Raw genomic sequence first — 72,089 nt, 5'->3', positions numbered from 1 at the left:
TATTTTAACAACTTGCTCTGATTTATTGTTGCAAACAGAATAAAGTCCAGTGTAGTACATATGAACTGTGTGAATATGTTCCAGGCTTTTAAAGGGCTAGCCATGCAAAGCAGGGAACAGCTAGGTGCCATAACAAGCAGCAGAGAGACTTCAAAGATTAAAATGTGAATGATGATAGAGAACTACTTAGAATCATTCTGCTAGCTACACAGGTAGCCTGCTAATGAGGAATAGACCACACTACTTAAGAAACTCAGGTTTGTCTGAATATATTCAGAAAAAAATGAGGAATTCTTGGTGCATTACGAGATGGAAGTGGCATAGTTGACAATTACATTAAAGACAGGGTGGAGGCATACACAAAAGGAGTGTGATCTAGTTACAACATACAATGACATTGAAGTAATTTTGTTTTCTGTTCTGACAGTTCCTAGTTTTACATGACTACTTAAAGGAGGCCTTCTTCAGTTAACAAGTCCAAGTACCTTGCATCTAAGAGCTTACAAATGCTGACAAGCTCTCTGAATTGCTGTTGATTTTCAGTTTATCTTGATCATCAGAGAAGCTCAAGAGGCCTAGAGAGAAGTAACACGTTGATACATAAAGGACGTAAAAAGCTAAAAAATCAGATCTAGTTAAGTGAGCGGACAATCTGGTTAAGTGATATGACCTAGTGGATTCTGTACTGTGAATGTTGACCCTCCACAATTTAACATTTCCATTCATAACTGAGAATATAGAAAATCATTACATAAATTGTTTGCTAATGTTATACAAATTGTAGGAGACAAAAACTGAGAAGGACCGTTAACATGTACAGAAGGAGTACGTGAGTCAGTTGTACAGCCAGAGGACAGAGCCAGCTGGGAAATTGGATGCAGGCAAGCAAATTTTTATTTTTTTTCTAAAAGGCTACATTAAATATTATGTATGTATAGGAATGATAAAGGAAATTTGTACTTAAAAGAAGGACTCTGTGTTAGCAGTATTTAATCAAATAGAAGCAATGAATCAGAAAGGATATTTTGAAGCCATGACTATTAATTATCTGAATACAAGTTCCCAGTGTGATATTGTTGCTAAAAATGCAAAATCTGGTATTAGATACACACAGGGGAAATACTGAGTAGGGACAGAAAGCTTCTGATCTCTTTATTATCTCTAAAAATATTAATTAGTATTGCAAAATTATGTCGATTAACTGGAAGTGGCTCTGAAAAGAGATGAGAATGCTTACAGGTTAAGAAACATGACTCTTGGAGAAAGGCTCAAAACCACTTTAAGTGGACAAGACACAGTATGATCAATCTAAATCTTAGTAAAGGGAACATAAATTTGACAGTGTGAAGCTCTGCAGCCAAGCATTGACAAAAGCCATGTGGCTGGATGCTTGACAAGTTCAGGGGTTTTATTTCATTTTTTCTGAGAGTATAATTAACCAGGAGAGAAATCTGCTATGGTCTTTCCCATGTTGTCCATCACCAAACATTTTTAAGTTAATGTTGGGGATTTTTTTAAAAATGTATGCCATGGCTAAAAAAGGAATGAAAACCACAAATCCTATAACCAAGGGCAGATCTGTGGGGAAAAAACCCAACCAACAAACCAACAAACCAAACAAAAAAACACAGCAAAAAAACACACCTGCAGATTAAAAGCAAAAGAAAAATATGGGAACTTGACACCCTGACTTTTTCCCTCCTTAAAAATTCCATGGAGGTCAAAATTACTCCATCAGAAAATCTTGCTTTGAAACAAACCCCCAGTATGCTCAGAGGGTCTCTCCCAATTCTGAACATCTTGAAGCTCCTCAGCTTGCATTACAAATTGCAATATAAAATACCAAGAACATGGAAATACTGAAAAGTTCAGAAGAGAAACTGTGACTTTTGCCACAGCCTGACTGGCTTATTTCCAGAGCCTTGACAGCATGATTTTCAGTGAAACACACAAACTGATGCACAGAGGGATATGCTGGAGCCTCAAAATACCCACCAGGACAGCCTCCCTCTGTATTTGGTGACTTTTCAAAGACGATAAGTTTTTGCTCAGGGAAAGCTGCCAACTGATCTAAACCAAGTTACACAGCAGTTGAGCTCAAGTGATATTTCCTGCTTGAAACACAATCATTTAAAAATAATTGAATTTTAAGAACATATTGCTATAAATATCATAGATTAATGCACTTAAAAGCTGACAGAAACTGTGTCCCCACCAACTCCTCTGTGACAAGGACCAGAATATTTTATTACCCATTCAACAATTCAACACAATCACTTGCATCAAGCGCCCTAATACAAAGTACCAAGTTCTTTTGTAACAAGAACGTATTTGGGGGCTAAAAGTTACTTTTTTTCCATGGTGTCCTGGATATGTCTACAGTAAATGCATCTAGTGAGACTAGAGGGACTTATACAAGGATCCTATTCTCCTTCACACAACATATCTCTACTTCTTACCTTGGCTTTGCTCTCAATGACAGCAAATGCTCCGTGCAAAAACTCCAGATGAGGCTAATGAAGCAAAGCTGATTTTGTGTCAGGAGGGCTCTGTACTCCAACCCACCTTGCTGAGCACAAATTATTACTGAAAGATCCTAAACTCAACTCAGAGAACCTGCAATCAGATTTCTGAGCCTATATGCCTAATACCAGTCATTTGCATGTCTCATTAACATCAAACTGCTTGTTGGTGAAACATTTTCCTACTAGATTATATGATCACTCAACAAATGCAGATAGAATAGGGCAGAACCATAGACAGCATACCTTAAGCACTTGGTGAACAGGGAAACATGAAGAATATGCCTCTGAGCTGTCTTGCTGTTTTCATTTTTAAATTTCTGCCTCATTCTTTCAGCTTTATTGAAAACTGATTAATTTCTATAGCATGATTCTTTCTGTTTCATCACTCAACCTCATTTTCCTCTTCTGACTTACAACAGTTGGTCAGAGAGATCCATTCTAGCTTCCTTTCCATCTTGAGGGTTATCTGCAATCAATTTTGAAGTCTTTTTTTTCCTGAAGTTGTCCAGTTTCCTAATTTAATAAAAACTGGTATTTCCTTTTTTTTTTTTTTTAATATCAAATCATTTACCTCAATCAAATGAGCACTCACAATATTAATTGGACTGCAGAGGCATTAATGGATTTTATTCCTGTTAGTAATATTTTTCCAAGTTATATCATCCACTTAAAACAACAACAGCAGCCTGCAGTACAAACGTTGGGAGCTAGAATTCTACAGAAACACCATTTCATGCTTTTGTGTTTGCATACAGCAGAACCGTGCCTTTTATCATGTTGAAGGGAATCATACTTTCTTTTTTTTGCCCTCAGATGTCGCAAACTGTATATTCTCATTTTTCATGTTAAGAAACCCACTACTGCATAAATATTGAGTACACAGAATCACAGAATGACTGAGGTTGGAGGGGACATCAGAGGTCATCTAGTCCAATATCCCTGATCAACCAGGGTTACTGAGACCCACTTATCTAGGAACATGTCCAGAAGGCTTTTGAATATCTCCAGGGAGGGAGACCCCACTGCCTCCCTGGGAAACTTGTTACACTGCTCGGTCACCCACACAGTGAAAAGGTGTTTCCTGATGTTGAGAGGGAACCTCCTGTGTTTCAGTTTGTGCACATTGCCTCTGGTCCTGGCACTGGGCACCTCTGAAAAGAGCCTGGCTCCGTCTCCTTTACACCCTCCCTTGGTGGGATCCTCGCTGAGCCTTCTCTTCTCTAGGGTGAACTGTCCCAGCTCTCTCAGCCTTTCCTCAATGGAGAGATCTCCCGTCCCTTCATCATCTTGGTGGCCCTTCACTGCGCTCCTTCCAGTATGTCCATGTCTCTTTTGTACCTGGGACACAGAACTGGACACAGGACTCCAGGTGTGGTCTCAATAGTGCTGAGTAGAGGGGAAGGATCACCTCCCTCAACCTGCTGGCAGTATGTTGCTGAATGTAGCCCAGGATACCATTGATCTTCTTTGTGGCAAGGGCACATTGCTCGCTCATGGTCAACTTGATGTCTACCAGGACCCCAGGGCCTGTTCTGCAAAGCTGCTTTCCAGCTGGGCAGCCCCAGCATATACGGTGTGTGGGGTTGCTCCTCTCCCAGTGCAGACCTTTGCACTTCTCACTGAGCTTCACGAGGTTCCTGTCAGCCCATTTCTGCAGCATGTCAAGGTCCCTCTGGGCAGCAGCATGAGCCTCTGGCATATCAGCCACTCCTCCCAGTTCCATGGTGTCATCAAACTTGCCTAGGGTACACTTCGATAGGCTTCATTCAGCAGTGCACCCCCATGTTCCCCAGTCTTCCTTTTGTCACCTATGTACTGACAGAAGCCCTTCTTGTTGTCTTTGATATCCCTCACCAGATTAAGTCCTACTTGGGCTTTGGCTTTCCTAATCTCATATCTGCATGCTTGGGTAGTGTCTCTGTATTCCTTCCAGGTTAGTTTTACCTGCTTTTACCCTTTGTATGCTTCCTTTTTGTGTTTAAGTTTGGCCAGGACCTCCTTGTTCATCCACACAGGTCTCCTGGCATTTGTGCCTAACTTCCTACTCATTGGGATGGACTGCTATTGAGTATGGAGGAGGCGATCCTTGGGCCTTCTTGGGCTACTTTTCCCTCCAGGGCATTACCCCATGAGACTCTCTGAGCAGATCTTCGAAGAGGCCAAAGTCTTCTCTCCTGAAGTCCAGCACTGTGAACTTGCTTTTTTCCCTATTCCCTGCCCTCAGGAGCCTCAACTCCACCATCTGATGGTTGCTGTTTTTTGCCTTATCATCCCCAACAAAACCCTCCTTGTTATTGAATATGAGGTCCAGCACAGCACCATCTACCCATTGCCTCCTCTTTCACTTGAGTCAGGAACTTGTCATCAGTGCTCTCCAGGACCCTCCCGGATTGCTTATGGCTTTCTGTGTTGTCCCCACAACAGGTACGAGGGTATTTGAAATCCCCCATGACAGGGGAAGGTAAAGCTGCTTCTAGCTGTCTGTAGAAGACCTCATCTACTTGTTGTTCCTGGTAAGGCAGCCCATAGCAGACAGTCTGTCACCAGTACTGATCTGCTTTTTCTTCTTCACTCATAAGCTCTCAGCTGGCTCATCACCCGTCACTAGCCAGAGCTCCATGCACTCTAGTTGCTTTCTCACGTGAAGGGAAATTCCCTCTCCTTGTCTTCTCAGGCTGTCTTTCCTAAATACACTGTATGCCCTCCATGCAGGCATGGGACTTCCCCGGCAGCAGAAAGCCATAGCTCAATTCTTTTCTGCTCCCCAAGCCATCCATATACAGAGTATCTCAGATACAATGGCACATCCTTTCAAAACTGGGGAAAGCTGCAAAGAGGATGCTGACTCTCATGCATTAGTACCACAACCCCCTCTTCACCAAGGCTGGTTGATTAATTTCAATAATCAAAGCTACTCAGGGATAGTAATCTCTGATGAAGTAATATGTTGCTCTCACCCTAACACCTAATTTTGCTTCTTCAGCAACTTAGGTCATCTTGACCTTTATGGTGGCAACACTCACCTTTGCTAGCATCAGTCAGAGGCTTTGAGCCAGATCAATGGGTGATTAGGACTTCAAGTCTCTGACTTTATTATTCATCATGCCATTTATGTTCTTTTTTTTCCTAATCCACTGATCACAAAATTTTTTGCAAGCGAAGTAAAAAATAGCCAGTGAAGGTGTCCATATAGCTAGTATCATAAGTGTCATTACAGAAGGCTGAAAGCCATCTCTTAAAGCAATTGAAAAAGCAAACTAAAAAAATGCCATTAAGGAAAGCTTGCATAGTACTGAAGGAACTTCTTTGGGGAAAAAAAATATTTAACTCCCACAGAAGTGGGAGGAAAGGAGATGTGCAAAGTGTGTATTTTTTTTCATTGTCACTGTAGAGAAACTGCCTTTGTTTGCTAAACAATGGAATAACCTCTACCATTAATGCAATGGGGAAAAAATATCTGTAATTCTACCTAAAAATATTAATGATGTCACATAACTGCTAAAATAATTTTACATCTTTCTTCTGTTTCTATATTAACTTGGTTAAAATAAAATTACTTTGAAAATCTGCAGATTTAGTTATAAGTAAAACCAATGCATGCTGGTAAGTATATTGCATCGTGAGTAGCATTGCTGCAATTGTACATGTTGCAAGAGCTTACAGATGCTGTGCTTTCATTTGGAAGTGAAGCTTTCCAAGAACCAGGGAGAGATGTGGGCTTCTCTGGGTATGATCAGATATACTCAAGTGGGAGCAAAACTAAGTTTTGCAGAGTATTAATTTGAAGTCACAACTGATGAGTATGTTGGCTCACCCTTCCAGAACAGAAGTCTCTGGGGTGTAAGTATTTTTCTATCAGCATTATACTGCTGCTATTGCCAGGGTCAGAGTGCCTTACCTTCCATGTCCCCCTAGTAAGACAACAGTTTTGTAGGGCATCAAATACTCTTTCCTCACACTGTTCATAGAAACTGAGGTCTAAGAATTCATTTCAAATTGTCTAGCTATCTGTGGTGCAGCAGACATGTTTTTATCTTGTTAAGTCAGTGTCACAGCTACTGAAATTTTCCTTTTTCTCCACAATCGCATATTCCATTATTCCTACTCAGATCAGTTCTCCAGTCATCAAGCTTTCGTTTCATGCCTGCATGCCTGCTCAGCTGGAAAGTGCATGACAGAATCTTGCTGGGCCTTTCTGAATGATGGAAGTGGCATCCAAATACACCTAGTAACAGCTAAAATGCTTCTTCTCACTTACAATACAAAGACCAGTTGTTCACAACTGAAAGAAGACTAAAGAATAGCAGTATTCATGCTCCAAAGGTATTGCAAGCAGCTGTAATTTTTTTCCCTCTCATCCACCCCATGATTTTTTTTTAGAAAACGCCTAGCAAGGAAGCAGCTCTCAGATAAATTACAGGCTCCAACACCTTTTCATACAGTCGCATAAATATATACCATACCAACAAGCCTGTCACCTGGTGGTTTTACATGTCATTTTTTAAGAAAGTTTGTAAGTGTCACCTGAAAGCAGTAATCTAAACAAAGATCCTATTTGTACTTTAAGGTGCCTTTTATTTAGGCTCCCTCTCTTATTTAATTTTTTCCACTTTGTGGTTGCTCTAGCCATGCTGTACTCTCCTGATAAAACCTGATCCACTCTCAGACCTGTAGGTTTTGTGAAGTTATACTATATGTTTTTGGCGTGTAGCAGGTCTGATTACATGCTCACTGGTCTGCAGTGGAACTGACATATAGAAGATCCATGTAGATTATTATTTAATTCCTAACCCATCTAGTAAGTCAGCCTCTGCGGAGATCTACACAAACAGTAACAAAAATACACCACAGCTTTTTTAAGGATCCCCTCTGGGAAACAAAGGGTGTTTTTCTGCTCAAGACAACTCTTGCAATGTGACTAGGTTCGTGCAATCCTAGCGGAAATGCACAACTAAGCAACCGGGCTGTTTTGTGCTGCATATGTTATCAAACCGAAACCAGCAGAGTTCACCCTGTCTTTGGTCTTTCCTCATTTTGATTTAAAGAAGGGAACCACCATTGCCATCCTTCAGTTCCCAGAAGTTTTGAGGGAGCCAGGCAACTGGCAAGGAAAGTGCACAACAGAGCCTTTTGTTTGCTGTTTGGCAGTCCTTTAGTCAGGCACATCCCAAGAAACAACCAGCAAAAACAATGGGCTTTCCAGTTCGCTTGGTTTTGCCTATTGCTTTTCTTTTTGTGCACGTATATACGAATAACAGGTTTTATACAGAACAAATAACAATTTTTGGCCTATATTCTAATCTTAAAAAAGCTAATGCTGGTCTACTCAGTTACCCATAGAAGTAGTTCTCAGCCTTTCTTTTGGAAAGATATTACAGGATTATACTGTATCATACACTTATTTCAGGAGTGCTACACATCTCTCTGAGGTGCCTGGAAGCAAACAGCCTACTGCAAAGCACTTTTACAGTACTTTCCATTCAAAGAGAACAAAACATTGTGCAAACATGAGTTCAGTCCCGTGACTTGGACAGTTACAAACAACATCCAATATTTAAATCCTCCAGAGTTTGTTACAGAGCCGCCTGCTTCCAAAGCCTGTGACTGCTATTAATGGCTCATCCTCACTTCTCAAAGGAAGAAATACATTTTCAGTTGGCAATGTCACATAAGTCAGAGGTTTTACACTGTCTTTTACAAAAGAAATTGATAATATCAGCTGAGACATCTTAACACAGGCAATGCTATCTTTCCTTCTTTTCAAAGCAAGGACTGATAGCTGTGTTGGGACTTAGTCCTTTGCCTTGGCGTGGGTAACACAACTTTCTAAGTAATGTACCTCTCTGTGTGGGGAAAGAGAATCAGTTCCTGCACATGGAAATATGTTCAGTAAAGATGGTGACAGACATATTTCTGGAACACAGAAGAAACTGAGAAGACTCATTGCTTCCTACACGGGCTAGGAGGTAGGTGCCAAAGAAGCCTGCCAAATGGAGGCAAAAGGAAGGATAATCATGGAAGGTGTGGGGGGAACAGAAAAGGAGGAACTGGCATTCATTTAAGAAAGGACATAGAGAAACTGATCTGACATCCTAGGAAAGAAGGGAAGAGCAAGATCAACAGCAATGCGCCTGCCCTCCCTCATATCTCACCTTTCAAAACCACACGGTTTTGCTGAGCAGAGCTTTTTCCCTTTCTTCCTATCTGCTCCTTGCGGTTTGATCCCCAGTGCTTCCCATGTATCTTTTAATTCTAGCCCTCTTTTCCACTGCTCACCTGCCCCACCTCATTTGCTTCCCACACTCATCCCTGCAAATTTCCCAACGGTCCTGCAGAAGTGAATGACTGTGAGATGCCCTGGTTTTGGATGGTGCCACACCCCCTGGAGCAGACTGCCTGAAATGACTAGTAAAACTGCATAAGCCTTATGCAGACTGGCTGCTTTTCTGCTTTGGCTCTCCCAGTTTGTTCCCACAGGTTCACTTGGGAAGTATTTCTTATCTCGTGGTTTCTATCTCCTCAGTTCCTTCCTTCCTTCAGAGGATTATTCTTGTCATATTGACACCATAAAATACCTTAAGATCTTGAACTCATGGACATATTGGTGTTGCCCGTGATGCCTGCTAGCTGAAAAGCAGGGCACATACAGGCACACATCTTAGATCTGATGGCAGCCAGCTCTTCTTACACATAAAACTCAGTGAGGCTGGTCCTACCACACTACTCCACAGGGATGGAGCCAGTGGCTTCAGGACTCTGTGTTCGTGGCCTGGTTTAAGGTCTTCGTGGTATAGAAATAAGAAAGACAAGGCTCAATGTGCGATGTAAGTTTATCCTTAGTCTTGTAACAGTTACTCTAACTCCTTTTCCACTGAGCTTTGTCACGTCCATAAAACATTTGCAGCATATTCAAAGTCTGACTGCCTGATTGTTTATCCACTCCTATAAAATGAACCTTTTCACTTCTGTATTAAAAAGTCTTCCTTTGAAATCACCTTCCTTTGAAAACATCTCACCTAAAGGGATTTCACCAGCTTTAAAAAAAAAAAAAAAAAAAAAGCTTTCTTTAAAGAAAAGATTAGTATGTGGCAACAGCCATTCTGTGCTTTATAAAGGCATTTGCAGTATTGCTGACCTCAAGTTTTAAACTATCACAAGCAAAACCTTAGAAAAGGTGATATAAATAAAATTAACCTGTCATTCTTGTTATCTGTCATTCTCATTTACCTGCTTCTTAGCTCAGAGGCTAGAGTAAGACCAAACAGGAAAGCTTTTTCTTCAGAGCAGCAGCAGCAACAACAGAAATGGTTAGAGTCTTCTATTTCTGGGGACTATTAGGTTCTCATATGTTTATGTAAGATCAGTAGATCATTAATTTAGCTGTATGAAAAAAAACCAAACAACTGGGAACTCTGCCCTTTCCTGTTACTGTACATGTTTTTTCCTCTTTCCTACTTGTATGTGAAGTACCCAATAAACCAAAAGGTGACTTTCGTCATACCAGGGAAAACATTATCTTAGCTACAGTTAGCCATTTTGAATGCATGAGGAATCCCATCCTGCTTTAAGACCACAGTATTATAGTGCTATAGTGTCCCTTTCCCCTCTAGTTCTTCTCAGGCAAAGCAATCTTAAAACCTCCTTAACATTTAAGCACTTTTCAAACCGATTCCCAATACCTTTCCACTCTCTTCCTTTTATCCCTGTCTGCCCTGCACTACTTGGGATGGTTCTTTTTCTTCCCAGCATCACAAATGTTTTGCTTCCACACAGGGCTCATAGAGCTTCACTGTCCATAGAAGAAAAGAAAGAGGGAATATTTTCAAATGGAACTTTTGTGGGTCACTTGAGACATTATTATTAAACTTTCTTTCTATGTGCAAACAGCTTTCCTTATACTGCTGAAATCTCGGGCAGTTAATGAAACTTTTGCTAAAACACTTCTGTCCTTGACTAATCTCTTTACACTAATGAAACCAGCCAGATGCAGAACAAGACCTGATCAATCTTTATACTCATGCTGGAGGAAAGCATGTAGTTCTGCCTCTTGAAGGATGGCTCACTTCTTTTCGAAGGATTGATTTTCTTTTCCTGTAGTTAAACTCTGATCTGATCCCAAGGAATAGGAAGCAGTTCAGAGCCCAAGATATGCAGAGCAATGGAGAGAGACAGAGAAAGAGAAAATGGGCCAGCCTGAAACAGTTGGTTTTCTAATTAAATAGCTGTTTTATAATTAAACAGTTGCTGTTATAATTAAATAGCTCTGTGAAGGATGGAGCTATGTTATCAATTACAGGGATTTCGTGATTTTACAAAATCCTAAGTCCATTCACTCTTCCTGGAAATCATCAAACTCAGGTTTCGCGAGTAGCATCTGAGTGTAAACACTAGAACTTTGGGAGGGAAAAATACTGGTGGAAAAGGTGGAGGCTTATGCCTTGCAAGAGATCCACGTGAGAAGGTGGTGAAGGATCTGAGATTCACCAGTGTTCTGTTCTCAGCATTATAGTTCTCAAGCTAATGAAGTGTAACAGCTGAGATAGTAAAACTTGTTAGCTCAGCTGACATTACTGGAAGCAGTAAGGTCAATGAAGAATTAATTGCAAACAACAGAAATTAGTTCAATTCAACAGTTAAACAGAACTTAAACCAGACTTCGCTACTCAGCAAGACTGACAGTCTGAAACAGCAACTGCTCTGCAGGAGAGAGTAAGCAATCAGATGATATAGCAGCTGCCTTTCCAGAAGGTAGTGATATGGTTATTTGTTACACTTTAGGAATTCCTTTCTTCCCTTCTGTAAAAACATTGCTTGTTAGCAATAAGATTCATATATTAAAGTGGTAAAAATTGTCCTGTGGAGCCCCAGAAAGTTTATTACAATTTCCCTAAGTCTCTGGGTGACATCTGTTTTTCTTCATAACTATTAATTTTGAATCCAAACCTTGTAGCTGCCCATCAAGTCGTGACATTATACAGATAACTGTAAGGGGTTTAAGCTTGACTAAATATCCTGGCCTTCATTCCTTGGAAGCCATCAATACATCAACGTTTTGATACAAGCATCGGCTCCATAAGTTCACAGAAAGAAAGACACAGAAATGAAGAGAGAATGGGAAAAAGGTATCTGGAGCATGCATGTAGAAAGCTGATTTACAAGAGACCTCAGGTACCAAAGCTTTATGTTCTTTTACATAAATCGGTACCAACCTGGGAAAAAAAAAAAAAAAAAAAAAAAAAAAAAACAAACAGTGTGAAACTCTGATGGTAACATGAATGTTGCCCAGTCAGGCCCATGATAGTTTGAATATATTATCATAGGTTACAGTAGTAAACACAGAATTTGTGGCTCTAACAGAAGATCCTACCAAAGACTGATAGGTAAATTTTGCCAAAGTGTATACTTTTGTGACTTCTACATACGCTGAATAGATGTCTTCCTACATAAGATAACACATTCAGCCTTACTAGAGCAAAACTAAACACAGTGTGAGAAACCAGAAAAAGGAAATCTGTAATGTGTAAATTTTCAGTTAAAAATTACAACAGAGATGTCTACCTTCCCAAATATTCATTGCTATATGTAAATTTCCCAATTCAAAAATTCTCAGTCTAGTTAAAAAAAAATAGTATTTACATATGAATGTCAGAACCTATTGTCTTCAACAAACTCCTTTACAGTCATCAAAAAATGGCACCTCAAATGTGCTAATATGAACTTATAGAAAGTATAAGTCCTGAAACAATATTATATTGTCCTGAATACCCTGAAGTATGTGTGCACCTTTCTGAAGTTCTAATATGACACAACCAAGTTCTTTTTTCTTCCATTTTACCAGTAAGAGGAAAAGGTGCAGCCAGAAATAGACGTACAATGCACATCAAATTCTGACTTCATGGCTGGTGCTGCTGTTAGGATTTTGGCTTCTATGACAATGGAAGGTGATGACCCTGGGGAAAGGTGATGGAACAGCTCATCCTGGAGGTCGTCTCAAAGCATATGGAGGAAAAGGTTATCAGGGGTAGTCAATGGGGATTCACCAAGAGGAAATCATACCTGACCAACATGATAGCCTTCTGTGATGGAAGGACTGGCTGGGTAGATGAGGGGAGAGTGGTGGTCATTATTTACATTGACCTCAGCAAGGCTTTTGACACCATCTCCGACAACATCCTCATAGGTAAGCTCAGTGACTGTGCACTAAATGAGTGGACAATGAGGTGGGCTGAGAACTGGCTGAAAGGCAGAGCTCAGAGGGTTGTGATCAGTGGCACAGAGTCTGGCTGGAGGTCTGTAGCCAGTGGTGCTCCCCAGGGGTCAGTGCTGGGTCCAGTCCTGTTTGACTTCTTCATCAATGACCTGGATGAAGGGACAGAACAGACCCTCAGCAAGTCTCCAGATGTTACAAAACCAGGAGGAGCAGATGATACCCCAGAAGGCTGCACTGCAATTCAGCGAGACCTGGACAGGCTGGAGACTTGGGTGGAGAGGAACCTCATAAAATTCAACAAAGGCAAGTGTAAGGTGCTGCACCTGGGGAGGAATGACCCCACGCACCAGCACAGGCTGGGGCTGACCTGCTGGAAGGCAGCTCTGCACAGAAGGACCTGGGAGTTCTGGTGAGCAGAAAGTTGCCCATGAGCCAGCAGTGTGCCCTTGGGGCCAAGGCAGCCAACAGTAACCTGGGGTGCATTAGGAGGATTGTGGCCAGCAGGATGAGGGAGGTGGTTCTCCCCCTCCACTCAGCCCTGGTGAGGTCACATCTGGAGTGCTGTGTCCCACTCCAGACTCCCCAGTTCAAGAGAGACATGGAACTACTGGAGAGGGTCCAGATGATGAGGTGACCAAAGCATCTCCCCTATGAGGAAAGACTGAGAGAACCAGGCCTGTTTAGCCTGGAGAAGGCTGAGAGGGATCTTATCAATGTCTGCAAATATCTTAGGGGCAACGTGTCAGAGAGGATGGGGCCAGGCTCTTTTCAGTTGTGTCAACTAACAGGATAAGAGGCAATGGGTGCAAACTGCAACAAAGGAAGTTCCTTCTGAATATGAGGAAAAACTTTTTTACTTGAAGGGTGACAGAACACTGGAACAGGCTGCCCAGGGAGGCTGTGGAGTCTCCTTCTCTGGAGACATTCAAAACCTGCCTGGACACAGCTGTGTAACCCGCTCTGGGCAAACCTGCTATAGCAGGGGGGTTGCTAAAACTAGATGATCTCCAGAGATCCCTTCCAACCCTGACCATTCTGTGATAACCATTCATTAGATCATCATACATATGAGCTAATTTCAAACTGAAAATTCTGGTTAGAAATTTGTTTTCATTCAGAACTGGATGAAAGAAAATACATGAAGAAAAGTTTCAAGAAAAAAAGTTCTTCAGATGGATTGAAATACTTGTTTTGTTCCATTCTTATTTTTCCTTGTTTTAGTGTTGTAATCTGTAATAAAAGTGTGAAGTGAATGTCATTTCAGTACAAAAAGAACTGTTTGACATGGTTGAAAACTATTTTTTTCCCCTAAATATAATGTTGTCACACTGATATGGAAAACTTATTTCAGAAAAACAGCAGAATACTTCTGAGCAAGAAAATAGCCCATCAGAAATATTTTGACCACTGCAGAGCTGCAGCAAACCAGCTCGTCCTTCGTCAGAGCCTAAGGGAACAGTGACTTGGGTACTGTATTGTAGGGCTCTTTTGGAACACAGGATGGAACCACCCATACTTTCACTAACAATTAAGAACTGGTAACGAGCAGAAAAGTAACACATTTCTCCCGAGAGAAACTGACTGCACAGAACTGAGATCATTTCTCAAAGAAGAATAAACAGGAAAGAAAGAATTGAATACAAGAAAGGTGCCCATACCATAGCAGCATAATTAAGCATGAAAGCCTACAGGAAAGAAATGAATTGAAGAAAGAACAAATGGGCAAATATTTGGTACTCACAGAAACACATCCACCTGAACTGCAAAAATTCTTAGCTAATTACACCCCTGATTTTTCAGATAAGTATTGCATGTTCTTAATTTTACATGGACAGATTTTCAAGGAAATAATTCAAATGTATTGACTTAATTACTTATTTAATTGCTTAGACAACTATAGACTGAGTTTGGGATTTTTTGTGAACCCAAGGGATTTGTCAGCTCAAATCCCATTTATGACTTTGGGTTCTTTTAAAAAAACTTGACCTAAATATATGCTTCAATTAGAACTCAAATGAGTCTAAGAAGTGTGAGAAGTTGAGAGGTTCACAGACTTTGCTGAAATTCCAAAATCATAGAGCTAACCTCTGGCTCCAGAAATGGCCTGGTAATACTGGGAGAACCAGAGTCTTCCTGTGAGAGTCTTTCATTTGGGAATGAAACCAAGAAATGCAGAAGAGGTGGAGGTTTGGAGTGATTCAGAAGCAATGCCTGATTTGATCCTATGCTTTTTTCCAAGCATTTGGTCATTTCACCTATGTTTGTCACCTATCACCTCATCCATATGCAGGACACTATCCCCTCTATATAGCTACCAATTTGACACATTTTCCTGATACAAACAATTACAAAAATCAGAGGACTTACCTGATCCTATTTTTTGGTTTGCTAAATACCTACTCAGCTGCTTAATGTGGCTTTTCTCTAAGATTTCACAAAAAAAGAAAATCAAAGTAATCCTTAGTTGCTTTCATGATGGCATCCTTCCCAGCCCCAAACTCTAGTCTTGTGCACTATCATTCTTGCAATGGATTTTTGCTCTAGACCCAGAGGGCATAATAAGTCTCAGCTGAAACCTTAAACAGGCTCTGTGTGTCCAGCTACCTGCAGCTGCCTACATCTGTTTGAAGCGATATTTAGATCTGCCAGTAAAGCAATGTTGCTAGTAAACCCTCACTGGATTTTTCCTCTATCACATACACTGTTGTGACAAAACAAAATGACTTTTACAAATCGTTTCACCCGGCAACAACACCTAATATTTTCTTACTATAACATTGAACATTTTAATGCATTCAGACTTTGGTGGTGAAAATGTGATACGGCATACATCATCTGGAAGAGAAGTAGGATGTTACCAGGAGGCAGTAACTTCTTAATGCCTACCATTGGGTCTGTCAAGGGTACCCTGCCAGCACAGTAGAGCACCAAGACAACAATCGTAGTAGTGAGCTCTTTAGAGCTGCAAGTAAAAGGTGTGTCTGATTAGGCAAGCTTCTAGCTACACACACCAGAGCTGGGAGTGACAGGGAAATATTTCGTTAATTTATTTCTGCCCTGGGTTGAAGCCAGCCTTAAAGAACTGCTCAGGTAAACAAGAGTTTGACTGCATCTGCTCAACTCCAACTAGCTGAATCCAGTAGCAGCTGAAAACCAGAAACAACAGAACATTGCAAAGTCAGCAACAGCTACATAACAATTTCCTGACACATTTGAAGTGGAAGACCAGAAGGGGATAGAAAACTCAACTGACGCTGCTGATTGGTCTTTTATATGGAGAAGATCAAGGGAATTGTCCTGAACTATGTAGTGAGGCAGTTTGCGTTAATAGTTCAGTATAGAAAGTAATAAATCATGGAGACGGTAGCCCCGTGGGGAGGGGTAAGAGGAAGAGGGGAAACATATGCACAGGTACCTGACATCATGCAAAAGGCTGAGTCCAGAGTGTAACTGCTACACACAGGGGCCAGCCTGCCAGTCAGGACTGTGCCACATCAAGTAGTTAGAATAAGTGCCCTGTCCCCCAGGGTCCATGCTGCCAGGCTACTGGACCAGGAGGGTTGAGACTTGATTTCTGCAGCTGAGTGAGAGTGTTACAGGACAGAAAACGTTTTCCTGCAGTACCCACTTAACAATTTGGATCTTATTATACTCAGTGTTGATTCTGTTCTCGTGTCTACTCCACCTAAATTCCCTTTAGCCACTTCTTTATAAAGTACCATTTTTTCAGACTATGAGAAATAATAAGTTTAATGGTTAACTCAGAAGGGCATTGAGTAACATCCTTTGACAAAGGAAAACCTTAAATCTTAATATGCTTGTTAGGTGAAGCAGGTACTGATATTCCCGATAGAGCTAGTTAGAAAATGTCTTTTCCCTGGGTAAATGTCAATATATCCTTCCTTTTGCTTTTCTTCCAAAATACCTCTAGAATAGGCTGGGAAGGGGAGCAGGGGGGAGAATTTAGCAATTGGTTTTCCACTCAAATGTTTTCACTTTCCTACCAAAAGGGAAAAAAAGCCTTCCCAAAAAAGCCTAGAGAGTTCTCCCATCTGTCCCACTAGCTAGTGCTGCCCAACCATTACCACCCAGGTGTAATGGTGCAAATGCCTCATCTAGGAGGTCAAGGTCCAAGATGACTCACACATGCTAGGCCACTGCTGTTTCCATTCAAATTGGATTATTACTGAGGCTCTGCATCTTATTGACAAAAACTTGCCCTACTATTAGTTCGGGAACCAAGTTCCCTAGGGAACTCAGGAACTGTAAACCTGTTTATAACAGCCTATCTGTTGATTACACCGGTTTTAGACCTCTTTGTTCAGGTCAATATGTTCCAGTGTTTTATTTTACATGGTTTAGTTGATTTTGCGACACTCACACCCAACCCACTCACATGCCTCCCCCCCAAAAAAGCAAAAACTATTGGAGGAAAAAGCGGCTTTGTTTCTGAATTTCATGGGAATCCCCACAGCTTCCAGTTCCCAAAACACAATGAGAGTGCAACATTGTCATTGTTGCTTGTTAGTATTCGTGCTGGAGTATAAAGCCCATGGGAATGAATTCCCCTAATCCAGGGAAACCTGGAATAGCAGCAGAAATTGCAGCTTTTTTTCTCACTTCTTTCACAAGTCTGCCTGTATTATGGTAACTAGTGGAAAGGATCTTTTCCAATTTTTTTTAGTATCTTTCCCTTTGGATTGCAGCAATAATGGCGAAGACTTCTCCATCAGTGTTGTGTACTCTCCCCTATGACAAGGGACATAATATGATCAGACACAATCCTTTACCACCTCAAAAGATGTCAGTGTTCTCGACCCTGTAGCTTTCTTAACCCCTTGTAGTTGTCTTATCCCTGTATCCCCAGAAACCAAACAAGTAGCTCATGTAGTTGACATCAAAACGACAAATGTTGCAGTGGATTTGTTCACTGTTGTGACTGGTCCACACATGATAGTAACATTCAAATTGTGTTGGCAAATCCAAGGAGAGGCTTTTTTAGCTTAAGATGTTGTCTTATCTGTTTGTAGTTTTTGCTTTAAGTTTTGTTGATGACTCAGATGTTATTTCTTTAGGGGTGACATCTGCGTGCAATTTAAAGGGGTACACGCAGTGTTCACATCAGAAATTAAGTTACAATTTGCTCACTTGCAGATCAAAAAGTTTGTAAGGGACTTGAATTTACTTTTAGGTAAGATTTATTTTTAAGAAGGCAGAGTTTTGTTATTAAGAACCTGAAAAGGTTATAATACTATATCTGTAGAAATGGTAGAAAAAGCAATCAAATAATTTCATCAATTTACAATAGCAATAGATCATTTAACTCCAATTTAGTTCTCTTCCCAAATTCTTCAACATTTAAAAAGAGAAAAAAATACATTCTTAAGACTCATGGTAAATGTTTCATTTTCAGGTAATTGAATTAATTGTTTAGCATTTTAGAAAACTATTTTTCAGCCTGGGAATTACTGGCTTTTTTAACTGGATCACTAACATTATGATTAGCCAAGTAACCTCTGTGTAAAAACACAGAAAGTTTACTCTTTCCAATAAGCATATACACCAAGATGATCTTCTTATGTTCTGAAATAGCTCTCTTCAAGCCAGCAGAGTGGTAGCAACGTAAAACTAGCGCAATTCAAAGTCCTTAGCTACCTCTTCAAAACTGATGTGGATTTCTCTTTCCTCCCCCACCTCTAACAACCATTTTTTTCAGACAGGTACAATACCAGTCACATCTGAGGCTGCTGAGTACCTCACTACTGAAGTGCCTGAGAGACACCATATCAATAGTAACTGCTTATAGTTGCATTTCCTAGCCCCAGACTACCTGCCTCTAGAGAATGCTTGACGTTTTCTACCAGCTTTACCACTTCTAGTTGAACTCTTATTCTCCTAAATTGAAAAGTTGATCTGCATCGCTCATCTTCTAAGTCTTTTTAATCAAAAACTGGTTGGGACATTCATTTGGAAACCACAACAGCTTTACTTGTCTTTAATTTCTGGGTTCTACGTAGATGCTGAGATAACACTAATTCTAGTTTTCTGAAAAATCCCCAACTCTTCAAAACTTCTGTGGATAAGGTACAATTTCAGTCCCTCATGAGGAACTGCACTGATGTTTAGATCATTTCATATGATTACTGGACTCAGGGCATCATTCAAGGATCTATAGGAATTATGCACAATTTACCTAAGACAATGAGATGCTTCTCTTCAAAAAAAAAAGCTCTTGGATGCAGTGATCTACACATTATGTAGATCCTCTGTTCAGAGGTAAACCTTGAGCTACACCAGTAATGATGAAAGGATGTTTTCCTGACACTATCTTGGAATTCTACCAGAGGAATGTCACATAACTGCTTTTTTCCTCTCAACTGAAGAAGGGACCATTATCTGACTGCAGTGCAAAAGGCTAGGTAGCACCTTTCCATGTCATCTCCAGGAAAAGGGCGGTCTCTCTAAAACAGAAGCATATCATATTTTGAAAACACAAACTCCTTTGCAACAAACCCTTAGACATAGCAGAGCCTCCACTACAAATTCAAACAGTTCTGAGTACAAAACATTTGATCAAATAGTTCCATTATATCCTAAAAAAAACCATATGGCAAGCAATTACTTTGAATATTTCATTTCAGTAACAAATCTAAATATCTGGTATGCTCAGCATACCCTAACTGCAAGGTTAAAGGGAGTAACAACTCAAAGACAAGGAGATACTTTAACTAAAACCTTTACACAGCAACACTGTGGTATCAGCTTTACATCAGGCACTCTAGTTTTATTTAACTATCCTCATTAAAACAAAAATAAAGTAGGTTCCCTGAATTAACTTTTCAGTGCCTCTGGATGAGGAACAATATGAAGACTTTGCCAGCCTGCAACAGATCAACAATTTTTTCTTGTCATTCTTCCACAGTTCTAACAAAGACTTAAAAAACCATCAACAAAAAAAAAAACGAACAAAAAACTCTCATGCACCCTTAGAAGCTTTCATAAGCCAACATCACAAAAGTTACAAATCCCATCTTTGGGACATGATCATTCTTTAACCTTTTTCTTTTTTTCTGGTTTTCAATTTTATTTTAAAATAAGGTTGTGGTTTGGTGTGTTTTTCTAAAGGGAATTTAGAACAATTTTTATCTACTAAAATGAAATATAACGAAATATTTCCTGCCTAAACTTGCTTAGAGCTGGATATATAATTTAAGTGCTTAAGTATAGAAAAGGAAACCAAAGAAAAAATAGAAGGAACAGAGTAAAATATGGACTACACTACTACATACACTGAAACAAAAGAAAACACTCATGCTGACAGTAACAACAATACAGCTCACATGAGGTTTCTCTAGCTTTAAGATGAGCAGGGACACATGAAAAACAAGGTTTCTACTGATTGTTAATCAATTTAGAAATACCTCTTTTTTTATTAAGAAACATTTCCCTACAGGTGTGAAAAGGTTTGCCAGTTTATATCAGCAGGACCATAAATAATGACTCATCTGCAGTGCCTGACCTTTACAAGTCCCTGCTCCCAGTCGATCAAATGAATTTGAGCACTGATTTTTAATTAATGCTTAAACTTTTTAATTTAACCTTCATTTTCCATGTAGCCTTACAACATTCCCTTGTGATAGAGCCAATATCACCTTTTGATTCATAATTTATAAGGGCTTCTTCCTAGATCAGAACAGCATCAAAATTGTATGCAGTGCATCTCTTGATGTGAGAATTCATTTTCTTGAGAAATACTATGGCTGGGCAGTATTTCTTAACTTCATAGATGCAGAATAAATGTCAAGCTAAAAAAACTGAGAGCTGGTTACTGCAGCTCCTGGGCAGAAATGGTGGTGCCATTACATAAGATAATAGCTCATAAATATCTCCATGGAGTACCACTCCCAACTTTTTCTTTGGGAAGGCTACCATAAATATTGGTGGTGGCACAATGTCTGTCCTAGCAGACATCTTTTCCAGGTACAAACTTTATTTTTTTTAAGTTGACAAAAAATTAATTAAGAGCAGAGTTCTGGCCAATATAAACTGGTTTTCAGTTTACTTAAAATAAAGCAAGCTGCATTATCTGAGGTAACAGCGTGTAATTCTTAGTGTGTCATTCTGACTCATATCATACAAGATTTACTGAAGCAAACAATCTGATTTGGAAGACTTCCATGACCATGTCTTACATGAACAAAGCCTATGAGGACTCTCTGCTTAGAGTGACTCTACCTTGATTTTACAGGCTGCAATTTAAGCTAATCTTAGGACAAAGTCCTCAGAAAGGCTGAACAGGGAGCTGCTAGACAGCTGATTTTCTCATTTTCAAATGAATTGATTTACAGAAGCAGGAGAGAGGGGGAGACACACAAAACCCTGCATAAAGGATAAATAATACCCATGGAAGGACGTACTGTGATACTGTTCTTAACTCTTAGCCATTTGATGGAGAACATACGTGTCAGATTATAGTCCCAGGTTCCTATTTCTAGTGATCTCTAGTTCTCATTAAACCATTAAACCCACATTTTACATCTGGTACAACATAACTGGGAAAAGAGAATGGCTAAACTTATAAATAAACACTAGATTTCATGTATAAGTGAATTGTGTAAGTTAGTAACTGGTTGTAACAGCTTTACAATGATACTTACCCATTTTATAGTAGAAAAAGAGAAGTTGGAGATGTGTAAGGAAAATGGTTAGAGGACTAGAATGACTTAGTGTGAGGAAACACTAAAGGCATAGTGATTGTACAGTTTTAGGATGAGATAAATAAGAACAGACAGCAGATGTAATAGCTGTTATTGTGATGGTAAGTTATTCACTAAGGATCATTCTCTCTTATAGTTCAGAGCCAGACACACAGTAGAAGTCAACATGTAGGAAAAAATTTTGCACATTGTATGTTAATTATGTCAAATTTATTACCCCAAGTTATCACCATAGCTAGATTTGAAAAGGTCTGTTAAAAGAGCTAAATTTTAAGGTAGGTCTTAGTCAGGTATGACAGCATTTTTGTTTAGCTGCATTGAAAAGACTACAAGCCTTAATCCCCAAAGTCATAATTTAAACTAATTTCCTCCATGCTGGTTATCCCCTGGCACTGTACGCTTCCCTCCATCTGATGTCCGATTGTGTTATCACTTCTGATCTTTTTACACAGGAAAGGACTTCCAAGTTCTTGAAATCCAAATTGATTAAGCATTTCAAAAAAAACTATGTTTGAAGGTGCATCCAGTTCTCATCCTAATACATTTTCAAGTCCAGCAATTCACTGCACAATTACAAACTTTAGTGACATTTAGGAAGTCTTGCTTTACAGCCCAGTTTCAAAGGGCTTTCTGAGGTTATTTTGAGAGACCTGCTGGTTTTACTCACCCAAATGCAATTTTTCATACCTGAAAATTACTCAGCATCGAATTTGGATTTATTTCCTACTAGTTGTAAGTCTCTGCCTTTGCTCAGTCAGAAACAGAATTCCAGTCTTCTTCTAGCTGTCTTTTATAGAAGTAGTTCCAAAAAGTTGAAAAGAGGTTTTTGCCTGGTTTTAGTGCAGCTTGTTCCAAGCTTCCCAAAGAAATGAATATCCAGTCTTTGATATTTCAAAAGTTCCTCATATAGCATGTATTATACCTTGTATCCACGATGTGCTTTCATCCAGGAAATGTGATAGATTTTTACAGTGTTGGAATCTTCATGCCAGAAGCTGAAGCTGATTTTTAGCCTCCTTTACCTCATATTTTAGATAGTTTTGACTAACTTGTTACTAGAGGAACAAAAGAAAATTTGGCAGACATTTTTATATCTGTCATTTTGAGACATATACATGGATGTAAAAGAATAAAGATATTATATGCAGCAAATGACATGAATAGTAGTGCCACTTGGGTAGCTTTTGGAGCTGGGGTTTCCAGTTGCAAGTTTCTTCTAAATTGCCTGCCACTTAGCCACAGAAGATAAATCTTTTTAAAACATCTTAAACAGGATCCACCAAACAAATGCAATACTTAGAGATACTAGCTACTTTTGAAAATCCTAGGTGATAATTGCTGCAGTGATTGTCTTGTGATTTCAGTTTGTTCCAATGTCAGCTTTGAATACATCTTTTCATGATGACAGAGTTCTATTTGTGAACACCACATGTTTATTTATTGGGAGATGAAAGCTAATTTCCAACATTCACACTCCAGATTCAAGCAAGGTCTGTGGATGTAACATCAAGACTAATACGGACTGTGGTTACCACTAACTAATTTTCAGTTGGGAATCTGGACTAAAATCAAAAGGTAGCAAACAGATAGCCAGTATTCATCATTTGAGAGTAAGCAATGCAGTAGAGCAAGTATCCAATTTCCTAAATAGAGAAAACACCACGGTTAATGAGTTTACCTAATGAACATGGAGCTATATTTAGGATTCCCCATATACCAAACACCAGAGCTGTCATGCCACACTAAGACAACATCTGCTCCACACTGAACTGCCAACAGTTTCACTTTAATCCTCTATGATTTCCAATTATTTTCAGAACAAAGAAATGGACTAGAATGTGTAACATTTTTAATGTCCTTGCTAAATCTATATGGAGGGCTGCACTGAATCTATTAGGTTTAAATGTATTGGATGTAAACATAGGAGGTAAAGAAAACAATGGACTATACCATCATAAATTGCAGATTTTGTACCAAGGAGAAGAGGAACAGAACAACTGATACAAAACTGCACAACTGTAAAAAAGAACACTATTGTTTCTTGATGTTGAAGAATACAGCAGCAGTAACCTTACCATCTATTCCCTGCAGTAAAACACATGCAACTCTTGAAATCGACTACTTTTGTGTGTGGCACATGTATAATTTTTCAGGATTTTTGATAGCTTGATTGATTCAGTAACCCTGTAATAATTTTACCATTAGTAATTAATGAAAAAAGTAGCAATGAGACTTTGTAGATTAGCAAACTCCAAAAGAAGCTAACCCCACAATGAACCTCCTTTGGCAAATAATACCTAACCACAGTTACCAGCTAGCCCAAATAGCAGAAATCTTTGCCTATTTGTATAAAGGACACAAAGAATTAAACATAAATTAAATACAAATGTGAGTGTATTAGTTTCCTGACTTGTTCTTGACAAACACCAATTCTTCCCATCCACTAAAAAGGTAACAAAAATGGAGAACCTGCATACCAGAAGGCAGTAAAAAGGCAATGAATTCTAAGTATTGCTATGCAGTACTGAAGTTCCAAAACACAGATTGTCCTGTGAAGTATATCAGCAACAGATGGTTACATGTGTAAATAGATGAGAAAAGATTGATTGCAGCAAAGATGGGACACAAGGTGCACACACATCTCTGAGATGATGAATCACTTCACCCACTGTTGGTGGTGCAGTGTCTGACCAACCCACTACCACCAACGAGTTGGCACATGCTGATGACGCACTCTGTACCAATTTCCACTACATGGGTCATGCATCAGACTTAGTCAGGATCTATGGGTGACTGTGGGTCATCCCAGTTATAATAGATCATCTCTTTCACAGCTAATTCCCTCAAGTACTGGATACCCTTCTCTATTACAGTTCACTTGGTTGGGCAATGTGCAATATCCTCCTTGTAGGGATACCTTTCCTTCACACTTGACAGAAGTTGCTTCCAGAGGCTGATGGCTTGCACTCATTTTCCAATTGCCCTGTCAATGCCCCCTTCTTTAGCAAATGATCCCAGCTGCTTGACCTCCCTATTCTCCAGCTCTGTGCTATTAACCCCATTATCCCAACACGGAAGGTGATAATGTGTTCTGTGATGTCTGCTCAGATATAGAACCTGGGAAAAGGAGGAGGAAAGGGAGGCATTTGTTATTTACAATGTTTGTCTTCTGGAGCAATCACTACGTGTACTGAAGCCCTGCTTCTTGGGAATTGGTTGGTCATCACATGCTGATGGGAAGTAAAGAATAGCATCTTTTCCTTTGCTTCCATGCATGCAGCTTTTGCTGTTTCTTCATCAACTGCCATTATCTTGACCCACATGTTTTTTCATCTTATTTTCTTTCCTCACACACACACACCCCCCCTTTCCCCCTTGCCATTCTGCTGAGGGCAGTTACAGAGCAGCTTGGTGGGCACCTAGCATCCACCAAGGTCAACCCACCACAGTGTGTCACATGAAACTCATTTCAAAAACATGGGAGCAAAGCACTTGCTTCCACCAGCAGGATGGCATACAGATTGTGTTCTAGAATAATATGAAGCCTGCATGGACGAGCCCATAATTTTGCCAGTTCTGTCCTTTCTTTTCTAAAAGTACAAAATGTCAGATGTAATGTAGCAGCTCAGTGAATCAGACAACAGCACATAACACAAACGGTTCTGGTTTGAAGAATTACATAAACGTTGCAAAGGATGTATTCTGTCTATTCACCCACCTCATCCATCCACTTCAGATTAAAGTATTACCTACTGCACAGTGACACAAGAAAACATGATAAATTATAACTCCTTGTTAAAGCCCTGATGAACTTTGCATAGGCAATGCAGAGGCACAACTACATTAGCTAAGTCACTAGCTGTGGAACTTGTCCCTTTCTGTAAGCCTCTCAATTCGATTACATCAGATATCGAAAGTCTCATCACCTTGCAGGACTGGATGACAAGAGCTAGTTTTAGCTGTCTTTCTGTTTTCCACTAAACAGAAAGACAGCTAATTTCCCTTTTTCCATTTCAAAGCCAGTTTTCTGTATGTATAACTTTGATTCAATATGGTGTAAACACTGTCAGCTGAGCAAACTGAATTCTTTATATCCCAAACAGCCTACAAAATGGGAATAGATGAAACAGGAAAGGTACAACACCTGAGTGGTCTGAGGCACTAAAGACCCGCTGAGACTTGAGGCCAATCACTGGAAAATTACTCCTTATAAACATTTCCTCCTTTTATTAATGAGAAAAAAGAAGCCAGCTGGGTTCCCATATATGCAGTAAATAGGCAGCAGACACACCCCAGGTTATTAATTTGTTGACAGCTCAGCACTGATACTGTAGCATGACACAATTTATTTGCTTAGCATATTTACATATATATCCACTTACCCAATGCATGGAACTCCAAATTATGTTCACTGTAAAATCTGGTCATTGCAGGACAAGAAGTATTTGCATTAAAATATTCAATAAAAATCCACCACATTGGTGGGAGCATTTTCCAGAGATTTATACACCTCAAAGAGCTGAGTGCACTAGCTAGATCTCTGGAAAACCCATAGAAAAGTCCTGGAGAGTGTGCTGTAGGGAAGAACATGGAGCAGAACTGCAGCATGTTTCTACACTCGAAATAAGGTGCAAAATCTCCATTGAGTGTCAAAGCTGACTGAGGCCCACAGGGATCAGTGAACTGAGCTCAAAGGGGTTTGGATCAGGCCCAAAATAGCTATTCACACCAGTGGGAAATTCCATATAAGATTTTTCTCTTGGCTTCTATATTTCAAAAGAAATAGCTTATAAACACTTTGGAAATCTTCCTGTAGATATCAGTAACGTACTTACTAAGCACGTCACTTTTTACCTGTCTTAAGTTCATGAGGTCTAACATGTATGAATCTGCTTACAGTAATGCTGCCAATTTGGATGCTATTTCAGATTCTTTAGTCAGGCAATGATATTATCCACTTCATAAATACATAAGGTCTCATGCCGCCAAGCTGCTGTTCTTTTCATAATGAGAATAGCTAACATATTGATAACTTTTTGGAAAGGAATTCCAATCTTGCTGAAGGAAAGTCTTGCTTTTTAACTGATACATAACACTACATCCCCAATGTGCTCCAAAAAAATTCTGAAAGATAAATCTTTATAAGGTACAGTAGATATAAGGTAAAATATCATGCTTTGCTTTGGGATTTGCTAGACTTCGTGTCTTTCGAGCTTTCATTTTTCTTATAGTTTGTGAATCACTGGAAGGAAGCCAGGATTGCAAGTGTTTCCAATTACATAAAACCAAATACTTAAAATATGCAATTCCAGTATAACCTGAAGATTACAAGGACAATATCCAGTTTGATTCTTCTCTTGCTAAGACCACAATGTTTTATACCCGTACTTGATAAAAATGTTCCTCAAAATACTTTTTAGTTTTTCATGCTATCAAGGTAAAAAAAAAAAAAAATCAGGACTTTTAGTACCAGCAGTCCTAAAGCCTCCTGTAGACAGCTAGGCACACTCAAACAGAGCACTAGTCAAAGCAAGAGCTGATCAAAACTCAGCACCATGATTTGAGGCAGGTCATCAGCAGCTGTAAATCATTTCCATCCTTGTAAGTAATTTACATCAGCTAAGAGCCTGGTTGGAAAGGTTTGTGTTTAAAACCTTCCCCTCTGTCTTTGGGTTATGAAGCAAAGCATAAACTCTAAGCAGCTGAGTACCTTTTCTTCATGTTATAAGCTTCTGATATCAATGACTTCCACTAACTTTCATCAAGAAATAGAGCTGAGGATGTCTTCATGGAAAATACACCTCTTACTTGTCAAGCACAGTTTCAGTGCTCAGGACTATTAGCAATAAATTATGCCCAGTTTGTGGGCAGAAAACTAAGAATTTGCAAATAAGATGCATGTTCAAAGTTCCATTGAGAGATAGTTGAGTTAGAAATAAAACATAAGTACTTTCTATGACAAGATCCTCTTCATATTGATGTTAAATTGCTTAATCTGTAATTTGAGATGCTAAAACTGCAATATATTGCCAAAGAAAAGCTATTATTATTTTCATCATTACTAAGTTTTTCTTTTATTTTCCTTCTGTGGCTCTTTGTGTCCTCTAATTGTCTTTGTCTTTCACTGTCTTTGTCTCCTTAAGACTGTAACATCTTCAAGATAGGAACCACTACTTAACACTCCACAGCTTCATTGCTTACCACCCTGTGGCCCTGACCGCTACCTACAATTATGTATGTTACACATATTGTATAATGTCAAGAGCAATCCCTCAAGCGGTTTCTGTTTAAAATATATACACAGATAATTTTTCAGCTAATGTAAAATACTTGCTGGTCTCTCTCAAGGTTACAGAAACAAAATTTTTACATTAATCTGTGATTCTAGAGCACAAGATTCATGTGATGAGCATGACCTGCACTTACCTCAGGGTTCATTTTCAGCTAATTTGTTCTTAAGCACAGCTAGAGAGACAGGTGGCTACTATATATGCTAGGAAAGATCACAGCATGGCTCCTCTGCTACCTCTGCCGTTTCCAACAACCACAAAGAGTGTGAGTGTTTAAGAGGACAGGTAATTTGAATTTAGGTGCCTGCTACTCCAAGGACAGTGGTTACTCCTCTGCATCACATTTTGCCCCCATGGAAGCAAGACCACCACATTCAGCTCATCAGGAAGTTTGTCCAGGTTTCCATTTCAGCTCCGGCTGTTCCCATTCCCATAGGTAATGATGCCAGAGCCACACTGTACTCCAACAATCTTCACTCTGAAATATTTGGTTTTGCTAGCACTGCAGACAAATTTTGACCAGCCCTTTAACTCATTAGGTTTCTTCCACATTTTCTGTCATATCTTCTTATGCTGGCCCATGTGTGCAGGGACAATAGACTGCCAGGTGCTGCAGCCTTTGAAATAGGTCTCCCTGTCCCCGAGGAATTGTTGCCAATGAGTGAACATGATTTCATGAGGAAATGGACTGACTGTGAATATCTCCTGAAACCTTCAAAATGGAAATAGTCCTTCTCTTTTAGGTTTTGAAGTTTTAGCTTTGGGCAGTTCAAGCATTTGAATCAAGCCAGATATCAAATACTCTTAATGGGAAATAACCACAGTGTCACCTTTGGATCCAAATTTTCTGAAGGGAAAACATTCTACTGGATCAAGACCATAAAAAGGGAGTTAAATCTGGACTGCAAATATAAAATATGTAGTACAGATGCAAATGTTCTGATTCTCAAACCTACTTTAAAAGCATGTTAATGATTTGACTTTTTCTAATAAGGCTGATTCTGGGTTTGCATGCAATTGCAAAGTAAGCTTTACTCAGTTCTAACACTTCCTAGACTAATCCAGTCATTTCTGCTCATAGAAAATCATGGAAATTCTGAAATTTATGGGATTTTGCCTTGAGAAACATACATAGACATGGCCCAGGAGGAAAGTATTAAGTGAGAAGTCCTCTTGCAACAGCAAAGGAGTTTATTTCTAGAAAAATGCAAAGGAGTCAAGCAACTAAGAAAATTCTCAGACATAGAACATAGCTAATTTAGAGGTAGATTAAGGAATAATGTGCCCACACTACATCTGAAATAGTTTCGTTTGGTACAGCTAGAATATCAACAACAATTTCTTAAATGACATAATTTGTTTTTTTTTTTAAATAACCCTTCCTTCCTACACAGTCAAAGATCTTTTTCTTTGTATAGCTCCATAAACCAAGCCTGGAAAAGAGGTAAATAAAATTAACCCATTAATTTCATCCAAGAATTTTCCTAAACAAATCACATCCACACAATGCAGGTACCCCCAGATGAATCTGTGAAATTAAGTGGAAGCTTACAGTTGCAATGAGGAGTAGAATCTGAATCAGATCATCACCATGGTTGAAAGGTCCTTCTGGATATTGTCTAGTCAAACCCTCTTGCTCAAAACTGAATCAGAGCAGATTGTCCAAGGCCAAATACATAATCACATTGTTAGGTAACAGTTTAGATGTAGTTACCTGAAAGTCTTGGTTGGCAACAGATCAGAATATACAGCTAAAATGCATGAACTTTGATAAGAAGTTAAATTCTGAACTTAAAACATGGATGCTGAAAATAGGAATTCGTTCTAGTTTTAATAGCTGCTAAAATCCTTAAACAGAATACATTCAACGAATGTTCGAGAAGTACTAATTAGAAAGCGCAAAGTAATTGGTCAATATACTTTCCATTTTAAAATTAGTTTCCATATTAAAATCAGCTTCTAATGTGCCAATGCTTTTGTTTTGCCAGGCCCGTGAGGAAACTTCCAAGCTGCAAGCAGGAGAGAATTCATATTTACTTTCATAGTCAGGCTTCTATACTAGCACTCATAGATTTGCTGACAATTAAGCCACCAAGGAATTCTCACCACAGAATCCAAAAGCTAAATTAATCCATCAGTCCATAAGTTATTCTTCTTAATGGGACCACATGCATATACATTTTCTACGTCAAAACCCAGAGGCTGTGTGTTTCATACCATGTATATCCAGGCTATGGCAATAGCAAAAGTTACCTACTTGTGAACAGTCGCCTATAAGTGCCCTGCATGCGCTGTTGAAAATGCAAGCATTAATTACAGCAACTGTTCAATGCAGATGTGTGTTCTCTATAGAGGAGCAGGAAGACAGTGTTTCTAATTTTAAAGATTGGAAATTTGGAGCAATAAACAATACATGCAAGATGTCTGGCCAAATCCTTGAACAGAAGATATTTAATTTAGACAGGACATCCACTTGTGTTACTCAGAAAAAGAGGTTTCCTCCTATGCCGATCCAATTTCTGTACTAACCTCAAGTAATAACGATCATCTGAGATGAGGCTATACAAACAACCTTCCACTCTTTTCCATGAACAGTTTAGGTAGAGTCTAAATAGGAAGGCCTCAAAATAGTCTTGTTTTGAATGTCTCTCATGTCTTGATACAGACAGCTGACTTCATATTCTGCTCAAAGGACACTAATCAGATTTCCACCACAGCATAAAAGCTAAATCAGGTTGGAGTCACTACAAGCTGTTACTATATCCTGGAACACCCAAGTTTACTGTAAATTCAGTCTTTGCCTAAAGGAAAGTAATCACTTTATGGGAAAAACAGAAAAAGGACTGCAAGTGCAGTCATATGAAATCCTGCCACTTAGGAAGAAACAATGGAAACTAGAAATGTAGCTGAAACTATGCTTTTGTACTGTAAGAAAGGGAATTGAATGTTTTTAATTTAGTCTTTTGCATAGTCACCTTTGCTTGTCATCTCCTGCAAAATAAACTCAGCACAACTGGAAAGCCCTTGCCTCCAGTCAGTATTTTCTTCCACTAGTCTCAATTTTACATTCTGTTTTGCAAAAAGCTTCATTTTGTATTTAAAGAGATACAGAATACAGATTTGCATGACATTGCTTTGCTTCTAGCAGTAAAAACAATTGTAATTCATTGTCACACATTACAGCAGGAATATAGTAATTATTCTATATCAGGTGATGCCTGATTAAAGATTATTTCACCCAGTATATGATTTAAATGTGGGTTTAGTTTAGAAGACTTTGTTCTTGTTTGCATGTTTGTTCAAACAAAACAAGCACATGGCAAACGCTTATCTTTGCAGTATTTGTTCAAGAGAACAATGGTCTTGGAGGTAATGCACTATCAAACTCGTTTATACAGCAGGGAGCAATAAAAAAAGAAAGTAGTTGTTAGAGTCTGATGAGGGAGACAATATGTTGAAATAATGGTTCTTTTGTTTCCTTACTTTCCTGCTAACTCCATTAGGATCTAAACTTCGCTAGCACAGGCTCCTGTAGGTAGCCCAGTGCCAACTACTCGTCTAGCTTTTTAAGGAGACCATGCTATCAGACATATAGAAGAACCAAGTATTTCAAATAAGGATTCAGTCAAATGGATGCTGCTATCCTTATCTGTAGAACTATAGTTAAGACACCGAATAAAGCTGAAATGACTCAGTTTTACTGGAGGTTTAATCCCTTTATAATTAGTTTTCATAATGAGATAGGGGCCTTTTTCTAACTTTGTGCTAGAAGAAAACAAGTAGTTAGTTATTACCCTCTGTAAGTATTGATTTTCTTTTCTTTTTGACATGTTTCCTCACAGCCACAGAGCTATTCTTTCCATTTTAATGAAACTCATTGGTAATTTTATTGTGGCAATGCCATTGTACCACTACACATAAGAGTTTTTCAGCACTTTTGTTCTGAACTTCCTGGGATTTATAAGTCAGTTATAAGCATTTGGTGTTCATTCTCCACATTCCCTAAGGTGACTAATAACTAAGGGATACTGTTTGTGCATGTGCTGAATTTAAGTGCATTCAGAAAGTCTGGAAGGTTCATAATGGACACATATGAGCATGTTTCCTTTTTGGAACAAAAACAATTAAAGTAGGCTCAAGTTCAGAGGGATCAGAGATCACCCCTTTTTATCTACATATCCAAAACTACATATTAACCATGCAATAAAGACTAAGTATTTTGCTACAGGCAAGTTATTCAGTCATTTAGAAATACTTTGGTCAGTTAGATTAAGGGAATCTAAAGCAGAGTTTGTCCCCTTCAGGATCACAAAGTCATTGTGATACTTTTCTATAATCTTCCTGTAAACAACTGAGCCAAGCTTTTACTTCATTTACACTGTAAGCTTCTGTAAATTGCAGTATTTCCCCTTTCTTCTTTAATACTTTTTTCCACTGCATTTACTTTATTGCCTTATAGTCTCATACTCCATGAGATGGCATGTACTATGTTCTTTATTACCTGCATAATCTAAAGGGCTTGATCTGGATTTCTCTTGCTGTTCTTCTGATCTGAGAGTGTTCTTTGTAAGTATATTTACTATAATACTGTCATCATTATATCCATATGCTGGCAATGCAACTAAACATTCCACATTTCTTACATGTTGCTGAATCCTTTCCTTAAACTTTATTCTAAAGCAGACAGACAGTAATTTATGATAAGGGTACATAGATTTGAGGCCTCTTCATCTATTCTGACTTAATACCTATCCCTCTCGTATTCCCAGGGAACCACAAAGGTAATCACTTCTGAAAAGTGGCCTATAGATTAGATAGTGATATAGTAATACCGTGAGAGAGCTAGAGTAAAAAGACTATATACTGGAACATCTGAGTATCACTCAACCAAAAAGAACCCCATGGTTTTTAATGACTGATACAGTCAGATATTTTTTTATTCCCACAATGGATTGAAGTTACTAATGCTGTAGATCTTTTTTCAAGCTTTACCCTGTAAAATGCTGAGTATGTTTTAATAGATGCTAAATAATAGAATGCTATTCTAAAGTCAGATGAAAGTCAGATAACTCACCACTTCACAGAAGTGATTTTTAAGACTGCATTTACCCTAAACTGATACTATGATTCCTGCATTCAGCCTCTGACAGTCAATTAAAAAAATCAAATTAACCCAGTGTACAAGTGAAAATATTTTTTCCTGTTTCTGGAAACTCAGCATGTGACTCAAAAATGCAACGTTTCCTTTACCCATGTGATTGCTAAGCACTATGAGCATACTCAGACTCTTCAGTTCCATGTAAAATGAACAGAATGCAAAGCCATACATCACGCTTGGATCCGTATACACAGCAGCCACTGAAAAGCTTTCCAAAACCTAATACCTAAAGACATGTGTTGTTCTTTGCTGCAGATTCTGTGGCAGAATTACAGTTGATCTATACTGCAGTTTTCCTGTCCCCATGCAGCAGTCTGAGTACAGGATTTGAAGCTTAGCTTTACAGCTACTTCTACTTAGCTATGAATTGAAAAATAAGACAGCTGTTTTGTAGCATTTTCCAAAAGAGAATAGGTTCCAAATCAAAGATGCTATAAACTCCCTGCGAAAAGTGAAATATAGTCAAATTACATTTGTATCCAGGCTTTCTATTATAAATCCCATTGGAAATTATAGTTTGCAGATGGGAAGTTAGTATCTTGACAAGACATGATCTAACTGATCCAGCAAGAGGTTTTAGAGCAACTTAAAAAAAAAACCCTGAAGATTTTATTGCTTTTCTCTTCATTCCAATATTTCTCTTTTACACACATTCAAAGTCATACTCTAATTCATCAAGCAACCATTACTTTACAGGGATGTTTTAATTACTATTGTACAGAAGAAATGCAATGGTTTATTATTAACATTATATTCTCTGAACATACCAAATAATATGTTTGCTAATCATTTAATGAACCCAAACCCAGATAGGGAACCAATCTTTTCGAAGATTGCTTTAGTGCTGTCTTCACAGATTCAGAGGAATCATTTTTTGTCATAGGAGAAATCACTATGAACATCCATTCACAGTAATCAGCCAAGTCATATGCTAGAAGCCCTAGAATCGAGCAGCTGTCAAACAGTTGCATCAAAAATACCTCAGGATCATTCTAAGTGGAAGATCTCAGACCCCTGAAAGAACTACTTTTTTCAGTCTTTTAAATGCCTTTGCTCATGAATACCCTAACTTTCTTTGTTTTGGTACCATCAATGGTAAGAATGACAGCAACAACTTCTCTTCCCTTGACTATGCTCTTCAACTCTCTTAATTTCTCAAACCAGAAACTCAGCTTCAGTAGTTAACCTTTGTCCTTGTATTGCATCTCCAAACTTTCCAAACAAGAATTCCAAGCCCTCATCTACTGTCTCCACTCCTCTACCACATACAGCATTTCAAAAGAGCTAAATATCAACCCACTACATAGCCACCAATGTCAAATATCTCCCTACTATATGCATAGAGAAAAGCCATCACACTAGGAGATGGGATAGGATTCTTTTTCCCTTGAAGTCAGTAACTGTACATGAGGATTACATAAGACAAATTCTGCTGATGAAACCAAAGGACCATCTGCTGATCCCTCACAGGACCCATGAAGTAATAAGTATAAGAAATAAGGTAAGTGTAGAATATAATTCTACGAGCTCCTCCCAGATTCCAGAAATCACTGTCTTGGTGACAATCAGAAGTTTCGCATCAGACTAGAGTATTTAATAATCTTTTATGAACCTACCTTTATAAATTTGTCTATTTGCTATTTTGATCATCATTTTTTTTGATTAATGGTAATGGATTCAAGCCATAAGGTTATTATGATATGTAGCAAGTCAGAAATAGAAAATTTAAATGACTAATCCAAGTTTACTCAAAGTTTTTCATTAGTCTAGCTAATAAATGGTCTTTTGACATCTCTGCTAAATCAACATTTCAACAAGTTGATAAACTACTGCCCCATATTTGTTCATCACTTAGCTTCTCTTGATTATTGCAGCAATTTTTAACAGACTAAATTTGCACAGTATTGGGTGCATTCGTTTCGGGGGGCAGGGAAAGCTAGCACATGTTATTCCATGTAACTACTCAAGGTTATAATTACTGTAGCAGGTATTAAACAAAGATATCCATGATCTTTCCAAGGAGAAAAATTACATCAGGCAGATACAGATAAAGAATGCAGCTCAGAAGCTGTGTAAGACCTCACATATCCTTATTACAGAAAAACAATTGTCTTGTTTTGGTGCAAGAGCATATGAAAGACTAACATGGAGTAATCCATCTGTTAATAGCGTACTATTTACAGTTCATTGCAGGAAAAAGTCAGTCTGTGTCAAGCAAAATAGATTTTTCCAAAGTCCAAATAAATTTTGGATTATATGTATATCGTGAAGTGGAAGCTGACAATGTCTTTGCACTTGTCAAGAGTAGGCCTGCATCCTGAAACTCTTCCTCCCAGGGAAAAGATGCAGTCAAATTCTGCAGCAAATCCTGGACTGTGAATACCAGAATTCTGGACCACACACAGGTATAAAATGCTGAAGACAGATTTCTCAACAGGCAATTAATATGCTGTGAAGAACTGGCACATGAACAAACTGAAAAAAAAAATCTTCATCATGCTACAGAAGGGATCATATTTTAGCCTAAACCCTAACAGAAAAATAGGATGCAGGATTTCCATTTTATTTTTTCACAGAATTGACTAATACTTTTATCCTCTGTAACATTGGCAACATAAATGCGGATATTAGCAGTTTCACATATAGCAGTGAAAAATATCCATTAGTGCCCATCACTTGTAACATCAGTTACAATGACTTATGCATACATAACACTTATTATTATGCATCATTATCAGCTGGACTTAAGTTGTCAAACCTTTACCAATTCCCTGAAGACACCACACTGGTGAAGTAAGACGTATCATAGCGTTCTTTCTCATACATTGCGAAGAGGAGAATGTTTCATTAGAACTGTCATTTGGTCCTACTTAAATATTACTTTTTTTTAATTGTGAAGTTTGTATCACTGATTGTGAACAGTCCAAGGGAAATTTTATATTCCTTACATAACTGTCTGAATCTATACAGACAACTAGTAAAATACAACTGTTCTCACTTGGTGGACCACCTCAGTAGACAGGCCTACAGAATCACAGTGTGGTCTTTGGGTAAATGGGGCAGAAGCCAAATGAGCACAGAAGTTATTAGAAACAAAGTCTGCAAGACTAAGTTGCCTGAAGCTTACTTGCAAAATTAAGAACTAATTAACAAGAGGAAGATGAATTAGAACATAAAGAATGTGTCTGTATTCAAGATGGAATGAAAGCATTGGAACCAATAGAACAGGGCAAAAACTTGGGAAGTTGCATATTCCAACTAATCTTTCAACGAACACTCAGGGGAATGTGGTCCTGGGAACAGGGCACCAGAGCTAGGCTCAGGAGGCTTGATTCCACTGTTAGCCTTAAAGGACCCTAGTTTTAGGAAGCACTGAGTAGCTTCCTAAAGCTGAAGAAGCCGGGCAATTTAAGGTTTGTCTGAGAAGCTGGACAATTTAAGGTAATAGAAAATTACAGACCACAGTGGTTGAATCTGGAAACTCCTTTTTTGCTTATGGGAACAAAATATACCCGAGTTGTTCCAAATTCATTTAATTATAATCTCTCCCCTAGTTCTGCTTCATGGGCCTTTTTCCCCCCCAAGAGATATATTCATTTATTTCCAAAGGTGTCCTGAGAGAAGCAAGAATGTCAACAGCAGTACTACTAAACAAATAATTCACTGAGCTATCCAATCCAACCCTCTACACTCTAATACTTTTAACTGCTGCCAATTTACATCTTTAATATTCAGGGAAAGTATGTTTCCCCTCATAGTTACTCTGTGAGAAGGAAACATTTACTACATAGTTTTTACATTTAGAAAGAAAAAAAAAGGCATAATTCATGACCATTAAACTTTACTTCAGGGTTGCTCAGTTGAATCAGTAGGATTACAGCAGAATAAAATTGGAGTAACTTGACAGTGAATCAAGTTCTCTTTGAAGAAGCAGGGTGGACTTGCCTGAAGAGGGTGAAGAAATAGCACAGACAGTAGGTGAACTTTTGAAACCTTGTGGAAGATTGGTGGCTGTGCTGGAGAAAGGCGTGGGAACTATGGGGGTTTTTTTAATCAAAAAAAAGATTAAGCCAAATATCTCATAGAGACATAGAATCACAGAATGGGTTGGGAGGGACCATCAAAGATGATCCAGTCCAATCCCCCTTCCATGTGCAGGGATATCTTGCACTAATCAGGTTGCTCAAAGCCCCCATCCAACTTGATTTTGAACAATTCCAATGATGGGGTATCCACAACTTCTCCTGAAAACCTGTTCCAGGGTGCCACCATCCTCATCTTAAAAAAATAAAGTCTTCCTTATATCCATTCTAAACCTACCCTCTTTCAGTTTAAAACTGTTGCCCTTTGTCCTGTCAGTACCCACCCTGGTAAAAAGTCTTTCCCTGCCTTATCTTACAAGCCCACTTTACATGTTGAAGGACCACAGTAAAGTCTCCCCTCTCCTCCAGGCTGATCAATCCCAACTGTTTCACCGTTTTTTTCCCCCAAGAGAGGTCCTCCAGTCATTTCCATGGTCCTCCTCTGGACCTGCTCTGACAGGTCCATGTCTGTCTTGTACAGTCATCTGTAACAACATAGTCCTGAGCACTGAGGCAATCAACCCCTTCTGAGCAAAAGAAGCAAGCAAACATCAACTCTTTCCCCTCCAAAGTGGCACAATTAATAGTGGGTCACAGCCTTGGAATGGGTAAGGAGTACCGAGCACCATTGCTTCATGTGGAAAACTCCGTATTCTCCATATTTGGGGCGTAACCTCATTCACACTCTGTAAAGTTTCCATCAGTGTCAAAGCCAGTTCCTGTGAGAACATTAAGGGCAAGATGAGATCCCAAAGAGCTCCAAAAGCTCTGAAAAGACTGAAAAGGCCTATGGGATGGTCCTGGCTGAAAATGAAGAGGTGACTATTAGAATAAGCACTTAAGTTTTGTGGCCCAAATTCAGGGCTTGACCAGTGATAATGCAATCACACATAATTTCAAGCCTATTAAAAGAGGGTTTGGCAACTTGCTCATAATTCTAGGTGCCAGATATGTTGTCACCTTAAAACAAATGCTTGTTCTTTTTAATACTTTGATATTAAGTTTAATTTATAAGTCTTGCTGAAAGTAATGGCCTTGATTAGAAGCAAATGCACTTTCTCTTCTCAAATGTCCATGACAGGATGACAAAACCCTGAGCTGCTCCATAAATTACCTACAATACATCATATGGCAACTCACCTACACAACCATTTAGTGTTCATTTTTCACTAGGTTGGGCCCATCCCTTACATGTTCAATATTGTTTACACTGTTGCAAGTATATCATTTATAGTAACCCCAAGTATGCAAAAAACAAAGCACAGTGCTCAATGCAGGAAGTACTTAGAAGTAGTTAGAGGTCTAAGTAAGTAGTAGCTACTTATTGGTGGTTAGTGGTCACCAGAGCCATCCCATCTCCATTCTAGGATCACCAGCACCTCAGTTACCACTGCAAACACATCAAACCTTTTCAGAAGTTAGCTGACTCGTAACCTGCTCATTGTGTACAAATAAACTTCAAACTGAGTTGGCAAAAATGCCTTACATGGTAGGGCAGAACTGTTCACATGCTAACAAAGATACCTATTCTAATATGCCTCAGTCAGCTCCTTCACAGCGGTCCAGGAGACAGATTTTGCTTGCTGTCAGTAGCTTTACCCTTGGTTAAGTGGGGGAATGTCAGAGGCTGAACTTGCTAAGAACTCTTCTCTGCTTCCCTGCTGTCACAACACTATCCAAACTAGCTTTTACCATCCCATACCAGGTTTACTTCAACAAGTAGTTCCTACACCTTGCTCCAGCACAGCCACCAATCCCTCACAAGGTTTCAAAGTTCACCTACTGTCTGTGCTGTTTCTTCATCCTCTTCAGGCAAGTCCACCCTGCTTCTTGCATACTGTCTCCTCCCTCCGCTTCTTCCAGGTCTCTCTCCATCCAGCGCTCCTCTTCTGTACCCCTCAGAGCCATTTAACTGCTTAGCAGGAACCAGCCACAGCTGCACTTTATCCACATCAGCCAACCCACCGCCCCTGAAGCCAGCCCACAGCTGTATATTATCAATGTTAATTAACCCACCTTCATTCCTCTGCAATACAATTTCCCCTACTCTTTCCTTTCTCCCTTCACAGAAATTGCTTGGAGACTTAGCTGTAGCCAATGAGCCCAAAGAGTTCCTTTAGGGAAAATTTCACTTGTTTCAAGTACAATCCTCTCTGGGCTAAATGGCAACTTACTTTTTCTGCTCCAAGGTCATAGTCAACAAAGCTAGTATTTCTCTTCCTGAAATGCCTTCTCAGTCTCCAGCAGGCAATATTGGATTCAAGAAACTAAATGAAAGTAGGAAGTTATACATCAAGAACAAGAAGCATATACACAAATATCTGCTGCTCCTCCAAAGCCACTCTCAATTATATATTCTATTATTTAGATTTCAAGGCAGAAACCTATATGGACTCCAAAACTAACAAAAACTCTGGTAATATTAGCATTCTTGTTTTTCATACAAGTAAATCAATCTGGGTTTTACTGGCTTTACTAAAATTTTGATCTCAGCAACTTCCTGGGGCAGAAAGTTCCACAATTTAACCATATTTCATGTGAAGAAATTCACTAGATTAAACTTTTCTACCTATTAAATCTACCTAATATTTCCAACTCCTGTGTTACACAACAGCAAGAATGTGGTTAATAAAAAACCTAATTGGAAAACCCAAGACTTCTCACAGCATCTACCTTTGGCACAGTTCTGTCATCAGCCATTTAAAAAAACTTGGCAGAGAAATATGGAGAATTTCCTACCAACAATGCAAATAGACTTCCTTCTAACTGAAAGCAACTGTTTTGAACAAAATAAAGCAAATTATGACTATTTAAATTACCATCACATCTACTGTGTGCTTTTGTTTCCATTCAGTGAAGATTACTGATCTATGAAATCCTCAGAACTCATAAAGACCAATTCTCAAAAGCAGCACAGCATAATTCTCAGCTTTTGATCACTAATAAACATTCCCCAGTAAAATGAATTTATTTTTGGTGTCGTACTGTGCAACTGTCTGGTAATGTGTCTTATGTACCTGGTAAGTAATAAAATTCTTACCTTACTTCCACATACTTTTATTTTAAAATAAGACACACAAATAATTAATCATGTATTTTACTTTTTATGCAAATTTCCATCCCCTCACTGTTACATTTGGCTAATGCAACCACTTTTTTTTTTTTTTCTTTATATAAGAAATAATTTTGGAAAAGTACTCAGGGCTATAATCAGATATCTTCACAGAACATCTGAGAGAATTTGCATGATTCTAATAACATCTGCACTAATGAATGACTCCCATTGCCCAAACCTGTAAAATCAATTGAAAGTGGCAGGCTCCCTTGTTCAGATTATTGCCATGTGTGTTTAACCTGGGCATTGTCCTTAATGCTCTCCGTATTGACTGTATTGGCAGAGATCCAAAACAAGGCACCTTTCTGAGAAAGGATCAGCTTGCTCTTCTGAGCCTAGTCATTACACAAGTTAAAGCAGCTTTCAGGTATCACGGTGACTAATGGGGCAAATATATCCACCAGGCCAACCCTTCAACCTGGTCCACATGGACAAACCGGTATATACGAAACCTGGGGAGTGCCTGGTTTGCACTTCAGCATCAGTGCAAAGAGCCCAGGCCAGGGGCAAAGGACATTCACGTTAGGCACGAGCAGAGTCATTTGAATGTTCAGAAGAAATCAGTCCAAAAAAGTCTAGGCTAGAGTATGGCCCAGTGAAGTCTCTTGGGATTCTGCAGTTTCTTCACACTCCCACAAAAATACAAGCCAGCTGAAATATAAATGACCTAACTTTCCCATGAATTACACTATAAGTCAGCTGCAACAAAAGTGACCTTACACCATTAGTTACATTTCTTATGAATTGTGTTGTCCTTGTCAACTGCTTAGATGACTCTTTGCTAGCCTCAAAAGAGGAATATAAATAGAGCAGGGTAGTCACTGCATGCTTCTAATCCACTGCAGCAGCCAGAAACCCTGCTAACTACTTAATAGAGAAACACATAACACAATGTTATAAATATTTCCATTTTCTTCTTTTCTCAGGCACTTTTTTCACCCCAGAGAGTGGAAATAAGACTGAGGAGACTGATCATATGACCCTGGGAGTTACTGAAATGATTGTTCTGATATGAGCAGTCTCTGGTGGGATCCTAATGAACAGTATGCATTGGTGACATTAGGAGCAGTCATTAACTTTTGTCTAGATCATCAGTCTCAGGAAGTGTGTAGCTTGCAGCATGCTTAGTTGTTACTGCTGCTGTTCTCATATATGGGCTGCTATTATATGGGATCTTCCATTTTGGAAGACTTGTGCCTGTCTCAGCTACATCATGTTTAGCAGGGGGAATTTAACAGGAACTTGTAGTATGTTTTAAAAAAGAAATGGTGTTTGACACAGACTTCTGCATCTGTGATTTCAGGTGTATTTTCCGTTATTATCTGTAAAGGGACAATAAACTGAGATTTCATTTCAGGTAATTTTTTCAGCCCACCCTTTTCTTTGACCTCTAAATCCCATGTATTTCCTTTTTCAAAAACAAGACTTTCCAAAAGGCTGGTGTCTAGCTAAAGACTGATAGCCCATACATTAATCAATTCTATGATGTCAAAGATTGGTGCAAGAAGCAAGTATCTGGTTTGAAAGTTCTGCAGCTGACAATATCCACTCATGTTTTAATACCCTTCAGCCACTGAAAAGAGTAAAATTTCCCCACAGTATTGGGGCTTCATTTGTGATGGCAGTCAAAAGTCTGAGTTAGTGTTATTAATGCTGAATCAAAAATGCAACAGCAGTCAAAGCCAAACTGTATTTTGGCTTTGCTCTTTCTCTTCCACCAGTTTCAGAGCTGGATCCAATTTTTGCTTTGTATAAATGTCATGGTTCTGGCATGATCCAGCCAAAGGCAGGTCAGTGGATCAAAACCTCCATTGACCTCACTGGCGCGTGAGTAGTTCCTTAACACATTTAAGAACAAGTCAGGAAAGAATTATGGAAATGTAGATGCTTACAAGCAGCTGAAGTCATTGAAGACACTGAAATTTTGAGCCAAAATAAAAAAATTCCCAGGTCAGAAGAGTACTGACCGGTAGGTTGCATTTTGATACACATGCACTTTAACTCAAGTTTGCTCACTAGCTTCAATTCAATTAAAAAAATCCTGGGTTAACCAGGTAATTTAGCTTTTCTGCTTTTATTGCTATTAACTTACAAACATCAAGTGACATTTGCCCTGGAGATTGCTTTTAAGTTATGTATTGGTAATACATCCTTTCACCCTGTTTCGTAGTGGTTTATTTAATGTAATGGGAATGGGACAGAAGCATTGTCAGTAATCACAGGCTTGTGAAAATAATAATCCCATGTGATGTTCTTTTGAGGCATGAAATCATGTATAATAGGTTAAACAGCTTTTCCCTAGCATCCAGGGGTGAGGGAGCAAGGCAGCAGGCCCCCATCCCTGCAGCACCCAGCCGGGTGGGGTGGCAGGGGGCCCAGCGGCCACCAGCAGGCCACAGGGACAGGCCCAGGGTGAGGCCTGGCCAGAAAGCCATGCTGGCAGAAAAGACATCGCTGGACACGACGCAGCCATGACATTGTGTGGGCTGAGACCAAGGCTTGAGATTAAAGAAGCTCCCAAGCAAGCAGGGAGGCCTCCTGTGAGGCCTCCAAGTAACTCCTCTCAGCCCCGGGGCAGGAGGGACAAGGCCACAGAGCCCTGGAAGGCAGGGGAGATAACATCATTCACTCTCAGCTGTTCATTTTCAGGTTACATCAGTAATAACATTTTTTTTGTAGCTTGCATATGCTGACCTCACTGTCTTCTCTTCTTGCAAAGGCTGCCTCCCAAACACCTGCGTGGTCCCCTGAGTAAGTGGACAAATGATGCGGATTTGCTGTGGGAATGGCGATACCAACACCTCACATGCCACCATGGGGCCAGGGTTTCTACACTGCCCTCACATCTCCTCTGCATCATAGTAAATGAGAAGCAGCTCACATCTGATGGTAGGAGTCTTCCTCCTGGCTGGACTGAAAAAGCTTTGGAAGGAGCTTCTAGAGAAGCTTTTACTCTTAATGTCATACTCAGTTTCGATCAAGGATATTTATTGTCTGGGCTGGCTATCAGTGAAACACACCACAGAAGTCATCCATAAAACAATGACTTGGAAACCCTAGTACATGAATCACAAGTGATAACGATCTACCATAAGTGGCAGATTCATTCTCCATGTCAATAAAGTGCATTGCGTAAGTGCAAAATAGAGCTAACTTTAGTTGGATGCTGACCATGCTGTATGGTTGGCTATCTGTAAATTCCACCAAACCCAGTTAAGTATCTATTCCCTTGGCTGTATCCTTGAAGGCTGAAAAAATGCTTCATGAGAGATACCATGAATCATTTTTTTTTTTTTCACTCCAAGACTTTTTTTTCCTGGGTAGTACATTACAGAAGGGGAAAAAGAAGTGAAGCATTCCATTTATAAGAAATATTTGGAAGACCAAAAACCACATTTTTTCTGTCGAATTGAGTGTCCCCATGAGCTGGAATAGCATATATTCAACAAAGAGAATGCTGCTTCTATTTTTGCTTGTAAACTGGGTGGTCAAATTGGTTAGTGCATTGGCCTTTCTCCTCTGAACACTTTGATTTTAATAATAGCTTTGGGCACAAAAGAATACGAGTATGAAAAATTCATCCTACTTTTCCCAACTTGTGTTATAAAACCTCTGCAGTATTTACTTCAATACACTGGGGAAATTTGGAAACCAAGGGAAAACACCAGTGTGTAACTATTATTGTATAAATTAATTTTACTAATATAATGAATACTTAGATTGATCGTATGATTTTTGCCATCACTTGTTACAGCTGCTGTAAAACTTCCATCAAGTTTTCCATAAACTAGCAATTCTGTCATTTTTCTCAAGAAAATGTGACCGTTTCTTTTTACTTCTCCTTATATACTTCTTTCTAACCTATCTAGAAGTCAAGATAAAGGTGGATAGATAATATTTTCCATCTGCTGATACGCTATTAATACCAGCAACATTACAAAAGAACCTTAAATGCTGATTGGTATATTTCTGGAGGCCAAAAGTCTGTAAGACCCTGTAATCTGCATTGAGAGTGGAGAAATGCAGTGGTGGTGCTTATGTTTGACTGACATTTTTTTAAAGCCGTTGAGCTAAAATGAAGATTAACCTCTTTAAAGGAGGATGTTAAGACAGTCACCTGCTGAGGTGCAAAAGAAATTCTCCAGACTGCAGAGCACCTATCTCCATCATTGTTCTCAAAGGCATTTGAGCTGAACAGAAAATGTACTAGAGGACCAGGAAGGATCAGATCCAGAAGTGTATTTCTTTGGCTGTTCATAAGAGAATGTAAAATGGCTTGCAATGGGTACACTTCTCTACTTCTTAACATGCTTCTTCCAGAACGTTCTCATCATGACCATCTTTAGGTGACAGTCATCTGCACACTTAACATCCAGAAGAGGAAAAGAGGAAACACCTTGTGTGCTGGTCCTCCCTGCTACTGCTTTGAAAGCAAAGGAGTCCAACTCTGATCTCTTACCATGAAGTACGCTGATAGAAAAGTGTATTTTCATTACAATCTATCAATACCATACATTTAGGAAATGCAAAAAACAGTTTGAATTTGTACAATTATCCCACCTCTAACCCAGTGAAATCACAGCTTTCACATTTGTGAGCTTGAAGTGAGATACCCGTTAATGTTAATGTTAATATTTTCAAGCAACTGCAGTTCTTAACCAACCTCTGTTTCAACTGTCTCTGTTTCAAAAAGTACTATGCAGATGATGCTCTCAGCAACAACAATGCATCATCTATCAAACATACTACTCAAGACTTGTTTTTTTAACTCAACAACCACCAAACATTCAGTATGGGGGCACAGAACTCTGCAAAGGGACTTCAAAATAAAGAACACAATATAGAATTCAGATAAATTGCTTTGAGTATTGTGATAGTTTTGAAGACAACAGTTTTAAAAATACATAATAAAATTAAAAAAACAAAAAAAACCCCAACCCTTATTGCATTACTGCAATGCCTAACTAGGTAGAAATTTGCAGCATTTTCAGAAGTATGGATCACAGCCAACTATTTAAATATGCATGCAGAAAACACCTACAGAAGCAGTATGTTTATTGAACGTATATATCTTCTTCTTATACCCTGGAAGATTTGGGGGTTTTGTTATAGTCTTTTATCACGACAGGTTTTCAATACTGTATATTGTTTTGGAGCAATGGTCTTCAGTAATATGGAAGATAATCACTGCACAGAAACCCATATACTAACTATACAAATTACTGCCTCAGGAGGGATTTATGGATGCCTGCATGGATGCCTATGGATGGATCTCAGGATGCCTACTGTACATAATTTTTATGCAACATGTTGTGAGCACATTTGTTGTCTCCTGTTAGCAATTTTTTTTATTGTGTCAGTCTGGGAGAAGCAGGTCCCAATGTATTCGTTCTTTACCGTAACATTTCATATGCATATACCATAACATTTACATCTTGCAGTAGATTTTATTAAATTCTTCCATTCTACCCATGAAACGCCACACAGTGTGCTGTCTAAACAAGATCCAAACTCATATTTTCAAGTTTTTCATACTCCTTGAAGAAGTATGAGACATTTTAAAATAGATTTTTAAAAGACTATTGGTATATGTATAGTAGGATTCAAGTATTTTCAGTGAGACAATTATTTCCTTCATAATCATCTTTTCACGCAGAGTTAACAGCAGTCAGACATTTTATCTAAGTTCTTAGTGTCTACAAATTTGGATTCGTCTGGATACCTTTTATCTACTTCTTTTTTCCTTTTCTTTAAGCTAACCAATCACATAGATTTTTTTAAAAATAGAATTACTGTGAGCAGAAACTTATAATGACTGACATATTTTGGTCTAATTGCACAAGTTCATTTCAGAGAAAAAAGGAATTACTATTATTATTATTTACTGTTTTTAATGCAGTAGAGCCTAATGGCTAAGTACTGATAAAAGAGATACTGTAATTCCCCCATGTACTTTCCATAGCTGCTGATATATTCAGATAATTAGATTTGAAAGACTAGATGAATACTGATCCTTTTCCAGTGTCTCTCTAACTCTGGCACTTTTACAGTCTGAGCAGCAGTATAATTAAAGAGTATTATCACATCTACATACAGTCTTCCAAGTAAATTTTGCCATTATGGTGGTTACTGAAATTAAGACTCAGATCTCAGACTAAAATTATATCCTTCGGTTTTCAGATTTCACTCCAAATCAACAGACATTCAGGGGGAGAATGTGAACAGGGGTATTTTTGCAAAAAGAAGGAAAAAAAAAACCCCACAAGATGAGCCATGTGGTGTTTTTAACAGAATTCACTTCATTGTGGTCTCTGGAATCCATGTTACTTAAGCTGCACTCCATTTTATAAATTTTACTTGATTAGCTGTGTTTGTTCTCTTGAATTTAATGTTCTTAAAACTTCTGGAAACCAGGACTATTAATTGTAGCAATCCACAGCATGGTAAAGACATCTGACAGACTCAAATCAGACAGTGATTATATTTAGGAAAATACAGAAGCTGATGCAGATCTAGGTCTTTGCTCTTTCAAGCATTCATTTGACTGTATTCTTGCTTTTTACCAGGGTTTGGGTTTTGTTAATTTTTAATAAAAGCCTCAACTAGTGTAAACCATTGTACTTGATCCTTGATACATCTAAGCAAATGTAGTTTTTTCCTCAGGAAAACCCTCCAGTTTCATTAGTATACTTTTGCAGCATCAGAAATATTTGTGGCCTATTACAGTTCTTTATTTCTATCTCTAAACCATCACCCTACAGCAAAATTGACAGTATTGCATGTTACACAAAACACTGTATCTTTCAGTCTAACAATCTGCCAGATTCACTGGATGTAGCCAGAGCCAGAACCTTTTTCCTTTAATTTTTGTACTTAAATCAAAATTATCTGACCCTGTTTCATAATTATTTCAGATTATATACAGCATGCAGATGGAGAGGATCCAGTGATCAATCACCACAGTTGAAGTACTAAAACAATGCTTATTAATTTGAGTTTCTTATACTTATTTCAGAAAAAGAAAGTTTATATAGTTCATTTATCAGAGTATTTTGCAACAAGTATTACAGCTTTAGTTATTAGAAAGGTGTTTTTAGATATGGACTGCCAGTTCTGCTACTCTGCTAAAGAAAGTACTCCTAAAATATGGTATTTTTGCTAGCAAAATCAAACTGTTGAAACACAGGAAAAACATGGGGAATCTGCAAATACTCTGCCAACATGATTGTCAAATACTGATGTTTCTCCAAAGGTTTGAAAAAGAAGTTTTAACACCCAGATTAATTCCTAAAAAGGGTAAAATTTGCTGGCAGAGCTTTTCACTTTAAAATGAGCTGGTACAAATTAGGCTGTCCAAAAGAGCTGTGATTCACTCACCGCTGACAGGAAAATTCATTGCAACCACTTTATAAATATTATGCTCTAAGCAAATATCTCTCTTTAGAGACTCAAGCTTATGGGAATCCACTTACCCAAAATCCCTGCAAAGGTACACAGGCCTGTAAGATGCTGATCCCATAGAATTTCTATAAACCGTGGCCTCTCTTATTAATACTTATCCTTAGAAATTATTCTGTTTGTCAAAACCCTGCAGACTCGAGTCCTCCCAGGTGAGGCCGTTAAGTGTGCAGACTGACTCCAGATAGCCCAAAGCTGAATGAAGCGCTCCTGTTACAATGCTCCATTAGGACTAATAAGATTTCCTTCAAAATTTGACCCAGCTGTTCCTTCAGTTCTATTGGCTCAAATACCATGACCCTACCACAACTGTATCCAAGATTTTCATCTAGAAATGTCCCAAATGACTAAGCGGCAAACAGTGACATCTCACCATGTACTAAACAGAAGGCAAGGCACCTACATTTCCAAAGTTGGCTGGGTTAATAGCTTCATGCCTTTGAAAAAGTACACATGCTTCACCTTAAACAAAGTTATGTATTTTTATATAAAGGATACATCGCAGAGTAAACCAAAAAAATAATAATTCATTTAATAAATTAATAAAATTATTGCTACTTCATATAATATTCTGGCATTTTATTTCCCTTTCTTCTTTATCCTTCTCTCTTCAGGTTAATGTTCATGCAAGTGCCAAAGACCCACTTAAAAATCAATGTGTAACTTTGCATGCATTGTTTTACATAGAAGTGAATATTTAGTTTAATTATATTTCTACAGCTCACTCAAATCCAGCCTTTTTCCAGTCATTTGGAATGGGTATGATGTAATGTGACATTGCCTTCAAAATTGGTACCTATTTGAGTTTCTAACAAAACCGCTTATTTGTTCAGTTCTGCTAAAGTACATATCTTTGCCTTCAACACCAGCTGACCAAATACAGGATTCCTAATAAACAGCCCTTTCCAGCTCTGTCTGACAGTATCTGTAGGTAATGACATTATAGGAGTCCAATCAGAAACAGGGATGCTTCAGGTTGGCCTCCCTTAAGCACTTTGTTCGAACGACGCTTGGCTTTGTGTTCTTGCTGGTGGCTGAGACATGCTGAAATGGCCTGTGTGCCTCCAGTGGTTTGTCACGCAGATAAAACTGGTAGGAGTTCCTCTTTGCAGTGACAAGCACACACATAACCCTGTTTTCTACAGTGTGTGTGCATCAAATATTGAGCAGATATACCATTCACAGCCAATTGTACACACACAGTCATGGAGAGGAGTCTCCATAAGGCATACACAGCCTGCTAGCCCAGCTGGAAAACAGCAGCGCATCCCCTTGCAGCTATGTTACAATCCAGTTAAAGGGAAGGGGGAAATAAGGTAGTCTCTTACATACATGATGGAGATAGATAAGCTTCCTTCAGTTATTTTTGACTGACTAAGCTGAGGTGTTTGTATGAGGTAATTAAATGTAACATAACTTCCTAGGACTTAAAGTGAAGTTGTGCCAGAGGAATTATCTGTGTCCCTACTCACTGTCTATATATATGCATATGCAGTCCCTTGATGTACCCCCTAAGAACAGTACACTTGGTTTCTAAGCCAGTCAACATATTTCAGATTTAAGCAGCTGTGTGCTAAAAACCTTCCACTGTCATTCTGCATCTTTCATGTTACTGAAACTGTCAGACAAAAATTGCATTCTCCTGCTGCTCTTTTGTCATCTTCACTCTCCTCATCTCAGAGCAGCAGGAGAATGCAAAGACCTGTGCTAATGTTAATCGTAGAGGAGAAATACAACAGCATTTTTCATATATATATATGGCTGTGCATTTAACAGCCTTTTCTGACCATTAATCTGACCAAAAACAGGTTTATCCTTTAGAACATGATGAAAATGAGATTAGACCGTGTGCTTTCATGTAGATACCTACACTCTGAAGGATTCAGACAGAATTCAGGTACCTCTGAATTGCAAATGTGGAGTAATTCCAGCTACACTGCTGACGCCTGTGCAGGTTCCTAAAAAAAGCCACTAATGTGCCTGGTAGCCTCGTGTATATGTATGTACTTACAGGTAACTCTACAAAGGCACATTTTCTCCAGCCCCATGTTTCAAGTTCTCTCCAGCCCCGCAGTCAGGCTCTATGCATAAGGCCCTACAACAAGGTACATCTCTCAAAGCCAAGTACAGCATCACATTTCACAACGAGCTCTAAACAGATTGGTACCTATATGCTACCTGTGACCACCTGGGATCCAGAAACATGACATTTTCCACCTCCATTCCCTGAGTGTTTTGGTTCAGTTGGTGTTGACAAAATATGCCAGTTATGCACCTTTACTGTTTGTCTCTTTTCCAAATGCTCTGATGAGAGTTACCTAAAGACAAGGTAGTAGCTTCAGTGTTCCAGAGACTAGTATTGTCTGGCTCTCCGTATCTCGTATTTCCCACTATGCAGATAATCTGGTTTTCTTAGAGCTATTTTCATAGAGCTATTTTGGGGTCTCAGCTCATTCTTGCAAAGTTCTGTTAGAGTAGCAGAAACACAGGTTCTTTAACTACAATTAAATAGCTTGTGCTATATCCTGAAGTACTTCTCAGTATGAAGATAACACTGCATGGTCTTAGGTATGTCTAAGCACCTATAGAGCTTCACTCTTCTCCTATTCAGAAGCAATGGCAGTCTCTAATTGCCATTATCCTCTCAACACACCCATGAAGTAAAAAAATGCACCCAAAAAAAGGAAGTTCCTCTTGGAACTCAGACAGACACTGCAAATTCAGGTCAAGATCTTTCATTCTCTGGGAATGAAGTCATGAAATACCCTCATGTCTTTGATGATTAAGGCTTGGAACAAAATAATGTCCAGTATTGCAGCATTAACTACACGTTGTCTTCCGACCTCACAAAATTCATACCTCACACCATGTTCCAAAAGATCTAAACAATGTATTGGAGCAGGTAGACATCTGCTACTACAATCCACAGATGACATTTAGGTAGGCAGAGACACCACCTATACCAGCCAAAGAAAGGGATGATGTTAAATCTCATTCCACAAGGTAGAAAATCATGATCTGTCAGGCAGAGAGGTTCTTGGCCAGAATTGACCTGCAGAAGTTACTAAGCCAGATCATCCTGAAATGCAGACTCTTCCAAACTCAAAAAGCTCTGTAAAGACTAAGTAAAGCCTATTTTCCAATCTCCACTTAGCCTTACCAGGATTGCAGGTTCAATCCAGGATTCAATCAAGCATTGCTGAATTTTGCACCATAAACTGGGAGAGGAGTGGCGGGAGAGCAGCCCTGCAGGAAGGGCTCTGGGGGTGCTGGTTGACTGCAGGCTCAACAGCAGTCAGCAGTGTGCCCTGGCAGCCAAGAGGGGAAACTGCATCCTGGGGTGCATTAAATACAGCATAAGCAGCCCATCCAAAGGTGATTATACCCGTGATCACCCCACTGATTATCCTGCTGATAATCCTGCTGATTATTCCTTTGCTTTCTTTTTTTCAAAGGAGCCCCACAAGGTAAATGCATGCTGAAGTAACACATCCTGAAATAATTCGCTATAGCTGTAGGAAGTCACAGTAGGTAAATGCAATCTGTAAATCAGGATCCACAATTTAAAAAGGATATTAAGGTACTTGAATTCTCTTCAGAGGAGTGTACAAAGCTGGGGAAGGTGCTGGAAGGTGTGTCCTCTGAGGAGCAGCAGAGCACTCTAGTTTGAAGAGGAGAAGGCTGAAGGGTGACCACCACTTTCTACAGCATCCTGAGGGGCTGAGGAGAGGGAGGTGATCTCTTCTCCCTGGGAGCCAGTGCCAGGACACCTGGGAACGGCTCAAAATTCAAAATTGAGACAAGAAAACATTTCTTTACCAAGAGATCGGTCAAACCCTAGAACAGGGTTCCTAAAGGGGTGATTGATGCCCCACACCTGTCAGTGTTTAAGACGCATTTGGACAACACCCTTAACACTATGCTTTAACTTTAGTTAACCCTAAAGAGGCCAGGTATTGGACTAGACGGTTGTTGTCGGTCCCTTCCAGCTGAACCATTCTCTTCTTTTTCATATTTTCTTTTTTTCTTTTTTCTTTTCTTTTCTCTTCCCTTTGCTTTGCTTCTCCACTCCCCTCTCAGTTCATCTTCCTACCTCCTCCTTTCCCGAAGAACACGTGCTGAGGAAATCTCTGTGGACATTTCTTCCCAGCCCTGCACTAAGCAGAAGGGATTGAAGGGGCAGTCGTGTCCCAGCCTGGCAATTGCCTCTGTCATATTGAGAGTAGAAGGTATGTACATTCTGATAGGCATGAGAGCTGTGGATCATCTCAAGATAATTTGACTATCTGAACAAATTTCTAAAAACCATGAGTGAAGCGCAGGTTTTTGGAAGTCTTCTGTGTTAATCCAGTTTTGCTGCATTTCCACAGGATGGCAAACCCAACATTACTGACCCTGTTGAGGCTCAGAGACCAGGCCATCAGTATGAAGCAGGACATGTTCCTGAACGGTTGCAAATCTCTGGAAGTGAGCAATACCTTTTCAATTCCCTGTGGACTGTTTTTTTTCTTCATGTACTCATTTTTGGAAATAGTTAAGAGATGTTTTCCCTGGAAAAGCATACTAAAACACAAGAGACTGACAACAACAGTACACTCTCAGACCGAAGATTCTGAGGCGCCGAGGAGCCCTGGCCAGGGGCTGTGCTCAGTGCTACCGAGGAAAAGCAGCAACCCGCGGGGGCCACGCTGGGGGCCCCCTGGGAGCCTCGAAAGCTTCCTCCCCCCGCATGCGGGGCACGAGGCCACCTTCGTGGGGCACCAGCAGCAGGCACCTGGCCAGAATGGCCCAAAGGAGCCCTGGCCAGGGGCCCTGCGCGGTGCTGCAGAGGCAGGCAAAAAACCCCGGGCAGGGACACTTGCTCGCCCACCGCGGGGGAAAAAAAAGCCTTCCTCCCCCCAGCTGCGGGGCACGAGAGGCCACCTTCGTGGGGCACCAGCAGCAGCGGTGACCTGGCCCGAGGGACCGCAGGAGCCCTGACAAGTGGTCGCGCTCAGTGCTGCAGAGGAAGGCAAAAAACCCCGGGGGCCAGTGCCAATGTGCCCCGGGGGAAAATTCCTTCCTGACCCCAGGCAGCGCTGGCGATCGGCTGTTCCCTGAGCACGTGAGCGGGACCGGCCTCCTCGTCCCACGGGCCGGGCACGCCTCCCGGGAGATGCCCCAGCCCTCTTCTCCCTCAGCCCGGAGCCACCTCAGGGGCTTCCAAGAGTGACCAAACACCCCTGGCCTGAATCGACCTGAGGGGACAAGAATCCTTCCTGTGCCTGGCAGGGCACCAGTGGGTGCTCCAAAGCTCTGGGACCCCTGGCAATATCTCTGCATCCCATAACTCACGGCCACCGCCCCTGGCTCCACAGGGATGAAGTCGGTGAGCTCTGCAGCGCTCCTCAAGAAGGCATTCCCTTGGTGGTGCCATGGCTGTCCAGCTGAAAAAGCCCGATAGCCTTGAGGACCTCCAGGTGCTGGTGGTTCTTCTCATCCCCTGAGGGGCTTGTGTCTGCTCCCTGAAGGCTCAAGCGAGATTTCCATCCATCAGATGAACTTGGAACATAGCCTTGTCACAGCTGCCCTTGAAGCGGAGAAGCTCCAGCAACTTCATATCCAGTGTCCCCCGGCCTTCCTCCCTCAGCCCCGGGGAATCCCACCGGCCCCTCCAGGCCTTCCTCTCGGGTGTCTTCAGGCCGGTGCCAGGCCAGCTCTGGACAGGGGACACAGGACGAAGCCCCTTTTGTACTCCCCCGGGGCACTGTGACTGCTGCGTTGCCAGGTAATGGCACTGTGACACGGGGGTGACCAGGGGTGACGCAGCCCCCCAGGCGCAGGATTTGCTCACCACTCCTTACCGATGCACCAAGGGACATTTGTTCCTGCCCTGCTTGTGGGGAGGTCATTCTCTTGGGAAAACGTACAAAACTTGTTTTGTTCCTTGATCACACTTCAAATGGTCAATCCCTGGGACAGGCTTCCTGGCGAGCACTGCTCCCTCAGAGCAGACGTCCGTGGCCTAGCGGTCTTGTCTCCAAAGTGGCCAACCATAAACATTATGACAAGGAGAGCCTTCTGTTCCCGGCATTCACCACCGGTTGAAAAACGACAATGAGATGGTTTTGCAGAGCTGGCTCCTGCCAAGGCTTGCGATGGGCAAGAGAGCCAGAGCGCCAGGGCACGGGGGTGCCTCGGGGGTGCGAGGGCAGCGGGCAAGAACCTGGCCGAAAGGGCCCCGAGGAGCCCTGGCCAGGGGCTGTGCTCAGCGCTACCGAGGAAAAGCAGCAACCCGCGGGGGCCACGCTGGGGGCCCCCTGGGAGCCTCGAAAGCTTCCCTCCCCCGCATGCGGGGCACGAGGCCACCTTCGTGGGGCACCAGCAGCAGACCTGGCCAGAATGGCCCAAAGGGCCCTGGCCAGGGGCCCTGCGCGGTGCTGCAGAGGCAGGCAAAAAACCCCGGGCAGGGACACTTGCTCGCCCACCGCGGGGGAAAAAAAGCCTTCCTCCCCCCAGCTGCGGGGCAGAGAGGCCACCTTCGTGGGGCACCAGCAGCAGGCGGTGACCTGGCCCGAGGGACCGCAGGAGCCCTGACAAGTGGTCGCGTCAGTGCTGCAGAGGAAGGCAAAAAACCCCCGGGGCCAGTGCCAATGTGCCCCGGGGGAAAATTCCTTCCTGACCCCAGCAGCGCTGGGATCGCGCTGTTCCCTGAGCACGTGAGCGGGACCGGCCTCCTCGTCCACGGGCCGGGCACGCCTCCCGGAGATGCCCCAGCCCTCTTCTCCTCAGCCCGGAGCCACCTCAGGGGCTTCCAAGAGTGACCAACACCCCTGGCCTGAATCGACCTGAGGGGACAAGAATCCTTCTGTGCCTGGCAGGGCACCAGTGGTGCTCCAAAGCTCGGGACCCCTGGCAATATCTCTGCATCCCATAACTCACGGCCACCGCCCCTGGCTCCACAGGGATGAAGTCGGTGAGCTCTGCAGCGCTCCTCAAGAAGGCATTCCCTTGGGTGCCATGGCTGTCCAGCTGAAAAAGCCCAATAGCCTTGAGCACCCCAGGTGCTGGTGGTTCTTCTCATCCCCTGAGGGGCTTGTGTCTGCTCCCTGAAGGCTCAAGCGAGATTTCCATCCATCAGATGAACTTGGAACATAGCCTTGTCACAGCTGCCCTTGAAGCGGAGAAGCTCCAGCAACTTCATATCCAGTGTCCCCCGGCCTTCCTCCCTCAGCCCCCGGGGAATCCACCGGCCCCTCCAGGCCTTCCTCTTGGTGTCTTCAGGCCGGTGCCAGGCCAGCTCTGGACAGGGGACACAGGACGAAGCCCCTTTTGTACTCCCCGGGGCACTGTGACTGCTGCGTTGCCAGGTAATGGCACTGTGACACGGGGTGACCAGGGGTGACGCAGCCCCCCAGGCGAGGATTTGCTCACCACTCCTTACCGATGCACCAAGGGACATTTGTTCCTGCCCTGCTTGTGGGGAGGTCATCTCTTGGGAAAACGTACAAAACTTGTTTTGTTCCTTGATCACACTTCAAATGGTCAATCCCTGGGACAGGCTTCCTGGCGAGCACTGCTCCCTCAGAGCAGACGTCCGTGGCCTAGCGGTCTTGTCTCCAAAGTGGCCAACCTAAACATTATGACAAGGAGAGCCTTCTGTTCCCGGCATTCACCCCGGTTGAAAAACGACAATGAGATGGTTTTGCAGAGGGCTCCTGCCAAGGCTTGCGATGGGCAAGAGAGCCAGAGCGCCAGGGCACGGGGGTGCCTCGGGGGTGCGGGCACGGGCAAGAACCTGGCCGAAAGGGCCCCGAGGAGCCCTGGCCAGGGGCTGTGCTCAGCGCTACCGAGGAAAGCAGCAACCCGCGGGGGCCATGCTGGGGGCCCCCTGGGAGCCTCAAAAGCTTCCTCCCCCCGCATGCGGGGCACGACGCCACCTTGGGGCACCAGCAGCAGGCACCTGGCCAGAATGGCCCAAAGGAGCCCTGGCCAGGGGCCCTGCGCGGTGCTGCAGAGGCAGGCAAAAACCCGGGCAGGGACACTTGCTCGCCCACCGCGGGGGAAAAAAAGCCTTCCTCCCCCCAGCTGCGGGGCACGAGAGGCCACCTTCGTGGGGCACCAGCAGCAGGGTGACCTGGCCCCGAGGACCGCAGGAGCCCTGCAAGTGGTCGCGCTCAGTGCTGCAGAGGAAGGCAAAAACCCCCGGGGGCCAGTGCCAATGTGCCCGGGGGAAAATTCCTTCCTGACCCCAGGCAGCGCTGGCGATCGGCTGTTCCCTGAGCACGTGAGCGGGACCGGCCTCCTCGTCCCACGGGCCGGGCACGCCTCCCGGGAGATGCCCCAGCCTCTTCTCCCTCAGCCCGGAGCCACCTCAGGGCTTCCAAGAGTGACCAAACACCCCTGGCCTGATCGACCTGGGGGACAGAATCCTTCCTGTGCCTGGCAGGGCACCAGTGGGTGCTCCAAAGCTCTGGGACCCCTGGCAATATCTCTGCATCCCATAACTCACGGCCACCGCCCCTGGCTCCACAGGGATGAGTCGGTGAGCTCTGCAGCGTCCTCAAGAAGGCATTCCCTTGGTGGTGCCATGGCTGTCCAGCTGAAAAAGCCCAATAGCCTGAGCACCTCCAGGTGCTGGTGGTTCTTCTCATCCCCTGAGGGCTTGTGTCTGCTCCTGAACGCTCAAGCGAGATTTCCATCCATCAGATGAATTGGAACATAGCCTTGTCACAGCTGCCCTTGAAGCGGAGAAGCTCCAGCAACTTCATATCCAGTGTCCCCCGGCCTTCCTCCCTCAGCCCCGGGGAATCCCACGGCCCCTCCAGGCCTTCCTCTCGGGTGGTCTTCAGGCCGGTGCCAGGCCAGCTCTGGACGGGACACAGGACGAAGCCCCTTTTGTACTCCCCCGGGGCACTGTGACTGCTGCGTTGCCAGGTGATGGCACTGTGACAGGGGGTGACCAGGGGTGACGCAGCCCCCAGGCGCAGGATTTTCTCACCGCTCCTTACCGATGCACCAAGGGACATTTGTTCCTGCCCTGCTTGTGGGGAGGTCATTCTCTTGGGAAAACGTACAAAACTTGTTTTGTTCCTTGATCACACTTCAAATGGTCAATCCCTGGGACAGGCTTCCTGGCGAGCACTGCTCCCCTCAGAGCAGACGTCCGTGGCCTAGCGGTCTTGTCTCCAAAGTGGCCAAACCATAAACATTATGACAAGGAGAGCCTTCTGTTCCTGGCATTCACCACCGGTTGAAAAAACGACAACTGAGATGGTTTTGCAGAGCTGGCTCCTGCCAAGGCTTGCGATGGGCAAGAGAGCCAGAGTGCCAGCAAGGGGGTGCCTCGGGGTGGAGGGCAGGGGCAAGAACCTGGCCGAAAGGGCCCCGAGGAGCCCTGGCCAGGGGCTGGCTCAGCGCTACCGAGGAAAAGCAGCAACCCGCGGGGGCCATGCTGGGGGCCCCCTGGGAGCCTCAAAGCTTCCTCCCCCCGCATGCGGGGCACGAGGCCACCTTCGTGGGGCACCAGCAGCAGGCACTGGCCAGAATGGCCCAAAGGAGCCCTGGCCAGGGGCCCTGCGCGTGTGCTGCAGAGGCAGGCAAAAAACCCCGGCAGGGACACTTGCTCGCCCACCGCGGGGGAAAAAAAGCTTCCTCCCCCCGCTGCGGGGCACGAGAGGCCCCTTCGTGGGACACGCGCAGAGGCGGTGACCTGGCCCGAGGGACCGCAGGAGCCCTGACAAGGGTCGCTCAGTGCTGCAGAGGAAGGCAAAAACCCCCGGGGGCCAGTGCCAATTGCCCCGGGGGAAATTCCTTCCTGACCCCAGGCAGCGCTGGCGATCGGCTGTTCCCTGAGCACGTGAGCGGGACCGGCCTCCTCGTCCCACGGCCGGGCACGCCTCCCGGGAGATGCCCCAGCCCTTCTCCCTCAGCCCGGAGCCACCTCAGGGGCTTCCAAGAGTGACCAAACACCCCTGGCCTGATCGACCTGGGGGACAAGAATCCTTCCTGTGCCTGGCAGGCACCAGTGGGTGCTCCAAAGCTCTGGGACCCCTGGCAATATCTCTGCATCCCATAACTCACGGCCACCGCCCCTGGCTCCACAGGGATGAAGTCGGTGAGCTCTGCAGCGCTCCTCAAGAAGGCATTCCCTTGGTGGTGCCATGGCTGTCCAGCTGAAAAAGCCTGATAGCCTTGAGCACCTCCAGGTGCTGGTGGTTCTTCTCATCCCCTGAGGGGCTTGTGTCTGCTCCCTGAACGCTCAAGCGAGATTTCCATCCATCAGATGAACTTGGAACATAGCCTTGTCACAGCTGCCCTTGAAGCGGAGAAGCTCCAGCAACTTCATATCCAGTGTCCCCCAGCCTTCCTCCCTCAGCCCCCGGGGAATCCCACCGGCCCCTCCAGGCCTTCCTCTCGGGTGTCTTCAGGCCGGTGCCAGGCCAGCTCTGGACAGGGGACACAGGACGAGGCCCCTTTTGTACTCCCCCGGGGCACTGTGACTGCTGCGTTGCCAGGTGATGGCACTGTGACACGGGGGTGACCAGGGGTGACGCAGCCCCCCGCAGGATTCTCTCACCACTCCTTACCGATGCACCAAGGGACATTTGTTCCTGCCCTGCTTGTGGGGAGGTCATTCTCTTGGGAAAACGTACAAAACTTGTTTTGTTCCTTGATCACACTTCAAATGGTCAATCCCTGGGACAGGCTTCCTGGCGAGGTGGTCGATGCCCCATGCCTGTCACGACCGTTTCAGAGGCATTTGGACAATGCCCTTAATAACCATGCTTCAACTTTGGTCAGCGCTGGGAAGCGACCAGCAGCTGGACTCAATGATTGTTGTACGTCCCCTCCAGCTTCAATATTCTCTTCTCTCGTCATTTTCTTCCTACCTCCTTTCCCTACCAGCATGGGCTGAGGAAATCTCTGCTGACATTTCTTCCCAGCCCTGCCCCAGCAGAAGGGATTGAATGGGCAGTCGTGTCCCAGCCTGGGCATTGCCTCTGTCACCTTGTGGGCAGGAGGCACATCCCTCCTGGGGTAGGTAGAGCTTTGCATTGCCTCAAGATCGTTTGACCATCCAGGCAAATTTGCAAAGAGCAGGTGTGGCGGGCGGTTTGTGAAGGGGTTCTGTGTTCATCCAGTTTCACTGGGTTTCCACAGAATGGCAAAACCCCACATCTCTGACCCTGGGGAGGCTGAGATCGAGCACTCCATCTGAAGCAGCATGAGCTCCTCGATGGAATGGCTGCAAAGCCTTGTGAGGTGAGCAATACCTGCTCATTTCCCCATGGATTTTTTATCCCACTTGTACCCATTTTTAGAAATGCCTGAGCTGTTTTCCTTAGAAAAAACAGCTAAACCTCAATATCCTGAGAACAGCAGTACTCCCTCAGAGCAGACGTCCGTGGCCTAGTGGTCTTGTCTCCAAAGTGGCCAACCATAAACACTATGACAAGGAGAGCCTTCTGTTCCCGGCATTCACCACCGGTTGAAAAATGACAATGAGATGGTTTTGCAGAGCTGTCTCCTGCCAAGGCTTGCGATGGGCAAGAGAGCCAGAGCGCCAGGGCACGGGGGTGCCTCGGGGGTGCGAGGGCAGCGGGCAAGAACCTGGCCGAAAGGGCCCCGAGGAGCCCTGGCCAGGGGCTGTGCTCAGTGCTACCGAGGAAAAGCAGCAACCCGCGGGGGCCACGCTGGGGGCCCCCTGGGAGCCTCGAAAGCTTCCTCCCCCCGCATGCGGGGCACGAGGCCACCTTCGTGGGGCACCAGCAGCAGGCACCTGGCCAGAATGGCCCAAAGGAGCCCTGGCCAGGGGCCCTGCGCGGTGCTGCAGAGGCAGGCAAAAAACCCCGGGCAGGGACACTTGCTCGCCCACCGCGGGGGAAAAAAAGCCTTCCTCCCCCCAGCTGCGGGGCACGAGAGGCCACCTTCGTGGGGCACCAGCAGCAGGCGGTGACCTGGCCCGAGGGACCGCAGGAGCCCTGACAAGTGGTCGCGCTCAGTGCTGCAGAGGAAGGCAAAAAACCCCCGGGGGCCAGTGCCAATGTGCCCCGGGGGAAAATTCCTTCCTGACCCCAGGCAGCGCTGGCGATCGGCTGTTCCCTGAGCACGTGAGCGGGACCGGCCTCCTCGTCCCACGGGCCGGGCACGCCTCCCGGGAGATGCCCCAGCCCTCTTCTCCCTCAGCCCGGAGCCACCTCAGGGGCTTCCAAGAGTGACCAAACACCCCTGGCCTGATCGACCTGGGGGGACAAGAATCCTTCCCGTGCCTGGCAGGGCACCAGTGGGTGCTCCAAAGCTCTGGGACCCCTGGCAATATCTCTGCATCCCATAACTCACGGCCACCGCCCCTGGCTCCACAGGGATGAAGTCGGTGAGCTCTGCAGCGCTCCTCAAGAAGGCGTTCCCTTGGTGGTGCCATGGCTGTCCAGCTGAAAAAGCCCAATAGCCTTGAGCACCTCCAGGTGCTGGTGGTTCTTCTCATCCCCTGAGGGGCTTGTGTCTGCTCCCTGAAGGCTCAAGCGAGATTTCCATCCATCAGATGAACTTGGAACATAGCCTTGTCACAGCTGCCCTTGAAGTGGAGAAGCTCCAGCAACTTCATATCCAGTGTCCCCCGGCCTTCCTCCCTCAGCCCCCGGGGAATCCCACCGGCCCCTCCAGGCCTTCCTCTCGGGTGTCTTCAGGCCGGTGCCAGGCCAGCTCTGGACAGGGGACACAGGACGAGGCCCCTTTTGTACTCCCCCGGGGCACTGTGACTGCTGCGTTGCCAGGTGATGGCACTGTGACACATTGACACAGGGGTGACACGCCCTCCCCAAGCGCCACCCCATCCCCTGCCCAGCCCCCCTGAGAGGAAGGGCTTTGGGGTGGAGGCCCGGTGGCTGTCCCTGCCCTTGGTGGCCATGCACAGGGCACAGCTGCTGGACGTCCCTCTCCATCCATCTGGACAGCCAGGTGGTCAATGCCCCACACCTGTCACTGTTTCAGAGGCATTTGGACAATGCCCTTAATAACCATGCTTCAATGTTTGGTCAGCGCTGGGAAATGGTCGGGCAGCTGGACTAGATCATTTTATATTCCTTTCCAACTGTATTAGTCTGTTCTGTTCTATTCTATTCTATTGTAAATGCATTTCATTACAATGCTACAGCGTACTAGAGTTAATTGTTTTAAAAAATTATGGTTTTTTGTAAAACCCAGCACTGATCCTGTAAAATCTGTTTTCTTTCCTATGTCAGTCACCACAGCAGTGCTAACTTTTCTGTTTTGCTAACTCTGAACTCATCTTTAGATGTGTTAATATCCTCAGCAGGTTTGGTTCTGGACTTCGAGCCATTTGTTACTTTGTTGAAAGATGCAGAGCTAGTTTTATCTTGAAAATTGAAATCTGACCTGTATTTTTATTTATCCTCAAAGGGTGTAATTCAGTTTGCCGTTACGCAGTGTTAATGCTCTTTTCATCTCTTGAATTGGGGATTTTCCTGTGTCAAAGGACTTATCTGCTATTAAGCCAGTATCTTGTGTAACAATTCCATTTAGTTTATTTTTCTTGATTTATGTTTGGATTAAGTAAATCAGGACACTAGCATCTTAATTTTAAATTAAGTAGTAATTAACATGCTTCTTTTGAAATGGTTTTCTGCCATGATGTTGATAATTTGTATTGTAGCCCAAGACATACAATATTGCCATCTCTAGTTACAGTCTGTGGATGTTGTACTGTGGCTGCAAGACCACAGGCTTGCCAGGCTTGCAGTCTTTTGCCCCCTGCCTCAAGTTTTGTTTCATTTAGTTTAGCTGAACCAGCATTTTTTCTAATGACAGGGGGACTATGCCTAGTTTGTTTTACTTTTTCTTATCTTCTTATGGTATAACCACATTTTTGTATAGGCACTAGTAAAAAGTATTTACTTTGTGCAGAATGAGATATAGATAACTAACGTGATGGTGCAATGCAGAGGAATACAGAATTGGTACGATAGCAGCAGCCTTGAAAAGTGGCAACATGGGACTCAGGGCAGAGAAGTACAGGTATGGGATGACACAGGACTGGGCACTGACTGATATAGGGGACCCCAGGGCTATGAACAATTCAGCAGCAATCAAATACATTCAGGACTGGAGCTGAGCAAAACTGATTTCAGGGGTACCAAAGAAATGGAAGAATATATGCAAAACTTACCCTATGTACAGTAAACTAAATGTAGTAAATGCAGTGTAGTAAAACATAGAGTAAACATGGCTCAGAGTTGCAGACCAGTGAAGAACAAAGATGTAAATGCACATTAGCACAACCAAAAATGACACCAAGCAGATCCTTCAGTGAGGGAGAAGAAGCCACCGCCACTGTAGTCCTCCCAGCAAAGGACTCAGGATACTGAAGGCTCCCCATCCTTGCTGTCCTCTGTCCCCAACACATGCCAGTCCTGCTCAGGCTGAAGCTGCACTCTCAGCTCCACTCAGATCCGCACCGCTGACAGGAGAGGGCCTGCTTCCCACCTGCGGTTACACCTCTCAAAATAAGGTACCACTCTGTGCAAAAAACACTGCCGGTTTGCTTTGACTTTTTTCCTGAATAACTGATGACATTCTTTTTTGATTGGAATACCTTTCCTCCTTCTCCCCACCTTGTTTATTAACTGTGAAGTTGTTTAAAGTCCAACAGCGAGTTTGGATTTCATTAGGGCCAATTCCACTTGTGACGCAGATCTGAAGACTTGAATCAGCTGCGATTGTTGCTGTACTGATACTCAAACTGCTCTGAGAGTGCACAGATAGATTCTCCCAGAATGGAAAAAGAAGAAAGGGAAAAAAACTTTGATTTGTTGAACATAATTGTAAGGATAATCTCAATCCATTACTTTGTGGCACAGAGCAGTGTTCCATTCACACATCCATCTTCTCTGAAATAGAAGACTATTCTTACATTTTATTCACATAATGGTTTTGATAGAAAATCTGTTTTGCTGCAGATGAGGGCCCTGGAGGTTTTTGGTCTATTGTAATACATGAGAACTGCCTGACATTGCAGCATTCGTTCTCTAGTGCTATCGCCTAGCAGGGCTAAAAGCACTGACGTCTTTTACAGTTCTGCTATTGCCATCCATTTCAATGGGGTTTAAATGTAAAAGTGAAATTGATGGTGTTAAAGCATGAATTTCAATCATGCTAAGAAAGAAGGTATTGATGGGAGCTAGCAAGGGAGTTCTGGACAAAAATATTGCAAGGGAGAAGCTGAAAGGGATTGCTATAAGCCCAGTGACTCCGTGCTGTCGAGTTACAGAGCTACTACACATTAAAAGATGTCAGTCCATGTTGCATAACTCAGGACGAGGTGAATTTGTCCTTGTCAGTATTATGGCAACCATATCTTTCCTCTGCCCTGAGGTGGGACTTCATGGGAAAAATCTTCAAGTCTTTACTCAGCTTCTTATCTGAGATTTAGAGTGTCCCTGCTCATTAATCTTTGTAGCCTGGGTGATTTCTTCTGGCTAAAGACTTATTGTGCTTCTTGTAAAAATCATACCTTTGTAATTATAGTACAACATTCTGTCTGAGACTGAGTCTTTATGGAGCAGTAGGAGAGACGCTTTGTACCATACAAATTACAAAGAACACAGTAACTTAGTAACTCAGGGTTAGCAAAACTAATGAGAAAGAGGTAAGGCTGTTTTGCAGGAGCTTAATGAGTTGGAGCTTAATTTCCACAGCAGATAACCAGAGCTGTGTGCAACCTTGGCACAAATTGAAAAGAATCATGAAGTGTTATGTGGTCCATTGAAGCACCTCTGGCATAACTATTGCTCTGACCCCTGCTTGGATCCAGGCAAACATCCATGATTTTTCTCTGGGGCTGTCATCAGGTCTCCCCTTGCCTGCTTCCGTGTGTTCCGTGTCCTAAGGCTTAATGGCATCACCAAGAAACATGCAACTTTGTGAGAAATACAGCCATATTTTGTGGATCTTTGCACTTAATTTTGCATTGCAAACAACTGAAAAGGCTTGTCAGATGACTTTTTTTCATTTATAGAGCATGCTCAATACCTGTTTAATTGGTTTAAATCAAGTTTAAACACTAAGCAACCTTAAAACAACAGAGCTGTGGTCTTGATTATAGGATTATAGATGAGGTAACAAAGAAAAAAAATAAAATATGTTATATTTTAGACCATACTCTACAGTAAAAGTCCTCCTTAGCTTTTGTGGTATTTTAGGCATCTGGAGGGAGAAAGGACAAAGAAAGGATGGTGTGTCTCCAGGCACCTCTTTCTTCCCATCTTCAAAATAGAAGCCCTTCTGCCTTCCCCAGCTTAATGTTTCCAAGCCTACCGCAACCCTGAAAAATACTGTCCCTCCTAGCCTGAGTGATATTCTTACAAAGTAGAACATTTCTTGCAAGACTTCTCAATGATGTCACATAAGCACACCATTTTGTAAAGTCCAGCTACTCCTAGGTAATAATCATAACACGATAATTATTAACGGGACGAATTACAAACTAAGCATTTAGTGTTTTTTCTAACTAAACTCCCTTTCCCACCTTGCATTAGTTTGGTGTCCCTGCTGCTGTAACATCTACCCTGGGGTTTAAGTCCCAGTCCCCGTTGCCTCCATTTACTGTTTGCTCAGCCTAAAGTGGGAGAAAATACCTGTAGATCAATATGTTGAAACCATTTGAGGGAAGGAGTGTGACAATGTGCCAAAGAAATTTTGAGGCATAGTGACTGACAAAGGTTCACAGCAAGCAACAAATAATGTTTGTAAACTGGATTTTTATTACAGATTTCCTTCTGCAGCGCTTTTCTTACCAAAAGAACCATTTGATGATAAAAATCATTAAGTATATTTAGCAAAACATTTTCATTGTGCTCTTAATAAATGTCTTTTTCCCCTGAAAGTGTTTTAAGATGAATGGATACCAATGTGCGAAAAGGTGATTTTATCTTTATAGGAATTTGTTATGAAAAGTCTTTGAAAATGTCTCTCTCATGCTGCAGGTTTTCCCTCTCAATTGCACTGTTTGTATTTATCCTTTCACCAGCAGCATCTGCAGCCAAGGCTTTCCGCAGAGCAAAATCACAGCATTTCAAATGAAATGTAAATCCTTAATGATGGGCCTCTTCAGTAGACTAGATGTAGCACTAAACAAAAATCGACTGATTTTTTTTTTCAACAAAATGGTGACATGCATTTCAGTAGGAACGCATCCACCTGTCGGGCCCTGCAGTTGTGCTTGGTAGTGGCAGTCCTGCTTGTAAGCATACGGTGGTGATGGTTTGAAATCTCAGCTGTATAGCTGCACCCTGTTGAATAAACCCACAACCAATAGCAGTCCTAAAAACTCTGAAATCTATTTTTACTTAAAAACTAAGAAAGTGAAATGTCTTCACTGAAAGGGTGGTCAAGCATTGGAACAGGCTCCCCAGGGACATGGTGGAATCACTTTCACTGGAGGTATTTAAAAAATGCATGGATGTGGTGCTTAGGGACATAGTTTAGTGGTGGGCTTGGCAGTCCTGGGTTAATGGTTGGACTTCATGATCTTAAAGGTCTTTCCCAAGTTAAATGATTCCATGATCCTATGATCCTCCTCTGACTGTACAGATGAAAGGTCACATACAACTGAAATTAATTCCCTGTAAAGGCAAACTGCATTTTGGTTATGCTCTGTCATGGTTAAGGATTTAACCTGGCATCGCAGACTGAGTCCAAGTCAAATTACAATCAATGCTTTCAAGTTTGCAAGATCATAAAAAGATCAAAATAAAATATTACAAATAAATAGCTGCTTTGTATAGCAACTCCTACTCTTATTTGCTTAATTGCAATAGTAATGATAATTTACTATATTGCAGTGGAGGCTGCAGTTAAGGGACTACGGTGTCATTGTGCCAGGATGTGACAAAATAAAACAAACCCATGATGCTTTCAACACCGCTGTTGTCAGTGCAACAGTGGCAGTGATCAGTTAAGAGAGGTGTCTAACTGGCAGTTCTGCAGCTGTGATGCTCGCAGGAGGTGTGTGCGCATGCGAAGGCATGGCTTGCGGGCAGCGGTTGGTGTGGGAGATGCTGGCGGGAGGGCTGGTCCCTACACAGCACCCCTGGCCAGGGGAGGACACCTGGCAGTGGAGCCGGGGCAGCCATGCAGCTTGGCCAGACAGTGACACAGCTGCACGCTCACTCTGCTCTCACGTGGGGCAGAGGTGGCTGGGAAGCCTTTCTCATGCAGGAGGAATTTGAAATTCCATTTGAAATTGAATTTCATAGTGGGTTCCCCGTAGCTCTCACAACTCTTTTGCTTGTCATGGTTCTTTGAGTTTTAGGCTTGTAACTTCAGTAACATTCAGAGAATGTAAAGCTAGGGGACTAAATACTTCATTTGTAAGGATATGCAAGCCTTTCGACAAGGTTATTCAGGGCGGCTAAATTAGCTCCTTAACAAGCATTGCTGTAATATATTCCTCACTTTTTGTCTGAATCCCGCTTGTTTCACATGAGTTTATTCAGCAAGTGGAATAAACCTGTTCCTAGAGTCTCCCAGCATCTAGCATACCTGTAGCTCCCAGGAGAAGGAGATGTAAATGTCCGGGTGCATCTGCAAGTGGGAAAGTATATACTGGACTCCGTCGGGATCCTGTACTAACAGATTATTGACAAAGCACTCCTGTGCCTAGACCACAAGCAACCCTAATATTGACGGAGCACTCTGAAAAGTGACAGAGAGAGACCTGATACCATGAATGAAAATAAAATTCTAGACCTTTTTTATCTGTGTTGTTTTCTTACTAGGTATGTTTTCGGAGAAAGACTTTGCAATGAATTAGCAGACTTCTCTTGCCCAAGCTTGTTCACGAGATGACGTTATTGACATTTCTTTAGAATAATATTAATAATATTCAATCTGAAAATTGCCAGTTTGTCTAAATAGGGTAAATAGTAATACATGTTAAAACCAGCTGACCTAGCCTAACTGGTTAGTTCACAAAGCTGTGTATCTGTGCTATGAATGCCCATGTCATCCCCTTCTCACTGCTCACACGTACATGTACACACACACACGCACACACGAAATCCGTTACAGCTTTCCTCCTGGGATACATTAAAGTAAATGGAAAGCTGCTTCTTTTTCCAGAGCCTCTCTTTCTGCATTCTTGAGAGGCAGAATTAAATGGAAGGGATGGAATAGAAACATGGAAGGCAATCATATGCACATATTTAAACCTAAAGCCTTCTTCTGTTATTTCAGATGTTCAATTTCAATTTGAATAGAGATTAATAAATTACACAAATTATAATACTCCAGACTTGGGTGTGGGCCAGTGGTGCTATATATAAGCAGTGTTGAGATTCTGGGGCTTTAGCATGCTCATTCATATTCATCCAACGCTAACCAGAGAAATAATAGTGTTATCACCTAGTTCAGTAATCAAATAATGGAAAACCGATCTTCGGGAGTTTTGACTGGAATGGAAAGTAGTTTCTTATTGTGTCTATTAGCTGGAATAGTAAGGACTCAGCTGTGTGATTTTAGTGATATTTTAATAATTTTTTTAATATGGATAAGCAAACACCTTGATGAAACTAGAATCAGCTGTTTCAGTTGTTCATTGGCTTACCATATCATCTACACCTTAGGAATTTTTTTTACTTTGCAATGTAATTCTACTTTGCACAGATATTGACTAGCATGCTAACTAAAGTACCATTACCATTCTTGGATATTATTAATTATGATATTTCTCCAGTAGAAATGTATTAGTGGACTGTTAGGGGCATATCATAATTGTGTCCATATTGCTCAGCTTCATTTGTTGGATTTTTCCTGTGATATGATGAGTAGATTCCTAGCAGACATGGCTACATTTTCAGAAGAAATGGTGTAATTGTGCAGAGTAAATCTGAAGACTGAAAAGTTACATGTGAGGCAAATGTATGAAAGTAAAACACGTGCCTAAGGTGAGGCAATGACCAGATGAATGTTTTGCCCACCTGCTTGATCTCCCATGAATTCAGTGTTAGTATACTAAATGTGTAGTACAACACATTTGTGTATGAGTTAATGATAAATTAGGAACTTGATACTAAATGTACCATTAACTTGCTCTACCTTCTGCAACCTGACATATCATATCCAGAATAACAAGGCTGTAGAATCAAGGTGTTTGGTTTGGGGTTTTTTTCAGCATAGACAGCAGTATAACATATTGACATTAAAAGCTTCAACTTTTCAGACAGCTTCAAGGGAGCACTGAAACGTGTCTTTCCTGTCTATCCCATGCAGGAAATTACTGGAATGCGGCTTCTTTTGTTACTTCATCATCCTACCTTCACTTCTCCACCTTCCAAGGGGAAACCAGCGCAGACATCTCTTTCTACTTCAAAACATCAGCCTCAGACGGGGTGTTTCTTGAGAATCTGGGGAACACTGACTTCATCAAACTGGAGTTGAAATGTAAGTATGTGCTTCCCATCACTCAGCTTGGCACCTGAAATGGGATTGTGTCAGGTAGTAGGTTTCAAGAAATGTGTATCATTCAGTAAAATGTGTAAGTTCACTAAATTCTGGAAAAAATTCCAATTGAGCTGCTTGACACAAGTTGCCTTACATGGGAGGAGCATTGAAGTATATTTGGATTGTTTATTGAGGGGAGAAATACAAAGAAGGTTTGAACTGCTACCATCAGTTATAAAATTGATACTGACCTGTAAAGATTTTTCAAAATCCCATGCCAGATTTCTTTAAATTGTGTGTCTTCAGCTCTGTGTGCTTTTCCTGTTTTCTCATCATCATTTTGGAAATAGGGAAAGAAAGAAAAAAGAGACCATTCTAATCAGCACTGTAAGGAGCCAAAGAGCTGAAAATTGACATATATTTAAAATTCTTAAATATCTCATAAAGATAAATCTTTATCAGTATTATCTATTAATAAATTGCTGATCCAAAAAAGAGGGCATAATTATATCAAGAGACAAGTTAATTTTATTATTTAGACCATTTTAACGCCCCAGGGGCAAACTTTCCAAGGAAAATGCTAAAATCCTCAGCTGTACCTGAATTCTGCTTAGTGAAATTGAAGTAGTTGAATTGGGGGGGGGGGGGGGGGGGGGGGGGGGGGAATGTTTTATGCCTCCTTTGTTCTCCCTCGACCCAGTTTACCCTGCCCTAAACAGGAGCAGTGACAGGCCTGCTGTGCTACATGCAGCTGTTATTGCAGCCTCTAGCAGCACGTTACAGCAGCAGGGTGACAGGAGCACAGCAAGCTGCCTCCCTGTGCTCTAGCACCAGGGAAAAGTGTTTGTGCTTGCTTTTGCTGCAGAACCTACCTGTGGATGCCAAGGACCCAGCTCTAAATATCGATGCACAAAAATCAGCATCAAAAGTCACTGGTGTTGAAAGAAAAGGAATTGTTTGCATACCCACATAATCTATTTTTAGGCAGATTCAATTTGATTATACAGGCATCAATATTAAAACAAAAAGCCATTTTCAACACTTCTCAAAGTCTAAACACACAAATTAGAATATGGATATTTAGAAACCACTAGGAGACCCCTTTAAAAATCTAACTAAATTTTGCCTCGGATAAGAGTAAAGTGCCAAGTTCCAAGCGGATGATGGCATCTTCCCTTCTTTCTACACGGAATTAAGTTGATGGTGCTTAATCCTAATTTTTGTTACTCTGTAACAGGGGCAAATCAAAATAGCTCCTACTGAGGCGCAGGGAGGTCTTGTTTGTATTAACAGGAGGCACAGCCCTTTAATAATGAAGTGGCAGCTCTTTCTAATTTCACTTTGAGTTTAAGTAGTACTTGGCAGTCAGTTGGGGTGGGTGTTTTCAGAGTTTCTTGGTCTTCTGTGGTGTGCAAGGTGTTCTTAGTTGTTGTAGTTACCACAGCAGCCATGCTGTTTGCTTAGCTAGAAGATGACAACAATAGCAAATGAAAGTGAGTTGGCAGTAACTATAATTATTTGCGCATGACACAGTTTAAATAATAATCATGCTGTATGGCTTGTGGAATAGATCCACTACTTCAAGAATGCATGTGGAGGTATACCCAGAATATCATTAAATAGGAGTTTAATTTTAAGCTTATTTTGAGATCCACTGACTTTGTTGTGATCTGGTGTATGCATAAATTCAACCTCTGCCTCATGCCCCTGAATCTAAACTTTAGATTACAAATTCTCAATGGCAGAAATTGAAATATCATCTATAAAAAAAGTCTGTAAGGTCAAACATGCTATTGCTGTTTAAAGTAGTAAAATACTCTTGATTAAAACTATCCTGACTGTATTTGCTAAAAAGTACCAAGAAGGTCATTCAATATAAGTGCATTTACTCTACCCTGTCTTTCCTGGAAGCCATTGCTTGACATTTTCAGAGCCCCAGAAAATCGACCTTTCTGTGACTTAAATGTTTTACCAGTAACAGCTTAAAGAAGAGTTTAATACTGTAGGTGTAGTAACAAAAAGAAACTCTTTCTTCTGAATTACATGTTTTTAATGAATGTTTGTTTTAGACAGTTTTCGTGTTTGTTTCATTCTAGTCTGCACTTGTGGGGGTTTTTTTAATTACTTCAAATGAGAAGTAAAGTTTCTGAATTTCCGAAGTTACTTACATGGCTTACAGTAGACTCTGCTGCTTCTTAAAGGACTTCCTCCTTTGCAGAAATCCTGTAAAAAATAATTGTTTCTTAATAGGAACATAAGGTTAAGTAAGGTAATTACAGAATTGCCCCTAAATCCTGAAGCAGGTTTCCTTTGACAAGCTGCTTTCTAGCTAACCCATCACATTCTCTAGTAGAAGGGCTGTTTGGTATCAAATGTATCAATTTTGCATAATGGCCATCATCACAAGCTGCTGCGAACTGCTGCTCTTCAGTGGGTGCATCGCTTTTGTCATTGCCTTCTCATCAGGTACACCTCTCATTGAAGAGGAATGGCTTCCTGCAAAACCTGTTCTTGATTTCTTTACCTTTTATAGTTCCAAAAGAAAATGTTGAAATGAGTATTCTGCCAGTGGAAAGCGCAAATGTTCTTTTCTTCTTCCCTTACATGTGAAATCCCTGTGTGTACCTGTGATATATAGTGATGTGTAAGCCTAGCTCTGCAGACCAGGAGCTGAAAGGTTCTACAATATGCAATATATTAATCGGCTTGCTGCACTTGGTGAATGCATTAGGGAAACAAATCATTCGGTCTGTAAAATTCTTAGTTTCAAGACTTTGGAAAGCAGTTTGCTACTGTGTGTTTACTCTAAGCACAAGAGTAGTCCCTCATTACGTGGTTTTACTGGTGTGCTGTCTTGGAGCTTCTTAAGGCCTAATGACTGCACAGATTTTTCCTAATCTCTAGATAAATCTCTAGGTTTATAAGAAAAGGAGGTGGAATTTGTGGTATCTAGAAGAGTAACATCATGTGCCTTCAGCAAAGCCCCAGACTGCTGTCTCAGAGGAGAGGGGGAATACAGGAAGGGAAGAACATGTTTCTCTGATTTAAGAAACGGCTTTTCCAAACAGCTGACAAGGAAGCCTGCCATGAAAAAAACAATGCTAAAAGTCTGTGAACGTAGCTGAAGTCTTTAGTTATCCCATTTATCAAGCAGCCCCTCTGGCAGGCTCGTACTTGTCACCATTCATGGAACTGTTGGCAGAGATGTAGAATTACCTGAAGCCTCAATTTTTACATACATCAGTAAATCTGCAGAACCCCATTATTTTTATAGCTGGCTGGTCAGCTGACAGTAACTAGGTTGGCTTAGGAAGGAGGTAGCTGAGTGAGGTATATATTTTTCTGTATGGCAGTGCTTCCAGAAACCTTTGTCACTGGTCAAAATTTCCAGATGTTTTTTAAATTAAAACTGTTTTTTAAAGAGAGAAAAACAAACAAACAAACAAACAAACAAAAATATGCTTTTTCTTTTAGAGCTTTCCTATACACTTTTGGGAGAGTTTAACCTGAAATCCAGTCTTCCTATAAAAATACATTTTTCATTCATTCAAGCCTACTGCCATGGGCATTATTTCCTTATTTAACCGTGACCTGCTTGTAACCTGTACCAGAGGATTGTAACCTGCTGTCTAAAAGCCTGCCAGGGCAAGTCTCAGACAGTTCATTTTCAGTGCCTTTCATAAACACAATCCACAAAAAGTTTGAATGTCGTTTTAGGGAACTGCTTGGCACCTTTCTCAGAGCTCCTCGTTTGCTCACCCAGGCACCTATGAAATCTGGCACCTGCTCTCCATATAACTGTATTGGGGATGTGTAATAGAGCTGGCACTTGCTTGGAGAAGTAACAGGGAGTTGGATGTAGTATGTGGCACTTCTGCGAACTGAAATAAGCTGTGTGGTCCATCAGATGCATATATCTGCCATAAGAGACCCACCTGCTACTACCAGTTCAGTTGGCCATTGCCCTAAGTCATCCATCCTTTGGCTTTACCCCAGTCCCCTTGGTGCAGAGGGCAGGAGCAGACCGAGCATGTGTGAGATGAAGCAGCAGCCTCTGCATCAGCCAAAAGCAACATGGATCCTCCAGGTCTTCAC

The sequence above is a fragment of the Falco rusticolus genome, chromosome 4 (assembly GCF_015220075.1).
Source record: "Falco rusticolus isolate bFalRus1 chromosome 4, bFalRus1.pri, whole genome shotgun sequence".
NCBI lineage: Eukaryota > Metazoa > Chordata > Aves > Falconiformes > Falconidae > Falco > Falco rusticolus.
This window is presented reverse-complemented; position numbering follows the sequence as displayed.